Source organism: Populus euphratica, unplaced genomic scaffold, assembly GCF_000495115.2.
Source record: "Populus euphratica unplaced genomic scaffold, PopEup_1.0 scaffold365.1, whole genome shotgun sequence".
NCBI classification, from domain to species: domain Eukaryota; kingdom Viridiplantae; phylum Streptophyta; class Magnoliopsida; order Malpighiales; family Salicaceae; genus Populus; species Populus euphratica.
This window is the reverse complement of record NW_011500256.1, coordinates 41915-114003: the sequence shown is the minus strand read 5'-3', so window position 1 is coordinate 114003 and position 72089 is coordinate 41915. Positions and strand designations below refer to the sequence as shown.

General features: G+C 30.8%; 4 protein-coding genes, 1 long non-coding RNA gene and 2 pseudogenes across 13 annotated transcripts in view; 3 read left to right on the top strand and 4 right to left on the bottom strand.

The window, feature by feature from the left end:
- Positions 1-2650, bottom strand: part of LOC105112794 (Pentatricopeptide repeat (PPR) superfamily protein) — a 3956-nt gene extending 1306 nt beyond the window's left edge. Inside the window, exons 1-2 of one of the 3 annotated variants that reach the window (XM_011008644.1) lie at positions 2395-2650; positions 619-2294 (exon numbers count right to left, since the gene is read on the bottom strand). In XM_011008644.1, coding sequence (XP_011006946.1) covers positions 656-2188 — 1533 coding nt within the window. In that variant the 5' untranslated portion in view covers positions 2189-2294; positions 2395-2650 and the 3' untranslated portion in view covers positions 619-655. Of the gene's footprint in view, positions 1-618 lie in introns of all 3 variants that reach the window. The other 2 variants (XM_011008645.1, XM_011008643.1) reach the window with 2 other exon arrangements.
- A 16099-nt stretch (positions 2651-18749) lies between these two features.
- On the top strand, positions 18750-19876 carry LOC105112802 (probable disease resistance protein At5g63020; annotated as a pseudogene).
- Positions 19877-20345: 469 nt separating this feature from the next.
- LOC105112793 (uncharacterized) lies at positions 20346-21005 on the bottom strand. Its single transcript, XR_839826.1, has 2 exons — positions 20909-21005; positions 20346-20806 (listed from the first exon to the last, which is right to left on the bottom strand). It is a non-coding gene; the product is annotated as an uncharacterized LOC105112793 (long non-coding RNA).
- Positions 21006-36943: 15938 nt separating this feature from the next.
- On the top strand, positions 36944-42448 carry LOC105112792 (interactor of constitutive active ROPs 2, chloroplastic-like). Of its 4 annotated transcripts, none has more exons than XM_011008641.1 (6): positions 36945-37149; positions 37589-37653; positions 38679-38786; positions 39838-40012; positions 40277-41963; positions 42049-42448. In XM_011008641.1, exons 3-5 carry the CDS (start codon positions 38767-38769, stop codon positions 41945-41947), a joined length of 1866 nt encoding a protein of 621 aa, XP_011006943.1. In that variant the 5' UTR covers positions 36945-37149; positions 37589-37653; positions 38679-38766; the 3' UTR covers positions 41948-41963; positions 42049-42448. The 4 variants fall into 4 exon arrangements, with proteins under 4 accessions (XP_011006944.1, XP_011006943.1, XP_011006942.1 ...); XM_011008640.1 differs by having other exon boundaries at positions 37589-37664; XM_011008642.1 differs by lacking the exon at positions 37589-37653 and having other exon boundaries at positions 36944-37149; positions 40277-41951.
- A 1528-nt stretch (positions 42449-43976) lies between these two features.
- On the top strand, positions 43977-45717 carry LOC105112791 (40S ribosomal protein S23). The gene is made up of 4 exons (XM_011008638.1): positions 43977-44087; positions 44880-45035; positions 45146-45272; positions 45354-45717. Exons 1-4 carry the CDS (start codon positions 44083-44085, stop codon positions 45492-45494), a joined length of 429 nt encoding a protein of 142 aa, XP_011006940.1. The 5' UTR covers positions 43977-44082; the 3' UTR covers positions 45495-45717.
- An 8058-nt stretch (positions 45718-53775) lies between these two features.
- LOC105112790 (uncharacterized) lies at positions 53776-61922 on the bottom strand. 4 transcript variants are annotated; one of them, XM_011008636.1, is made up of 9 exons: positions 61523-61922; positions 60971-61153; positions 60639-60893; positions 59765-59799; positions 59607-59675; positions 56805-56970; positions 56068-56723; positions 54891-55860; positions 53776-54650 (listed from the first exon to the last, which is right to left on the bottom strand). In XM_011008636.1, the coding sequence occupies exons 1-9, from the start codon at positions 61641-61643 to the stop codon at positions 54202-54204; spliced, it is 2904 nt and encodes a 967-aa protein (XP_011006938.1). In that variant the 5' UTR covers positions 61644-61922; the 3' UTR covers positions 53776-54201. The 4 variants fall into 4 exon arrangements, with proteins under 4 accessions (XP_011006938.1, XP_011006937.1, XP_011006936.1 ...); XM_011008635.1 differs by having other exon boundaries at positions 53776-54871; positions 55103-55860; XM_011008634.1 differs by having other exon boundaries at positions 53776-54024; positions 54191-55860; positions 61523-61921.
- Positions 61923-71085: 9163 nt separating this feature from the next.
- LOC105112789 (uncharacterized) overlaps positions 71086-72089 on the bottom strand; it is a 3677-nt pseudogene continuing 2673 nt past the window's right edge.

Genomic DNA, 72089 nt, shown 5'->3' with positions numbered 1-72089 from the left:
TGCTCTCTAGAATAGCAGAGCTAGTCAAATGGAAAATGTGATATCAAGAGATTAAGCAATTGATCTAATACATCTTCAACCAATTGATGACAAGTCTGAACAACAGTAATGGAATGGGATTTACAAACAAAATAATGTAACAACCAAGAAAATAACTTTGATCCATATAATCATGTGATGGAGAAGCAAAAGTCATGAATGATGTGTGGTACTCTACAATTTCAAGTGGCAGTGATCAAGTGATGGAAAATAACATTTTACTATAACAGGCATGAAATTAACGTGGATATGCCAAATATAACGATGTTGAAAGGGAGTATAGAACTTTAATTTGACAAGCGACGCTTTCACATTTCTAAATTTCTTCTCACTCAATCCTTTCATCAGCTTTAAAGTATACCATATTTTGGCAAAGGGGGATTAGAGGGTCAACGACAGAACATCCTTTTTATCAGGAAGAACAAACCAGTTAAGATTAGTGTTTCTACCACAGCATTCCATGAGCTAAAAAGGTCGAAAGGCCCAGCAAGCAGTGGATGAAACACACTTAAAAATTAACATAAGAAAATAGCAAAACAGTCAAAGGAACCCATTAAAAACATTACCATATTACTTTACCTGCACATTTGAGAGTGTAGCCAATGCAATTCGCAGCTTATTCGGAGCCACTAACTAACTCAGAACGTCTTCTCCTCCTCTCTCTAGTAGCCATTTTCTCCCCATACCTCTGCAGTATATCCGCCAAATCAACAAACCCTGCCTCCCTCAATTTCTTTCCCACCTCCTTAAACATAACCACACCTTCCTCACTTGAATAATAATGCAAAAACTTATTATAATCAAACCTAGGTACCTCAAGTGATCCTTTCATTGTCCTCTCTACGTATTTGGTGGCTTCTAATGACTTACCAGCCTTAATCAAACCTCCAACAAAAATAGACTCAAAATTCACATGTGGGTCTGGTCCCTTCCTCCCTCTCTTCCCTAAATGCCCTTGCAATAGCATAATATATGTGTGCATTGTAGGCTCACAGCCTCTATTAATCATCTCTCTGAACACCTGTGTTGCTTCACTCGCCCTCCTTGACCTTACGAGCCCCTTAATCAGTCCATGATACACGCTAATGTCTGGTTTTTCAATCCTTTCGACAACTCTATGAGCCTCTGCATGCCGGCCTCTTGTTAAAAGCCCATAAACTAGGGACCCCAATGTTGAATTATCTGCTTGAATTCCTCTCTGGCGCATTTCATCAAACACCATCTTCGCTTGCACAACTTTACCTTTTCTACACATCCAATCAATCACAAGCTTGTAAGTGGAGAGCGCTAAATCATCCATTCTATTCACCCTCATCGTCTGAAACACCTTCAAAGCCTCATCATACTCATTCCTCTTGAAAAGTGTCTCCATCATTTTCTCAAACACCTCGATCTCCGGCTCAATGCTCTCTTCCACCATCATATTCCAGATCTTTGAAGCCTCGATCAACTCACCAACATCACAGAACCCCTTAACCAACCACCCATAGGTAACCCCGTCGGGCCTAATCCAATCCTTCAACTTCAAAACCACAAACTTTGCCTCCTCAACAAGCTTACCCTTGCACAAATTCTCCACCACCTTGTTTAACCTCTCGACTCTATACTCGCATCCATACTCATTCATAAAGTGAAAGAATTCAGCACATTTTTTCAACTCCCTTGCTGAAGCTAGTGCTTTCAAAACAATTATAAAAGTCTTATCATTAACCAAACCACGTTTTGCCATTTCCTGGACAGCACCCCACAAGAGATCAATGTTTCTTGATCTTCCAAAGATGTCAAGCATCTTGTTGAAAGACACGGAAGTGTGAGTGAAACGTGAACAAGGCATCTGTTGTGTGTATTGAAAGAAGCGATGCACGGGGCGCCAAGAGGCTGGGAATTTGTTGCAAACTTGGAGGAAGAACTCATGGGTAAGGTTGAAGTCAATGGAGGAAAGTTTGTTACGGAGTTTGAGGTCTGAAGAGTCTTGTTGTTGGAAGAGGACGGTGCAAACCCGGAGAAGGTGATCTTCATTGACTGGGGATGGTGAAGATGGGTGCGTTTGGCTTGATTCAGTAGTTAAGAGGCAAAGACAACGGTGGTGCTGGCGGTGAGAGAAGTAGTTAAGAAGGGGTTTCATGAACAAAAAACGCATTGTGATCATTTCAATTTTTGAATGAGAGAGTGCTGTAACTCAGTTCAAAGGACAGCTAGTAATACGAATTCAAAGGACAGCTACTTTTGCAGTGGCTTTCAACACCTGACGCCAACTTATATACAAAAAAAAAAAATCAAGTCAATTATAGCAAGTGTTGATTGGGATAATAACTATATCTGAAGAACAAAACGGAATTTAAGTGCCATAGATGCCTTCATACAAATGATTCATTCATCAATAAAAGTCTCCTCAGCAGCAGGCAATTCATCAAACACCTTAGATTCTGTTTGAAAACCCATACCGGAACTCATACAAAAGAAAGCGAGCATCTTTTAAAAAGTAATTAAGAATAGCACAAGGAATATCTCTACAGAAATTGCAATAGTATTCGGGTTCTCGTCCTGACTGCTATCTTCTTCTTTCGTTCAGAGTTCAGACACGGTGCTCTGATTTGTTCACTCTGATCTCCCTCCCTTTCCCCTTAGTCCATCTTTGGCGCTTTTCTATTTATCGATGGAATTCATTTTACCACATTGTCCTTACTTCAGCATCGAATGCTGGATTAAATATTGGAGAATTTGGTATTTACACTTGAAAGAGACTGAACAACCCTTGCCAATTTGCTTTCATGGTCATAGAAATTATTCATCTAGGTGCTAGTTAAGTGGTAAAAACTTAAAATTAAAAGGTTTACTTTCTCTGTGATCTCAAGTTCGAGTTTTTGGTTGCTCATATGATTGCCACTGAAGGCTTACATGGTCGTTAACTTTAGAACCCGTAAAATTAGTCGTGATGCACGCAAGCTAATCCGAAAACCCACATTAATCTAAAAAAAAAAACTTAAAAAAAATTGAACATTCAACACCAAATCGGTGCGTTGTGGATTCAAACAATACATAGGGTAATATAGTTATTTTATATTTTATAATACAGAGGGTAAGATTCATTCATCAATGATGACAAATCGATAATTTAATATTTTTTTAAATACAATGCAATAATTAAATTAATTTTCAAAATAATAAAACTTTAAATTGATATATAAGAATTTTTTTTGTATTTTTACTTTTTAAAACATAATAAAATAAATAAATTACATTTAAAAATAAAATTTATTGAACCAGGATGTTTTTTATTTTTATCTTAGTTTTTTAATTATAATTAAGTTAACCAATCAACAACTAGGTATTTTTATTAATATAAAATATTACTTCAAAAATAAAAATGGATGGCACTTAGAATACATACGCGCCAAACAAGGGGGATACATTTGTGACCTTCTCTGCATATACAATATTATCGGAGAGCCAAATAATTAATGTCTTTCACCATGGCGTTGAGAGCACCACATCGAGCTCTTTCAAGTGGTGGGTGCTCTAGGTGACTCCTTTTATTCTCCTTTCTCTTTTCTGTTTTATTGTCTCGAGTTTCTTATTTATCCTTTTAAAAATTAAATATATTATATTAGTTTTTATTTCTATTAATATTAATTATTATTTTTTTATTGTTATTTATTTTATTTTTAATGTTTTTTAAATTAATTTTATTTTTTAATTTCATCCCTTTCCAACAAATAAAAATTTTATAGAAAGATTAAAAATCAAAATCAAAAGAATAAGGACTGAAATTAAAATATTAAAAAAAAATCTATTTTTTAGTAAAAAAAAGAAAAGAATGATAAAAAAAAAAAAAAAACAATCATCACCAATAAATTATCAATCAACTATTATCATGTGTTGCACCAGAAAAAAAAAAAAAGACGCGATATTACTTTTAACAACACAATAAAAAAGTAGGTTTGACCACTGACAATCATTTTAAATATCATTTAAAAAGTACAAATGCTTTCCATATCTTGGAATATTATGAACACTGGTGATTACTATTTTTTAATAAAAAATGATTATTTAAAATAAAAAAATTAAAATATCCTTCATAAACCTAAAATTTAAAAAAATATTAAACAGGTGAAAGGGATGGAAATGCAGCTGGATAGATGCCTTATTTTTTGTATGTTTCCAAAAATAAAGATATCTTTATACTATATTCTAAGAAATAAAAAGGCAAAAAAAAATCTTGATAAACAATTTTTTATTTTCACTTTGAAAGTAATAAGTTGTTTTACTCTTTAAAAAATTTATAAAAAACACATACGAATTAGTAATTTTTTAATGACCAGTATACTATTGAAAAAAATCAATTTACTGCCAATGAAAAATATTTTTTTATTAAATAATAAAATATTAATTTCACTATAACAATCATAATAATTTTTTATAGTGAAAAAAAAAACTAAATGCTATAAGATTTTGTTAATAACTAGTGCTATAATTAAAAAAAAAAAAAAAACCTTCGCAGTATAGATTTTTGTTAATTATCTCTTCGTGCCACAACTTCAGCTGATAATTAAGCTTTGAATTGTAAACTTGGTTCAAATTAATTAAATAATTTATGAACAAATAATATTTAAGTGAATTTAAACAATTATGCTCATTGTTGTTATCCATTATTGTAATGAATTCTCAGGCTCGGATACATTCATTCTTCACGTAACAATCTGGAAATGTCTTGCATGCTTTCCAGCAAGTTTTTCCTCTTTTAGGGCAATATAATGATATATTTTGTTCTGGTCAAGTTAATTTGTTGTTCGTGTCCACTTTTCTCTCACCCGTGTTCTCCAAAAATCATGGTGAACCAGGAAAACGGTGAATTTTATAATATAGTTCAAAAATCTTATTCGGCTCCACTGAGAAGTTCTGCGTTTGATTATCAGTTTTGCTCTGTTCGTTGAGGAACGCAGTTAAAACAATACTTTTTGAAAATTTAATTTTTTTATTTAAAATTAACTTTTTATAGTTTTAAACATAATTCTATTAAAAACTAATTTTTAAAAAATAAAATATATTTTATTTTAATATATCTTCAAATAAAAAATAATTTAAAATATAATAACTATTTCACACACCAACTCTCGAGTTGATTTAAAAAATGTGCCTGTGAATATTAGAAGGAACAAGCTAATCATGATAGAGAAAGAGATTTTCCACCTTTAATGTGGTGCTTATCAGCAATGGTGTCTCGATCATCCTCACGCAGTTGAAGTACATGAACAAGCTTTCTCCTCATGTTTGACTGTTATCTTCCATTTCCCAGATAAACGCCCTTGTTTTTTCTCTTCTTGCAAACTATAAATGCACATTTGAGGGTGTCTTGTTGATGTATTGATATTTATTAATCCAGCAAAACTATAGTATAGTTTGTTTTTGTGTTTGAAACTGTATTTAGATTTGTTTGGCTGGAAAAAAAAAACATAAAATTAATGTTTTTTTATGTGTTTTAATAATTTTAATATGATAACATTAAAAAAAAAAGTATTCTAATTTATTTTTAAATAAAAAAATATTTTATAAAAATACCCAACACTGCAAAATCTGTTCATAGAATATAACTGATGTTAATGTCTTGACTAAAGTCGCAAGCATATTTCAAATCAGAAGGTCATTGAGTGTAATGATAAGTTATAAAATTCCGCCTAGCTTGGCCCTGTCCTGGATTTCTTATAGCATGGCTACTCTATTACAAATTACAAATGATTGCTTATGTGTTAAAAAAAAAAAAAGTTTAGGACAATTCAGTATATTCTTAGGCCTATGCTTTATCGAAGACAAACAACGAACTAAAAGAATTAGGATTAGTTTTATTTTCAATTTACAAAATGACATAGGGATAAAATTTTCAACAAGATTTTACTTTCAATTTAGTTCATACTAGACTTAGCATTCTTTATAATTTCAACTCATGATTAGTATATTTATTAAGATGTTTCACACACCTAGAAAACTTTCTTAAAAGTCAATCAAGCAATAAATAAATAATAGCAATACAAATCTAAAAATTCCGAATCATAAACACAATTTACAAGAAATACTCTCAATCTTTATTAATTCCAAAATAAAGGATACACAAAAATATTTTTATGTGCCATACATAATTTTGTCAGCAGGCTACACATCATTGGTTCTCTTTTATCACAAAAAAATATGAAAATTACATATAAAATCATCACTCTTAGACAGATCTACACAACTGGACAGTTTGGACAAAATAGTAACTGCTAAAAAATTGCCTTCAATTACCCATGTTGTAACTTTCCTTAGTCTGTCATCTCACAGACCTTCAAGCTAGTCAACTGAGCCCTCTCTGCCAACCTAGTAATGCTTCTGCATGTCTTAGACAACCCTCTATCTAAGTTTAAAGTCATGCCAAAGATGTTGTCGATGTTCGCACACACCTATTATACATTGCTACTGAATATGTCTCTGCTTACGCATGCTACCTCTGCCCATACATGTTGTCGAGATCCCAACAGTGTTCTCGTTGGAGTGCCCTCACACGTAGGACTGTGGCAAACCACCCCCACCTAAAGAATATGATGCCCTCGTTGAAATCGAAGCTAGGTAATCTTGTTCTTTGTCCTCGTATCGCTATAAGTTAGTATCTTTCTCCCACGCTACCTCTTTATTTCTCACCCATTTCACTAGAAATTCAGTCCTCTGATTCTTTTTATGTTGCCTAACTCCACGATGATCCATTATCTTAACAATGTCATCATCAAACTACTTCTGAACCATTGTGGGAGCATGTTGTGGCTTGTTTCTGTCTAGGTCCTCCTTATCTTCATAGTAGAGTCTCAAGTAGCTAACATGAAATGCAAGGTGAAGTTTCAGCCATTCTAGCAAGATCAGCCTATACGCAAAAGCCCCTACTTTCTCCCTAGCTTCGAAAGGCTCGTCATACTTGGGTATTAACCCTTGTTGACCCAATCTACCTATAATCTTCTTTCAGATTTGAGGTGTTAATTTCAACAACACTTTGTCACCTATGTCAAACTTTAAGGGCTTTCTCATCAAATCAACATATGTCTTCATTCGTTTGCTAACCTTTCACAAATTGTCTTGAGCATGTTCCAATAGCTTCAGCTTTTCCATTGCAAATTGGTCTACTGCTGGACTTCTCCCTTTTGATTTTTGACCAAAATCTCCACAAGAGTTTGGAGTTATACCCCTAGCACCAACTTGAAGGGACTTGCCTCTGTCGCAGATGATTTATGGAGGTTGTAGCAAAATTGGGTATTGTCCAGCACCTCTAGTTAATTTTGTTGTGTCATTGTCACATAGTGCTGTAAGTACTCCAATAATGTGTTGATCCTTTTTGTTTGCCCATATGTTTGAGAATAGTTAGTAGTGGAAAACTTCAGTTGCACCCCATCATATTAAACAAAGTTATCCAAAATATGCCAATGAAACATGCATTACAGTCACTAACAATATCTGTCAGGACCCCAAGGTATTTCACCATGTTTTGATAAACACATCCTCATTACCGTCTTTGCTGTATAAACTGATGAAATGGCAATAAACACTGTATATTTAGAGAGCCTATCCACAACCACCATCACCACATTCATGTCATTCACTTTCAGAAATCCCACAATGAAATCCATCGAGATAGAAACCCATGGCTTGTCTGGAATCGATAGTGGTTGAAACAACCCTATCTCTCACTGCTGTAGAGTCTTGTCTTACTAGCATATTAGACAAGTCCTTACGTATAACTCCACATCCTCATCCATCTTTGACCAATAGTATGTTTGGGATAATAAAGCAATTATCCTTTCCCTCCCTGGATGTTCTTCCTAATACGGATCATGTGTCTCTGACATCAACAATCTTCGCAGCTTCCCTTTCACCACGTAAATTCAACCCCCTTAGCATATAAAAGATCATTTTCCAGCCAATCTTCGTATAGTCCCTTCTCATATGAAATTAACCGTCTTTTTATAAGTTGTATCCTCCTCGGTAGCTTGGTGAAATCTCTCCAGTAAGTTCGACTCCACTTACACAAGAGAAAAAACCATAGCAAGCACATAACACTTGTTAAGTGCATCTGCAACTTGATTGTGTTGCCCTGGCTTATGCTCCCACTTGAAGTCATGTTCGGCTCAGAACTCTTACTACCAAGTTTATCGTTACGACAACTTCTTTTATATTTTAAAGAATGTGTTGACCATATTATTTATTTTCACAATAAACTTCAACCCCAACAAGTACACCCGTTATACACCAAGGTAGTCAACCACCGTCGTCATTTCCTTCTCGTGTGTTGAATATTGTTACTTTGCCTCATTGAGTACATCATTGGTTCTCTTTTATCACAAGAAAACATGGATGTTATATATAAAACTGTCACCCCTAGACATATCTATATAACTGGACAATTTGAACAATACAATAACTGCTAAAAAACTGCCTCCAACCACCCCAGTTATAACTTCCCTTGGTCTGTCACCTCACACACCTTCAAGGCATTCAATTGAGCCCTCTCTACCAACCTAGTAGTGCTTTTACATATTTTGAACAACCTTTTATCAACTCTGAAGTCGTGCTAAACATGCTGCCGATGTTTGTATGCACTTGTTATACACTGTTATCAAATCTACCTCTGCCTACGCATGCTACCTCTGTCTATACATGCTGTCAAGATCCCAATAGTGTTCTTGTTGGCGCGTCCTCACTTCTAGGACTATGACATAAAGGGCTTTTGGAAAATATTTACTCCACCATTACTTATAGACAAACAATCATAAATCTGAATTGTCTTCTTTTTTTTTAAGCAATTCCAAAGAATTTACCAGACAGACAGCTGCATTTAGATAATGCGATAAGCAATTACTTTTGGTCACAACCTATGCCACTCATTTTGCAGAAATCCTTCCATAACCATACCATCCTTAACTTATTTAAGTCTCAAAGGCTACTTATATAACAAGCATTGCATTGTTTCCTATTGACATAAGCTCGCTTCTTGCAAGCATTTTCCAGCAAAACCTTTACACAGTAAGCAGCATGTCGTGAAGATCAAAATAGAACAAAAGGTATATTGAAAACACTACTAAAAAGGAAGGTTATTGGCATCAAATGTTAGCATCAGAATAATTTAGATGCAACTTTAATAACATATTAGTAACAAATTATATATATATATATATGAGCAGCAGATTTAGTAATGAAAAATAAAATACTAAAAAATAAATTAATATATTAAGAATCAATTTTGACTTTTATAAAAAAATAATAAATAATAATTACGTGTTAATTATTTATTGGTCCGTCTACACCTTAAAAACAAAAAAGAACCTCACACAGGTAAAATTCCTTTATTCTCTAGAAGAACCCATATGTCCCTTGTTATACCTTCTTTAGAAACCTAATTAACCCATATCTCCCTTTCTATTACTTCTCCATAAACCAAACCTATGTGTCCCTTTCAATTCCTTCTCCAGAAACCTATGTTTGTCACACATTATTTTTTAAAAACATAATTTGTCATTTTCTTAACTTCTTCTCAAGTTAATTTACACTTCCAAGAATTCCATCTTGTAGGGAATAAACATAGTGTGAAAAATTAAGATAACAAGTATAATCAAAAACTCATATTTGAGAGATTATGTTTATAATTTAAAGAGAAAAATTCATATTTGAGAGATTATGTTTGTAATTTAAAAAGAATATGTATTGTTTTATTAACTAATTTTATAGAATAATTTTGTAGATCTATTGCAAATTATTTGTTAAATATGGTTGTCATCACATGCTAATGTTTCAAATTTTTAATGTAGTGTTCTTAATCTTTATGGTTCTGTGATGATTCCATTATTGTTTGGTTAAGTAGTGAAATCTTTTCCAGGGTTTTGGTTTTTTTTGTTTTACTGGGTATATTTATGTTGTTTTTCAAAGGAGAAATATAGGTAATATGTCATAAGAAGGATGGCAGAGTTTGTGCATAATCCATTGCAACAATTATGACAACCAGCTTCCCAGCAAAGTTTCCCAACTTCTTCCATACAAAATTTAATGAGAGAGAGAGATTGGAAATGTTTTTGGCTTTGATTTAGGATTATAATAGAAATCCACAAGAGATAAAGATAAAGTTTTCTTGGGACAAAATTGTGGGAATGTGGCTTTGATTTTGAGTTAATAAAAATATTAATATTTTAATTTTTTATATTAGATTTAATTTTAACTAAATTAATTTTAAATTTTTGAAATTGCTGATCAGTAACAAAGTATCTGTTGCTAATTTACATAACTGAATTTTAGCAATGAATAATTTATTACTAAATAAATTAGTAATTAATAATTCGTTACTAAAAAATTAGCATCTATTATTTGCATATAAAATTATTTATTACTAATTTTGTTGATTATTTGCATATAAAATTATTTATTACTAATTTTGTTGATGAGTTTTATCAATGATATATTTTAATATTATTTGTAATAAACTAGTTAGTTGTGAATATATTTATTTTTTAGTAGTGAAAAATGAAATTGGTCCGTAAATAACCCCTTCAATATATAATGATTCTCCATCATAAAAGGATTGTAATTACCAGGTGCGACATTTATAAGTTCCTCCAGAATACGAGGATGTAGTAAGTGTCAGGATGAACAACATAACATCAGAACGGTCGTCTACGTCTAGGAAAATATTGATTTTAATCTATCACTTTGAGTCTCCCCTTCTTTACACGAACATGCTGGGCTTTGAATCAGCTAAAGGGCTTTGGACGAGAAAGCTACAATCTTCATAGAATGAGGAGCATCCTGTGGCCAAGTCTTGGGATCAGCTAGCCTCCTGGTAGCATGTGCTACGACATTACTTTCCCTTTTAACTTGTGAAAAGGAGAGAGAAGCAAAGTTCTGGGACAACATCTGAATATCGTCAAGGTTGGGCAGGCTCATAAATCCCTGAACCAATGATAAGCAGTTGGTCTCCACCGTGAGCCATCTGCTGGTGGCGTCCATGGTCCTGTAATACTTGTCCTGCGAATCTGCGCTGGAATGGAATTCTCTTTTTGTGTAACCAGAGATGTGAGAAATTTCCATGGTCTTGATATCATCACTATATATCCAGCTCCTTCAGTACTTGGATAACAGCAAGTTCCTTGATTTCCATAATGCCCATAAAAACCCAAGGAAAATGCATATTTCACCGACAATATATTAGGTGACTCTTCGCCGCTGTAAACCAGCCCAAAAACTAGTGTATTAATGTACACTAGTGGGATTTGCAATGGGACTAGAGGACCAGATCACCGCCTTGGCAACAGGGCATTTCATAAACACATGAGTAGTGTCTTCATGAGAAGCTCCACAACTAGAACTGGGAGTTCCAGCAAATATTCAGTCCTCTAGTAGAAAGGTTCAGCGGGATGGGTAAAGCTTCGTGCAAGAGACGGCATGCATGATGTTTTGCTTTAGGTGGAAGAAGAAGAGTAGTCCACAGTTTAGACCACCAGCCAGTCAAATCAGAAACATGATTTGACTGAGATCCATCCGTCCTTCCAAACCCTAACCACCAAAGAGTTGTTCCCGAGAGACCATCTTCAGACCTACTTTGCCCACGTATAGCTTGGCCGAAAACCAATTTTTGCAAATAACAAGGTGGTTCTCGGAAAATGTCGAGAACTCAGCACGGAATCTGGTGAAAAGATCACCCGCCAAACTTTGTGTATGAAATATGATTTAATTTGTCATGCCCTGAAGCCAAAAATCATGAAAATTCTCCATTTGCATAATAACTCCAAATGTTTTATAAGCATGCAAGGCATTTTAACTCTAATTAAAAAAATTATATTTAAAATAATATGCCATTAAAAGAAAAAAATACATTGAATTATAAATTAAGTAAATTCAATATAAATAATTCACATCAAATAATCTAACTTCAAAAATAAATAAGATTAAATATACTAAAAATCTAAGATCATAAATTTAATCTAAAATTAACTAGTTTTCGAAGCAACCACTTAACATTCTAAACTACTTTCAAATCATTTAAAAATAAATAAATAATGTCACATGTTCGGTAAACAACAATTTATCTCTCTAACTTAATAAAACATGTAAAAATTTATTGATTTATATGAGTTATAATCCATTTATTTATTATATCAAAATTTCAGTACTTTCAAAAATTTTAAAACCAAAAGCATGTTTATAAATCATAAGAACTCAATGCATACTACTATAATTAGGTGTCATCCTCATCAAAACACTATTAGAAGGCCAAATCACAGTGAGTGAAGATTACCACCTCATTATTTTTTTTCAATTCCTTAATTTCCCTATTAATAAAAAATAATTTATCAAAAACATATAAAATCACATTGAATGGCTTTCTATCAATCAAAAACTTCATTAGTATAGCACTCGCTCCTTAAAAATAATAAAAAATGAAATATCATAAAAACCTATTTTATAAATGTTTTCTTAATAACCTTTATATGCATACAAAAACCCACTTAAAAGATAACTATATAAAACACAAATCTCAAATTCATAGAGAAAATTTTTTTTATCATGGATAAATCTTTGATCTCCCTCTCCCTCTCTAATATAGGTTTTGATTGTCTACCAAAATAAAATGTAAATTACTATAAGGTGTTATTTTCTTTTTATTCTCTAAATTATTATATAATTACTATTACTTATAATACCCTTAATTAATAAAAAGGACATAATAGAAACCGAATTAATTATATTATTATTATTATTATTATTATTATTATTATTATTATAACTCAATATTTGACAACACATACTGGTCAAAGAAAACAAAGAGAAAACAAATTTGAAATTTGGATGAAGACAACACAAATTACACCCAAATTTCAAATTTGAGGACCTATAAGGATGAGATTATAAGATTGGGAGTCATTTTGATTAAAAAAAAAAGCAATTAGAAGAATTGATAAGTTGAGGACTTAATTAAACTTTGAATTAGTTTAATTAATAAAATTAGAAGCTTAATTAAATAATTGATAAGTTTGGGAATTTAATTAAGCTTTGAGTTAGTTTAATTAATGAAATCAGGGGTTTGATTGAAAAATGTGAAAAATTCAGTGACCAAAATGAAAGATGGCCATCCCCATCCCAAAAAACACTGTGCATCTTCTTCTTCGTCTGAAACATAGAAAAGCCCGCCTGCAAAAACCATAACCTCTGGTCAGGTCTCACTGCCCTCAGACCAGACTTGGATGTATACCGAATGGTCTACCATCTGACCCCTTCCAGCCGACTTTCCTCCACCGCCACAAGGTGCCAGCAGGCCGAGGAAACCGCCACCAACAGTCCAGCACTGGCAGGATTGTTGGTGTCCCAATCCAACCAAAACACAAAGTCACAGACCTTATCATTATCCTGGGAAGATAAGGTGCAAAAACCACCAAGAAAGAGAGAGAGAGAGACCAGGATCCAAATACAAAAAAAAAAACAAAAAAAAAAACAGAGCAGGAGAAAAGACAAAGAGAACAGGACAGGGAGCCAGAGAGTAAAAAAAGAGAACACAAGAAACCAGAAAGTGAACTTTGCTCTCCCTCACAGCAAACCACTGGTCCAACCTAGAGGACATAAAACCAGAAAGAGGAAAAACAAAGAAAAAAAAAAGCCATAACGGACGAGAGAGAATTAACCTGAAAAAACAGAATAAAAGAGGACAAAACAAGAAAAGACAAAAGAGCAGAAAGGAAGCCGACAAAACCAGAGGTTGGAATCCCATCTTCTTCCCAGAATCCCACCAACGAGCAGCTGCAAGGTCTTCGTCCAGAACGTCCTACCTCCAGGTAAGTCTTTTTCTTTCCCTGCGTTTGAATTATAATTACCTTTGTACTGTTGCAAGCAAGGGTGAATCATTCAATTCACGCTGTCTGCAACAGTACCCAGCCGGGTTGACTGAGCAGGTCAGGTCAGCTGGGTCTAACCTCACCAATAGTATTAAGCTAGCTTCAGCAAAATAAAATAAATTGTTAAATCTGGATTAAGCCTCAAACCCAACCGTCAAATTTTATTTTAGGTTAAGAGTGTATTTGATAAAACATATCTTCATATATATTTTTTTTATTTTAAGACTAAATGAATCTTTTTAAATATTAGAAAATTTCAAAAAAAAATAGATATTTTTTTATTTATTTATAGATCACTCATACTTTTCTTTTTTTTTTGATAGCTTTACTATATGTTTTTCCGGTAAAATACAAATCTAATTCATGATATATATTTTTTTATTTTTAAATAAAAAATATTTTAAAAAAGGACTGCATAACACCATCTTTATGTAAACAACGTACCACAGGTTTGAAATTTGAAACTTGAATCAAAGAATGTTTGAAATAAGTTATCTATAATTGCGAAAATAACTAACAGTGTCAGTGATCCATAGCAGTTAATTCTTCTTGTCGGTATGTATTTGAATAAGATACCCTCATCTAGAGGTCTTGGGTCCACGCAATTTTGGTTTGATGCAGATTGCTTCGATCGCACCGAACTCAGAAAGAATTGGGACAGATCTCTCTCTCACTCTCTCTCTCTCTATCTCTACATGTATTCATTGAATCATTATTTCTAGCTTCGTGCTGGTGAGGTTTTTTTTTTTTGGTTCTTAGAGAAAACAAAAGATATTATAACGTCAAAAGTTTCATAAATAATTATTAAAATATTTTAATAGTGATATATTAAATAATATATTTAAAAATATATATATATTAAGATGATGATATATTAAATCTGTTCGAAACAATAATGATTTATTTCTAAAATTTGTAATCTAGAGCATGAGATTGTGATAAAATTATATAATCCACATCAAAATAAATTAAAAAACTTAATTATAATAAATCAAATATCAAAAGCTAAAAGCAAAAAAAATTAAATTTAAAAAAAATAATCCAAGTAAACTTATATCGATAGTGCAACGCCGCAAGTCAATCCAATTTTTTTGGGAACTAAGAAGAACAAAGTTTAGAAGATGCTAGGATTTTGATTAAAAGAAAGAAAGAAATTCAGTCGTTGGGTTCAATAAGTTCAATTAATTTAATAACATAAAAAAAAAAAAGCAATTCTAATTTAATCTCTCAAAATCATAACCCACAAAATCTTAGACTCGGAATCAATCAAGAAATTTAATTTAAAGAAAACAAGAAAAAAAATATCAACTCATGTTAACCTATTAAGTTTACATTCCAAGTCATTTGACTAGAAAGCAGATACATCAAATTTAAAAAACCTCTAAACTCAAATTTTAATTAATTAAATATTGAATGATGAAATTAAAAAAAAAATACATCATACAAAAGAATTTAAAAAATAACAATTATAAGCTAAAAAAAGATTTCAGCCCACTCACGTCAACACGCCAAATACACGAGTCAGGTTATGAGATTGGATAACCTAATAAAAAAAATGAAATAAATCTTGAAATAAATTTTTTTAAAAAAACCATCATTAACTTACAAAACTCATGATACAATTTTTTTAAAAAAACCATCATTAACTTATAAAACTCATGATACAAGCTATTTGAACAAAGATATCAAATATAAAAAAATCATGAAACTCAGTTCTCAACAAACTAAATATTAAAGGGTTAAATTAAAAAAAATATAACCACACATAAGGATCTAATAGAAAAAAGAGTAATTAAAAGCCAAAAAAAAAGTGTGAGTCTAATCAAGTTAACCTATCAAACCCACGGGTCAAGTCACGAGATCAGAATAATTTAATAGAAAAGAAAACAAAGAAAACCATAAAGTTTTTTTGTAAAAAAATCCAATATCGAGTAATGAGATCAAAAGAGAAATTAAATCCGAAAATGGTGTCAGCATGTATTAACTTATAAATTCATGATTTAGAGATGGTGTCACCATATATTAACTTATAAATTCGTGATTTAGACCATTTGATTAGAAGTGTCAAGCATGAAAAAAAACACACAAAGCCTAATTTTTAATAAATCAAGTTTCAAATCATGAAATTAAAAACAAATTATAGAAAAGGATAAAAAAGAAAGAGTAGCAATTAAAAGAATGACAATAAAATTTGAAAAAAAAAAACAATAAGGTGAATAATTTTAAGATTGAAGGGTTTAAATTAAAAAAAAATCACAAAAGAATTAAAATAATCAGTCACCAAAACAATGAGGACTAAATTTTAAAAATCACAAGTTAAAAATATTTTATCAAATAATGAAATTGAAAACTTGAAAATTCACAAAAAGAAAAGGAAAAAATTAAGAAATATAAAAACTTATTATCAAAATCAAAGAAAAATAATAATAAATCTAGAATGAAGGGTGAAACCTATAAACAAAACTAAGAAGAAAAATTATAAATCAAAAAAATAAAAATTCACATTCAAATACATGCAACTTAAAAATACTATCATGAAATTTTAAGAATTTAAAATTTGAATCCCTCCTCTTAAACCCTAAAAACTCTCTTAACCATTTTAATTGAACTCATGTTTGGTATTTTTCTTTAGGATTTCAAGAAAAAAAATCAAAAACCCTTCTCCCTTTTCTGCACTTGGTGCCTGCCACAAGGAGAAGAAAAATGCAAGTATTTAGAAGTCGAATTTTTTTATATTTACCACAATGCTCTTATGCCCAATTCAGTATTTTTTATATGTCCAATCTCGATCCACTTTTAAATTATCTAACATAAACATCTAACTCTTTAAAATTTTATTTTTAATTACTTAGCAATATTCCATTTATATTTTCAATTAATCCATATCATTTCTAGGTTACTTTACAAAAAGAAAAAGAAAAAGAAATTAAACCGAGGGTTCACACAAGATCAAAACAATGGGTTATGTTTGTTTGTTGGAAAGTAGTTTTTTTTTAAAAGTGAATTTTAGAAAAGTATTTTCTTATGTTTGGTAGTGTAATGAAAAATAAGTTACGACAAACATATGAAAGTTTGGAAAGTAATTTCTCGAAAATCACTTTTCAGAAAATAAACACAGCCAAAAGAGAAAACACTTTTATGAAAACCAAGTAAAATTTTTCTTTGACTAGAAAGTGTTTTCCTTTAACCGAAAAATGTTTTTAATTGATTATTTTTTTTAATGACAAATAAATATAAAAAAATTTGAAAAATAATTTCTTAAAAACTACTTTTCAAGAACATGTCCCAGTTAAAAATGTTTTTCCAGGTGTAGGAATGGCACCAGAATCAAACTTCCACTAGCCTGGAACACTAGAATTCATGCACACACACATGGGAAGTTTTCAGCTTCACAGTGCAACTGATACTGGAATGGGAAGGGAGCAGGTGGTTCAAGAGTGTGGAAGGAATACTCGTGACAACTTATCTTTGTCGGTGGAGGATTATGGTATGGATATCAACAAGACCACAGGAGGAGTTTCTCCTGAGAGGCTTGCAGATAACGAAGATGAGCCTAGAGGAAATTCAGTGCGTCAACCCTATTCTTCATTAGTGAACAATGCTGTTATAATCATGAATGATGGGGTGAACACCACTACAGAACCTGAGCAGCCTGTTCTGAGAGGCAGTTCTCGTGAGATGCTACCAGTTATTCAAGATGAACATAGAAGAGATTCATCCCAACCAGCAAATCTAACGTGTCTTGGCCTTGGAAGATATGATGATCAAACTCTGTACTACATCATTGAACAATAAGGTCATAATGAATGATGTAGAGAACTTGGCTGGAGAGCCTGGGCATCCTGTTGCGAGAGATAGCTCTCTTGAAGAGCTTCTGCATGTGTTATGGTGATGGGAGCAGCGGAGGTGCATTTCCAACTAAAAAGCTAGTGGCTGAAGAGTTCAAAAAACATAAGAAAGCTATCTGGTCTTGGATAATGAGTGATGAGGCCTCTTCAAGTCTTGCTGTTTACGGGATTTGGGGTGTGGGAAAAACAACATTGCTCACACATATCTACAATCTTCTTCTAAAATGACTGAAAAGTGCTTTTTATTTACCAACTTTCCTACCAGCAAACAAACATATGAAAGTTTGGAAAGTAATTTTTTGAAAATCACTTTTCAGAAAATAAATACAGCCAAAAGAGAAAACACTTTTCTGAAAACCAAGTAAAATTTTTCTTTGACTAGAAAGTGTTTTCCTTTAACCGAAAAATGTTTTTAATTGATTATTTTTTTTAATGACAAATAAATATAAAAAAATTTGAAAAATAATTTCTTAAAAACTACTTTTCAAGAACATGTCCCAGTTAAAAATGTTTTTCCAGGTGTAGGAATGGCACCAGAATCAAACTTCCACTAGCCTGGAACACTAGAATTCATGCACACACACATGGGAAGTTTTCAGCTTCACAGTGCAACTGATACTGGAATGGGAAGGGAGCAGGTGGTTCAAGAGTGTGGAAGGAATACTCGTGACAACTTATCTTTGTCGGTGGAGGATTATGGTATGGATATCAACAAGACCACAGGAGGAGTTTCTCCTGAGAGGCTTGCAAATAACGAAGATGAGCCTAGAGGAAATTCAGTGCGTCAACCCTATTCTTCATTAGTGAACAATGCTGTTATAATCATGAATGATGGGGTGAACACCACTACAGAACCTGAGCAGCCTGTTCTGAGAGGCAGTTCTCGTGAGATGCTACCAGTTATTCAAGATGAACATAGAAGAGATTCATCCCAACCAGCAAATCTAACGTGTCTTGGCCTTGGAAGATATGATGATCAAACTCTGTACTACATCATTGAACAATAAGGTCATAATGAATGATGTAGAGAACTTGGCTGGAGAGCCTGGGCATCCTGTTGCGAGAGATAGCTCTCTTGAAGAGCTTCTGCATGTGTTATGGTGATGGGAGCAGCGGAGGTGCATTTCCAACTAAAAAGCTAGTGGCTGAAGAGTTCAAAAAACATAAGAAAGCTATCTGGTCTTGGATAATGAGTGATGAGGCCTCTTCAAGTCTTGCTGTTTACGGGATTTGGGGTGTGGGAAAAACAACATTGCTCACACATATCTACAATCTTCTTCTAAAACCACCGAAACCTTTCCCTATCACTGTATCGCAGGATTTCAGCATTTCTAAATTGCAGAATCTCGTTGCCAAAGAATTTCATTTAGATCTTTCAAGTAAAGATAATGAAATGAACAGAGATGTGAAGCTGTCAACAAAATGAAATGAAATGAAACAATGGGTTCTTATCTTAGATGATTTGTGGCACTATTTTGATTTTGATGATGCTGGAATTCCTATACAGGTAAGGGGATGCAAGGTCATTCTTGCTACTCGATTGCTTGGAGTTTGTCACAGGATGCTCTGTCGAAGGATGATCGAACTGGAGCCTCTTTCATGCGAAGAGGCTTGGAGTTTGTTCACGGAGAATCCTGGATGTGACACAACAATTCCTCCATGAGTGGAACAAATTGTAAAATCTATCACAAGGAAATGTGCTGGTTTGCCTTTAGGAATTAAAAAACAATGGCTGGAGCCATTAGGGGAGTGGTTGACGTACGCGAGTGGAGGAATGTGTTGGCGGAATTGAAAGAATCGAACGATAGGCAAGATGATGACATGGAACCTGAGGTATTTCTAATATTGAGATTTAGCTATACACACCTAAAGGATTCAGCACTGCAACAATGTTTCTTAAACTGCTCATTATTTCCTGAAGATTTTGAGGTTGAAAGGAATGGCTTGATATATTATTTATTTGATCGAGGCAGGCAGGATTTGACAAGGGACATGCGATGCTTAATAACCTACCTTCTAAATGTAAGGATGCATGACATGATTAGGGACATGGCCCTCCAAATACTGCAGGAGAGCTCTTCAATCATTGTTAAAGCTTGAGCAGAACCAAGAGAATTGTCGGATACAGGAGAGTGGACTGAGAATCTTGTCAGAGTTTCGTTAATGAAAAACCAAATCGAAGACATTCATTCTAGCCATTCACCATAGTGTATTTATCTTTTAACTCCATCGCTACGTTATAGTGGAAAGTTGCAATTTATTGCGGATTCTTTTTTAAAACCAATTTATTGCACAGGCTCAAGATTTTTGATATGTCTTATACCAATATTAAAATATTACCTGCATTATTGCTCATTGATTGTGAAAAGTTGCAGCATCTACCATAGCTAGAAAAGCATAGGGCACTCAAGAGTCCAGATCTCAGTTGATCAACTGCACTTGAAAACTTGCCTCGATGCGTGGATGTGGTCAAAAGAAGTTTCCTTGTGAGACTTCATAAATGAGGAGTACTGGGATGGAATGTTTGCTCCAATAACAGTTAAAGGAAAAGAAGTAGAATGCTTGGGGAAGTTGGAAACTTTGGAATGTCATTTTGAAGGTCACTCTGACTTTGTGGGGTTTCTCAAATCTCGTGACAGGACCCAAGAACCAAGCACATACAAATTCTTTGTAGGACAATGGAAAGACAATGATTATCACAACTCCAGAATAACATTGAAGAACTGGCTATTTATAATTGTAATGATGTGATGAGTTTATGCGATGTTTCATCATCAATAAGGTATGCAGCTGAACTAGAGCGCATAGACATGTCCCATTGTAATAGCATGGAGAGCTTGGTTTCATCTTCCTGGTAATGCTCTTCTCCACTGCCATTTCCATCTTGTTTTTACCTTGTGGAACCTCAGGTGAGGCTTTTGTGATGTTACCGGGAGTCCATAACCAGTGGACCTGAAGCTGGTCTTATGATAGAATTGCCCCAGGTGTTCCACTTGATTCAGCTGTTTAGCGTGTAAAATTCTTGCTAATCTGTAGTAGTTCAATTCCATTATGTTATCAGCTCAATTGGAGAAAGACCACTTTTCTATTGCTAGCTAGGTTGATCGCCAGGTGAAGTAGATTGTTTTTTACCCGTAAAAAACACAAAGGCCTGGTAATGCCTCGGCTAGTTTGCTTGCACAGCCGCTTCATTTGGAGGCACAGTTGCATTCTCTCCAGCAACTTCTCTGCTTGCATACACGTAAATACTTTAATTAACAACATGAAAAATAAAATCAACGAAACAAATACTTTTATTGATTTTAGGTTAAACCACGAAGTATAGAATTATTACTAATATTTTTTATTCTTAAGAAATAATGTATTGAATGTATAGTTGAATTAGTTGTCATTTTTTTCAGGGATTGCGCTATGAAGAAAAGATTAAGTATATATATTAAACAAAATTATTTAAAAATTAGATTTTACTTAAAAAACCTAAGTATACTTATTCTTATTATAAAAAAAATATAACAATGGATAATTATATGGCAGATAATATGGTAAAATATACCAAATACTAATTAAGTTAAATTCAATTCCATCCAGACTTAAGCTGGAATCAGGTTAGGTTAAAGAAAAAATAAAAGGTTAGGTTAAAGAAAAAATAAAAAAAGAATCGATGTGATCCAATTATTTGGAAAGATCAAGTTAAAAACTCAGTTATAATTAGTTAATTTTTTTACTAAAATAATATTGTTTTAATTAAAAAATTAATCTGAATAATCCAATAACCCGATCAAAATCTTAAATACAGGCTTTGAATCCTATCAACTATCATACCAAACCTGAAAACTATGGTCAAAACAATAGCCATATCCAATTAAAAAAAAAATCTACATATATAAACTTAGAATTCAAACATGTTATACTTTTATACAAAGCAACATTAGAAAAAGTAGTATAGAGAGAATATAGTGTTTATAGTATTATTTTTTAAAAAAATGAATATTAATTGTTTCTATTATTATTATATTCAAATTTTCATAATGCCCATCAACAAAACAATAAATTTATGTGCAAAACTAGGAGCGATTTGTTTTCTTTCACAACATTGAAGTCTTGAGATGCTTAAAAAGGAAGCCATACTTTGAATTATTATTATTATTTTTGGAAAAAATGTCCCTGATGAGTGATCATGTGCTGTCTTAAAATTGAATGTGCGATGTTGCTTTGCTGTTCAAGGAGAATTATCAACATTAAAAAGCTACTATCATAGCTTGTTGCTTTCATTCTACACAAAGCAAAGGCCGTAGACACATGGCATCCTCCCTTTGATTTGGATTTAACCTGGGAAAATCTTAAAGGTATAATGATTGTGAAAAACACAAGTTCCTTTTTTTTTTTTCAATTATTAGACTCGAGATTATTTATTTAACTAATTCTATGGGAACTCAGTTTGCTCCGTTTGTTATGGCGTTCGTTATCGCGGTGGAATATAGTAGAGCAGACCGAAACTTTGTCCTGTTTTTTTTTTTTTCCCCACCGCTCAACAATCTCAAACGCCATATAGTTAAGAAAAAAGAAAAAAACGTGGAGAGAAAATATTGTCCTTGTGAATAGTGAAATCACCCTAAGTTTTTTGTATTTAATTATTTTATATTAAATTAATTTAGGGTTGAGCTTAGTGATTTTTTATGGTTGGCTCGATACGGAGTCTTTGCAATGTCAAAAATTTAATAAAATGCTTAGTTGGTGATTGTTTTGAAAACTTAAAGTTAATTTTGTTTTTTTTTTTTCTCGAATCTTTTCATTTTACGAAAACTTAAAGTTAATTTTGTTTTTTTTTCTCGAATCTTTTCATTTTATTTTTTTTGGTCATATGATTTTTTAATTTAAGTTTTTATAATAGATTGATTTAGGGCTGGGTTTGGTGATTTATTTTGGGTGACTTAGTATGAGATTCTTATAATATTAAGAAATAAATATGATGCTCAAATGATAATTCACTTGCTAAAATCTTTTTTTTTTCGATTGATTTGTTTTGGATGACTTAGTACTAGGTCCTTGTAATATCAAGAAATAAATATGATGCTTAGATGATACTTGACTTGGTAAAATCTTTTTTTTTTTTTCAATTGAGTTTTTTTATAGCAAATTTAATGAATTATTAGCTAGATTTGTAATAGAAAAACAAAACTCAAAAAAAAGGACAAAAAAAGACAAGGAAACCATATAAGATTCATCTAAATAATCATTTTAGTTCAAAGCTTTACTTTTTTATTTTTTAGTTTCTAAGTTAAGAGAAGATTGAAAATCTCAGCGGAAAATTTCAATGAAAAAGAAAAAATGTTATTAATTTATCATATTTCAAAAACTAAAATAAAAGATATTGGTGTCTATAGTTATTCTAATTGTTTTTTCTTAACAAATGAAGAAGCCATGACAAAAAAATATGTAGGTTTTTTAAATGGATTTTAAATTATTTATTTTTAATAAAAAAACAAGTTTATTATTGCATAATTAAATAAAAAAAATATTAGAAGACCTCTCCTCAGTACAAGGTTAGAGAACTTAATATGTATTTTTATCTCAACTTCTCAACTCAATTTTTTATTCAATAAATTTATTATTATTTATTAGCTATACTCCAATTTTTAATGGTCCCCTCGTTCAATTAGGTTACCCCAAGAAGAAGGGCGACGGCGACCACTTTTTTCTACTCCGCAATGCCCCAAAAAGGAAGGCAGAGCATCCGTGCATGCGTGGTTAAGAGCAGTAGCACCGCCACCATTATTGCGAATGCTTGCTAATTAATGAAAGAAAATGACACCTCAAAGCAAGTCTATCCAAAGAGAAATCTATCGGAGACTTTTTTGTGAAATTAAAATACCCAATTTCGTCTCTCAATACTCAATCGCCTCGACTTCTTAGTTTAAGATTGAGCAATTGCTTATTCTTTAGGCTTTTATGGACCTAGATTTTATTTGGGAATTATAATACTTCATTTTTTTAAATGGACCTAGATTTTATTTGGGAATTATAATTGAGAGCTGCGAAATGAAATTAAATAATACTTCATTTTTTTTTAAAAAAAGTCCAAGTTGGAAAAAGAAATGTATGGATTTTCTATTCAAAACTTTAAATGCGATTTTTTTTAATAGAGAATTTTTAAATTTGTATTAAGTTTGGAAACATGTTTTCGGTGGTGTTTTCATAGTTTTCTTTTACAAATTTTATAGTGTTTTCAAATTAAAACAACTAAACGAGCTAATTATACAATATTTTTTATTTATGAACCATAAAACATTAACATTGTTTTTCTCTATATTTTCATATTTTGTCAATGCCACAAAATTTATTTTTATATTATAAGTCTATTATACAATATCTCTTTTTATTTAACAAGTATAACTTTGTCATTATAGACATTTAAGGGGAGATACAAAGAAATAAAAGAGTTATCAAAAAGTTAATATTTAAAACTAGTTTAACTTCAATGTTTCGCTATATTCAATAAGTCATTTTTAAAAAACCATTTTGAGAGTTAAGTTTTTCTGTTAAGTTAACTAAAATATTATGTGTGTGTGACTATTTTAAAGACAAAAACTAATCAATTCTAATATATATATATATATATATATATATATATATATATATATTAACTCTCATCCTTATAAATATGGCAACCTCTAACTCAACTCAATTGAAAAAAAAATTATCAAAATAGAATCAACTTCACATCATGAGTTACACCACTCATACTTTAAACCGAATATAATTGAACTAAAAATCATGAGATGCATTTAAACTCTCATCATTAGCCACCATCAATTAGGGATTTTTATTTACCATATTACACACACGCACGAGTCTCCATATAATATATTAGTTTACATGCATACACTATGTTGTGAATCAGATCAAAAAAATATTAAATTTAAAAAAATATTCAAATAGCAAGGAGTTATTTCACTCATTACTTAGCCCGAATTTAAAATCAAACTATGTTAGAGTTGTCCCGATATAACCCGATCAACTTGGTAAGTCTAAAAACAACTTAAATGACAAGTAAATAGTATGATTTAATTTTAAGAATAAATTAAGATGATTTTTTTTAATATTAAGATAATAACATATTAGATCGATTTGGGTAAATAACAATAATTATGTGTGTGTCCATTAAAAACATTTATTGTTAAATAAAAACACTTCATACTAGGCATTATGAAACACATGTAGACAACAAAACCAAAAGGATTTAAAGATAAATAAAAACAAGCAAAACAAGCAAATACCAACTACAATAATCATGTGTATTGCTTAATGAAGTAAATTTAGATAAGAATTTTAAAAAGAAAAGATTGCATTTAAAAGATCAATTAATTTATTCAAATATGAAAATAAAAATCAGCCATATGCAAAGCCCAATCTTTAAGTTTCAAATCAAAGTTGTGATTTTGTATTGACTAATTTTTATGTTAATTTTTTATATATATATTTAACATCATAGTTTTAAATTCAGAACTCATACATAAAAATTGATTTTCATGAATTTTAAAAATAAATCCATAATAAATTGATAATTTTATAATTGAAATCCTTGACCTAAGATAATGATTTTTATGTAAAAGACTAAAGCTAACACCACATCACATACAATATGAGTTTGAATTTAAATTTAAAAATAAAAAAAGTGATGCTTTTATAAAAAACAAAACCAGCATAACAATAAATATACTAATAATTTCATATTTAATTAGTTTGACATAAAAACTTTACCTTTAACATGAGTTCAAGAGGGGTAACATTTAAACCAAAAAAACAAACATGTAATGAATTTACAAACATCACAACATATTAAATTTTAAGATTTGGAGTGAAAGTAGTTTTTTTGTAAAAATCAAAACTATCACAACAATAAATATGTCAATAGGTTTAAATAATAACATATTGTAACATTTTAGATACCCCTTGAACTCATAAGTTAATAATAAACAAATCAAATGGAATATAAATACTCTACTAAAATCACATTACGACCAACCGTTATGTCTTGGATAATATGATATTGCACAAATACAAGCCTTTCAATCTCATCACAAAGCATTGATCACGATCATATTTCTTTTCAAAATCCCTAATTGGTCTCTAACTTCTGAGGCGTATGAATCAAATACAATAAAAACACTTTAACATATATAAATGCATCTAATTAATAATAATCAAATGGTAATGAGTAAAAATATGAGAAAAAGATAGAAACTCACCTTATAAGTTGTTGAAAATATATTGGAAAGCACGCACATTGACATATTTGGCAATGCATAAAGTACGCACGTCAATGCCTCTAGGTTTAGTTATTAAACATATTCATATTTTCTCGGTCTTCTCTACTAATTGATAATGGTGGTGTCATTCATTACCAACCAATGAAGAAGATAAGTGCTCTCTTTAACTTGATTTCTTCCTATTTTTTCTTTCATTGTGGCTATCAAAGATGAGGGTGTTTGATTGTCATTATTGGTGGTGTTCGAACTAATCATGATAGTTGGCTATGGCCTAGCTTGATGGAGCTAGGACGTGATTTAAGTTGTAAGGTTAATTATAATGGTTTTAAATAGAGAGAGTTGTAGCTTAAAAAGTTTCAATTTTAGAGTAGTTTTGGGTGGATAGTAATAGGTTTTTATAGTGGTTGAGGGAGTTAATAGTGGTTATCATGGTATGTACAATATCGAATGGAAAATCTAGCTCCTAGATTAAGAGGGGTTAAGTATTAGGAAATAATCATAAAATTATGATTAATAAGGTTTAGAAGTCGTCACCTAATATTATAATCATTAGAAACCCTAATGGTCTGTAAGAGTCTAGGTAAATGGACTAGTTATGCATAGAAAGATACATCGCCTCTATGTACGCTACTTATGTACGCTATATTGTAGATTGATTTTTTTTTTCTATAGTCATGTTTCTATTCATTGGTCTAACTAAATTTCAAGAAAAAAAAATTTAGTAAGGATGTCCTTATTCTATCAAGTTAAAATCTAACCACTCTAATGTCCAAAAACTATGTAAACTACAAATCCTAAATTTAAACAAAATGATTTTTATGGTGTTTTTTGAGATTTTGGTCAAATCCTAATGAATAATCACAAACTTGTTATAATACCTATTAGATTTTTTTTTATTTTTCAATGTATGATAAAAATACACTTTTTTATTTTTTTTGTATAAAATATGCATACAAATTTTAGAATTAGTTGTATACATATAAATAAAAATATTTTTTTGTTTTTTAAAAATTTTAAAGGAAAAACAGGTTTATTTAATATCGAATTAGTAAGTTTAGAGCCCAACTATTAAATAAAATTGTTGGAAAATATATGATGGAACCATAAATAATTTTAAAATTGCCCTCGATTTTTTTCAGGACTCTTAGAAATTATTTGGGATCTGTTCGAAAAAGGTACAAAAAAAAACAAAAAAAATAAAAATTGCTTTAAAATTAATATGGTGCGTTTGTCAAATACATCATTAACTAAAAATTTGATTTTTGAAAAATATCTTAAGGTCATGTTTGGCAAATACGTTTTAAGAATAAAATATTATGTTTTTATTTGATGAAAATTAGGCATGCTAAACACTACCTTATTGAAAATGGATTCAACCTAGTCATGTAAGTTGTGCTTCCTAGCCTAAAGGTCTAGATCATAAACACAACCCAAAATAAAAAAAGAAAAAACAAAGATCGAATAAGGAAAAATATTTGAATCCACTTAAAAACACCAAAAACTCATAAAGAAATCGAGAAACTAAGATTCAATATAAAAACACATTATGTCAAATTGAAAGCACAAAAACATGTATAATGAACATCCAAGCAAGATTTTAAGGTTGGATTAACATAATAATGAACCTAATATTACAATTATTTTATTTAATGCAAAATATAAAATAAAGAAATTGAAGATCAAATGCCAAGATTTCAATATTTTAAGTTATTAAAACCCTAACTTAATGATCAACAAACTTATACACATGTGCAAGAACCAACAATTAATCAAAAAGACAATCAAAACATGGATCCAAGATAATCTTCAACTGATGAACATGAAACCTAAAAACCTAGAATCTTTTAAAATGTAGAAAATACAACAAAACCCTTAATAAAGCCTAAAACCTATTCAAAAAAGTCACATACACTCATGTATGCATACTTAAGCTTTTAGAAACAACAATAGACATGTAAAACATTAAAATGCATAGAACTCAAAGCATATAACATATTGTCATTATACAAATGCGTATATGTTATTTTTATCAATTTAAAAGCTCATTCAACATCAAAATATCCTAAATAAACTTTCAAGACTTAAACAAAAACATCAAGATAGACAAGCATTTTTATATGTGTCATTCTTTCATATAATCATCAAACCATAACATATGATTTTCATGCATCAAAAACAAGTATTCAAGCATTAAAAGCATATCAATAATCATTCATTAACCATCATAAAATGTCAGATTAACAACTAAAACTAATGAGCATATTGTTAATTGCATTCAAAGCAACTTGAACAAACATGCAAAAACAAATTAAAACATGGTAAAATGAAATTAAAATAATCATAAACAACACTTAAATGAAAGGTTTAAAGCTTAAAATGTAAAGGAGAAGGGTATTGTAAATAAGTTCTACCCTTTTATCAAGTTGAATAACTTACCCTCAAGAGATGGTTTCAACTGGTTTCCACCTTTATTGATTGATTTTAGTAGATTTCAACAACCTCTTCAAAACAACCCTTCGTTTTTTTTCACAGTCTCTTCTTTCATATTAATACACAATCTTTGTCACCTTTGCTTCAATTTTATTTTAACTATTTTTATTTATTTATTTATTTATTTATTTATTTATGGCTTCCATATGGTAAGTGGACACAAACATTGAAAAGGGGTGGTATAAACTTTTAGAGGGGAATTTCCTTTGTTAATTGGTGTTAGTTGAAGTTTTTAAGGTAATCAGAAATGTCACATTCATTCACTTAAAGATGGTAATTTGATAAGCCTTCTCGACTGAAAAAGATGATAAAACAGGAATATATGATGTGTCACTCAATTTCTTCATTAAAAACAAGTGATATATCATCTACTTAAACCCTAAAAATTAGGGTTTAAGAGTTTATATTTTGTAAATTTCAATTTAGTCCTTGTTATTTTAATTATAGCGTATGCATCCTCAATTGACCTTAAAACTTCTTATTTTTTACAATCGCACCTCTAGAAACTTTAATTTAACTACTCTAATTTGAACATATTTTTTAAATTAGTTATTGGTTTTTATTTTTTTTAATTTGACCCTTATCAACCATCAAACTTTTAATTTTTTTCAACCTAACCCCTGATGTGGATTATTTCAATCCTTAAGCATGCATGCTTGCTATATTTTGGTCCTTTGTTCTAATTTTTTTAAATTTGGTGTTTAATTGACCTCTAAACTTTATTACAATTTCACCCCTAATTTTATCCAATTAAACTTGTAAAAAGTGATCATGTTCCTCTAAAATTTCAATATTCTTAATTAAGCCTAAATTAAGCTTTCAAACTTAAATTTTCACTAACCAGTTCCTTAATAACATTAATTTGATCCATTAAAAGGTCTAATTAAGTCCATGCACTTAGTTAATTATTTTAGTTTTGGCCTAAATGAATTTATAAACTTGATTAAATATTTAATTAGATCTATAATTAAGTCAAATTATCTTATTAAAAATCTAATTAAGTTCTTTGATTTTTATGCAAATTCATTCAATATTCATTTAAGTTAACCTTGAATTTGCATTACCTTTCACAATTCGGTCTTTTAAGAATGCAATTGAGTTTCTAAAAATGTCAAAGATTTAGTTTGGTCCCTTTATCTCTTATTTATGCATATAAATCCCTCTTCAACTTGTTCTTGCCAACCAAATTGCTTGTATTCTTTTATTATTTTTATTTCTCAACATTTTTCTTATACATATATATATATATAAAAAAGAAAAGGATACTTTTTAAAGGAATCTAAATTTTAATTATAATAATGATGATTCAAATGAATATTAAATGACAACATTTTAAGGGTTGTTAAGGGTAGTTTTAAGTTTATTTTAATGATGTTTTAGATGATTGCTTATGGTGGTTTGGGGAGCAATTTTAATGTTATAGTTGTTCAAAGGTTGTTTTAAGGTGATTCATATAGCTTTTTTGATAGTTTAGAAAGTTGATTATGACTAAAATTATATGTAGAAGTTTAGGGGCTATTATGGTGTTTTTTTAAAGGAGGTTTAGGGGTTGTTTTAGTGGTATGTAGGGTTGTTTTGGTGGTTTAAATATATAAATAAATAAATAAAAAGGTTGTTTTGGTGGTTTAAATATATAAATAATAAAAAAAAAATAAGAAGAAGGATGAATAATTTTTTCCCTTCTCTTTATGTTTTTTTTTTTTTTGAGTGCATGGGCCCTTCTTATATAAGTGATGGATTTATTGGAGAAATTTTAAGGGAGTGTAAACTATTTTTTTATGGCTAAAAAATATCTCTAAAATATGAAATATAGTTATGTTAATTTAGATGGAAAAATTTAGCAAAACTACATGTTATAAAATTCATTATTATACAATAGATACAATTGGAAAGATAAAGACATTTTGAAATTTTATCCAATTATATAATGATATATTAGATCATTTACCTATAATTATTTTTATTAACATAGGTATCCGGATCAGTTTGTACGTACTTTAACTAATTCCATTGATCTTGACGTTAATGACTATATAACCCTTTAGTGGTTCTAAGGTTCGTGGGACTAGAATTGATGATCTTTAAAAAATAAATTCAGAATTTAACTAGTTAAATTATATCTTTCAAGGTTATTTACTGATAAAATTTTATTATGATAGCAAATTTTCATTTGTGTCCCTTATATAAAATATATATCACGTCATTTATGGATATCAAGCTTTTTTATTTATTGATAGCAAGTTGTCATGACATAAATATGATCTCAATTATATATATTCAACTCTCCAACATGTCCTTCTATCAAACCTTTTTTTTTTTTATCTAAACTAATAAAATTATATTTTCAATCAAGAAAATTTACTTGAGTTATAATAGGATAAGATACAAGAATTGATGAAAATTACCCAAATTGTTTTAAGAAGATATAAGAGTCAGAATTATTTAATCATTAAAATTTTATTTAAAATAATATATTTTTAAAAAATAAAATCACATTTTTATGTAATTTAAAGATATTTTTTAAAATGAAAAATATAATTATTTCAATTTGGATGAGTTTTTTTTTTATAGGATTGCTTATTGAAGAATTGAATATTATATAAATATATAATATATCAATTAAAAACATAAAAACATATTGAAAACTCATTCATTATATAAGAATAAATTGCTTTATTTATCAATAAGTTTTTATTATGATAACAAATCAGCATTTTGTGTCCACTATATAAGAATACATTGATGATCCCTTCGATATTATGATAAAACTAGTGTGTCCATTATATCTTTATAATATTCAACTCTCCAATAAGTCCTTTCTTGTAATTTTTTTAAATATAAATAGATGTAATTATATTTTTCATTTAAAAATACCTTTTATTTATATAAGGATACAATTAAAGAATTGATTACAAATACTCAAAATATTTTAAGAAATAATAAAAATAAGAATTATTTAACCATTAAAATTTTAACAATAAATATTTTAATTTTTTTGAAAAATTAGAATTACATTTTTATAATAAAAAAACATATAATTTTATTAATTTAGATGAAAAACTTTAAAAAAACTACATATCGATTAATTAAATATTATACAAATGTACACTAGACATAATTATAAATATAAAAATACATTAAAAACTCACCGAATTATTTAATATGTAGTTCGTACAATTACTCATCGTACAATTATTTAATATTTAACAAGTTTAGATACCTTGACCACATGGCCAGCAATTATTCGATTTTTGTGTTTTTTATTCACCAAGGTAGGCAGGGAAGCCGTAAGTCAATGGACACCCATTATAATATATTATTAAAAAATTAAAAGAGAAGGAGAATACATTGGTCACCTAGACACCGTTTGTAGATGAGAATAGTGTTTTTTCTTCTTAGCCTAAAAAAAAAAAATGCTCTTTATCATGTATTTAAGAGTAAAATAATATTTGTCTTGAGATAATTTTAGTATTTTAAAATTGATTGGGATAGGATGAGTAATTTAATTTGTGTTTAGATTGTATTGTGAATTTACAACATTATTCTTAGACTATGTTTGTTTTCTGAAATTTATTTTTGGAAAAATTATTTTTAAAGTTTTTCTGTGTTTGTTTTCTTATAAAATTTGAGAGGAAAATATTTTCTAGAAGTTGTAAAAAATTTTAAAATGCCATATTATTTGTTAATTATATCAAATTTGGTTCTCAAACTTTTGATTACTATATATATTTTGTTTTAAATATTTATTTTTCAATATCATCTCTTAAAATTTAATTTTTATATTAATTTTGTTCCTTATTTTTATAATTGTTATTTGCTTTTTCCCTATCATTTTTTATTGAAATTTTGTATTTATCAAATTTGGTTCTCATTCTTTGGATTGTTATTTATTTTATTTGAAATAATTTATAAAATGTTAATTATTATTATTTTAATTTCTTCATCTTTTATTTTTTTTATTTTTTAGATTTGATCTCTATTATTTTGATTATTATTTATTTTATTTGAGATAATTTATGAAATTATATTTTTTTCAATTTCATTCTCATTCAAGTTTTTAATTTGTAAGACTTGTTTCTCGTTATTTTAATAAACTTGAGAAAAATAAAATATTAATAAGTTATTTTCCAGCTTATTTTACATGACATAACTAAACACTGGAAAATGTTTTCCAACTTATTTTCCATTACACTACCAAACATCAGAAAATAATTCACTTTTTCAGAATTCACTTTCTAAAAAAAAACTATTTTCCAGCAAACAAATAGAGTCTTAAAAAAATCAATTTTTGAACTTCTATTCAAGGTTAATTTTATATTTTTAATTAAAAATACACGGTAAAATAATTGTTTTATTCTTAAAATAATAATAAAAAAACTCACAGGAAAATAGAGGGTTCTTTTGTCATCTTTAATATTGTTGTATAGTAAAAAGATCTTGGTATCAAATAATTTAACTTGTATGTTAAAGGGTGTTTATGTTATTTTATTGTTGGGTTTTTTTATATAATTAATTTGTTGGGGTGGGGTTAATTTGAGTATTTTAATAATTAAAAAAAATTGAAAAAGAGCCTCTCAGTCATCTTTAGATGACACGTGCAATTGATTCCAATAGCCATAAAAGTCATTGCAGGGTGACTTTAGTTTCGTCTCAACATCTCCTCTTCGGATATGTGGCATATGCACTGATTGAAGGTTTGATTTGTCATCGACAACCATTTTTTTCTTCTTTTTTTTTCCTTTCTCTTCTTTAGTTTTTGCACCCTACCACCTGATTTTTCAAGTCAACTCCTAAACTTCTATTTCTTTTTTATTGAGTCCTTGTTTTTTTGTTATATTTGTTTTAAATAATTCATGGAACTAGCTTTTTATTTTAATCTCATCCTCATTAAATTTTTTGTTTTGTCAAATTTGATCCCTATTTTTGTAGTCTAAGATAATTTTTAGAGTTGTATTTTTCTTCAATTTCACCCTTTATAAAAAAAATTTCTTGGTAGATTTCATTCACATTCTTTTTATTGGCTTTTTTTTGCTTTGCAAAATTTTCAAGAGTGGTACTTTTTTACGCAATTTAATTTTTCAATATTTAATTGGTATGGATTTGAACTTATTAAACCTATGTTGAAGATTTTATAAGTTGTAAACTTTATAAATTAAACTAGCTCCATGAGGTTTGCCTAAGATTGCTTTATTTTTTATATCATTTTTTAAGCCATTATTTTTCTTATTTCATCCTTCAATATTTACTTAATTGAAGATTGAGCTTTGTCTTCTGTTTTTTTTAATGCTTTTTATGACCTTAGTTTATCTTTTTTTTCTTTTAATTTAATTGGGTTGCCTTTGGTCTTTTTATTTGTTATTCTTTATTAAATTTATTTTTTAAAATAAATTTTATTCTTAAATTAGATAGAATTGATTTATTGAATATAAATGAATGCTTACTTCATTTTATTTTGTTCAATTTGCTTTTTAAAGATGTTGTTCTAATGAATTTTTCTTATATTATCATCTAGAATTTCATGATTAGGTTTGAATTGTCTTAACAAGATTTTTTTTTAGATCAACAATGTCCACAATGGAGTTGATAATAGGTTGCCAATGTTTTTTTTTTCCTTTTCCTTCTTGGTATAATATTGGTGACTGATTTGTTTTAGTTGATTGTTGCAAGATGTTATTTTATGGTTCATCTGCTATCATTGTCTGTAATTTAAATTATATTATTAGATTACCCGATCTTATTAGATCTAATCGAATTTAAATTAGATTATTTGATTACCCGATCTTATTAGATCTAATCGAGTTAATAACTAGAGTATCAAGTTTTTCTTACTTCTTCATAAATATTGTTATCCTCTCGGCATCTCTTTTGTGTGCTAATAAATTTTTGATCAGCTTATAACACAACACAAGTTACCGTTTTAGTAATATATTGAAACTTCTTGGCATTTTCATTTATTAGTTTTTTTTCTGTTTTTTACATTTATTTTTTTCTCAACTTTATCTTTTAACATTGGGTTAATTGAGAAATAGACTTCATAATCATAATTATTTCTTGATTTGCTTTCTAAGAAGTTATCATGATCTCATGATCTAAGTTATAAGTTTTACGAATTAGCCATGTTGACTCAGGTTTTTTTTCCTTTTATTCTCATTGATTTTTTCTATTTTATCTTTTAACATTGGGTTGATTAATAATTGAATTTTATATTTTTTATATTTTTTTGCTATGGATTTATCCCGGTCTCTTCACTTGGGTTTAACAGATTAACTCGAGTTAATTTAAGTCGTTGATTTTACTTTCAATTTAACCCTTCGACATTGAGTTGATTGAGAATTAAGCTTCATAATTTATTTTTTATTTTCTTTATATGGAGTTATCATAATTTTATAACCCGAGGCACAGATTAAGCTAACTGATTTGGGTTTCCCTCCTTTTTTTAGTTGATTTTTTTTCCATCTCATCCTACAATATTAAATTGATAGAGAATTAGGCTTCAAAATTTGTTTCAGTTTGTGTTCTAAGAGATTATCTTGGTTTTATGTTGAGGTCACAAGTTTGTTTAGTTGACCCGAGTAGCCTTTTGTGTTATTTTTATTTTTTTTATTTTTTAAAATTTTATCATTCAACAATAAGTTGATCATGAATTGAGCTTCATAATTTATTTTAAATTTTTTTATAGGATTATCTCAGTCTTATGACATAGGTTTGGAAGGTTAACCTGAGTTAACTTAACTTATTTTTTTAGTTGAATTTTATTTTCAATTTCATACTTCAACATTGAATTGATTGTGAATTTAGGTTGAATAATTTTTTATCATTTGCTTTCTATAGGGTTATCAGAGTCTCATGACTTGGATAGTAGATTTGACATGTTAATCTGAATTGATCCAAGTCAATCTAATATGTTGTTATATTAATACTTAAAAACGACGTCGTCTTAAGTTTTTTTTTTGTTAAACTATATTTTTATTGGTTATTTGAGTTTTTTTTAACCTATCAAGTTGACTAGGTCACATCAAGTTAATCCCTATATAGTTTTATTCTTTTCAACTAAAAATACATTGATAACATTTGGATATTTTTTTATGTTAACAAAAATATTAATTTGACTCGTAGCATATCACGTATAATTATCCAGTCCTCCATAATTGGTTATATTAAGTAATTTTTTAAAGTGAGAAGACCTTCATATTTAGCGGAAAGTTGTTAAATCTAAAATGATGTTGCAATAAAAATAATTATATGTAAAAATTTAAATTTATTAAAAAATCTAAATAAGGTAAATTCACCATTGATCTCCTCGCTAAACATTATTTATTGGAACAATATTTTTTTTGAATTTTATCATTTAATATATAGAATTTTTTTGTTAGAGGTTAAAATTTATAATTTATTTCAATTTATTTTTTATGAGATTATCCTGATTTTATGAACTAGGTTGACTTGATATTTTTTTTAATTTTATTTTTCAAAATTATTTTTTACGAGATTATCCTGATTTTATGAATTAGGTTGACTTGATATTTTTTTAATTTTATTTTTCAATGTTGAGTTGATTGAGAATTGAATTTCATAAGTTATTTTGACTTATTTTCTATAAGTTTATCAAAGTTTCATAACCCACGTCATAGATTTAACAAATTAATCAGAATTAACTCAAATCAATTCAATATACTATCATCTCCATATTAAGAAAAGATATTGTTTTAAATTATTTTTAGTTAAATTATATTTTTACTAGTTTTTAGGATTGCTTTTGTATCTTTTAAGCTGACCAAATCACATTAAATTTATCTCACTTGATTAATTTTATTTTTTATTAGAAGATATATTAGTAATGATGTGATATTCTTTTAATATTAAAAAAATTTAATCTAATATGTAACATAACAACACAGCAAGAGTATATGTCCTAAGTGTAAACTACATGGGTGATTGAAAACTTATCTAGTGATAACGTTCGAAAAAAAATTCCTAATATTTGGAAAAATAATAACAAGGAACACCAGCAAAGGTAGTCGTGGCAAAGAGGACGAGAGAGGTCAAAACCATTGAAGCTTTTCATGACTGTAGATTTAAGAAACTAAGCTTAGCATTCTTACACATAAAGGGCTCAAGAAAAATAAAATAAAATAATAATGTTTTTATAATCCTTCTTCTTGAGATAATGTTTCTCCAGAGTACTTTAATTAATTTGCTCTCACAACGTTCCTAATCTTATAATGGCAACTTGTATAACGGAAGGGCAGGATTCCAGATCCCATGGCCAATAAATAAATATGATTTCTTTTTTTCTCCGAGTAAAAACAATATCAGGATCTTTGAAAATAGGAGAGCGTGGGGGAGCGCGTAAAAAATAATAGCGTGGTCCACCCCTGAATAGTACCTCTCCATATATTTGCGCTGTGAGCTCTTGCTTCCGACTGACAAAATATAGTGAACACTGACAAATTACACGCAGAGAGAGTCTCGAGAACTGAGCGCACAAGCAGCTAGCTACTCTTTTACTTCACTCTCTCCACCTCCTTGTTTGGTTTATCTGCACTAGGGTTTTGTTCCCTTTTTTTTTTATCCGTTAAAAAAAGCTCCTACAAGGCAGAGAGACATCTTCTGGTAAGCCCCGAATGTGAATTTGTTCTGGTTTTGTTTTGTTACACATTGTTTAGTTATGAGTTACTTGTCATATCTTGAGGTTATTTGGTTTTTTAGAGTTTTAATGTTTGGTTTTTTTGTGAGTAAAAGTTCAAATTTTTTTCTTTTGTCGGTTCAAAGAACTTCTTCGGGTTTAGGTGCTGTCGATTCTTGAGTTGGGTTTGCTTTTTTTTGGTTCTCCCTCTTTTCTTCTTGGTAATAATGCTTCTTTTGCGTTTCTTTTTTAAAGATATCTCATTATCTAGTAAAGTTCTGCTTCCACTTGAAAAATGTGGGTGGGGCTTCTGTGGTTGGCCTTCAGTTCAGAGCCTGAAGTGTTTGCAGACTTTTGAGTTTTGAAAGTTCCTTCAAAGAAGAACCAAAGCCCTGAGTAGGTTTTTTTTTTTTTTTCATGTGACAGAGTACCCTTGGGGAAACATTTCTTTGCTTAACATAGATCTCTGTTTCAACACTCTCTGTGTTTGGGTTATTTTGAGGTAAGCTTGTTTTAGATCATTGTTTTGTAGATCTAAGCGTTTAAAACTCAGAAGAGTGAGAATTTACCATGGTCGCTTCATATGCCTTTGATAATTTGTTTTCAGTTTCCATACTAATTTACTGTTCTTCTTCTTCAGTTTTCAGTTTCCATACTAATTTACTGTTCTTCTTCTTCATCCTTCTCCTTTGGGGAGAGGGTAGTGTTTGGGGGTACAAGGGTAGTTTCTCGTTAGTCAAATCTATAATTTTGTCCAGGATTTTAAGGTTCCGAAAATGCTACAGGATTTAAGGAATTTTTACTTTTCAAATTTCCCTCCGGCTGTCCAATTTCTGGGTAATGCCATGTTTATTTACCATTATTGTTACATTATCCGTGCAAGTTTTGATTAAAAAAAAAAAACAGAGATGGTGTCTGGATATGGGGATAGGTCTCTAATACGTTTTCTTTTCTTACCTTTTGTATCTGTGCTATAAAATATTTATGTTTGTCATCAAATGGAAAAAAATTATGGTGCGTAGAGAGCGCGTTTGTCACACCAAATACACAAGTAGAAAGGCAAAAGGATTTTAATTAATAATGGAACTCTATTTTTTATATTAAAAAAAATGACACAGCAGTTTCCAAATGAACAGAGAATTTATGCTACCAACATCATTAATCTGGCTCTGGCCCATTGTTCTTTTTTTTGGAGCACAACATAAAGTGCTTGAGTGAAAAGAAAGGGATAAAAAAGGAAAGAGAAAAGAAAGTTGCAAAGATGGATTATGTAATCATGCGTGATGAGGTCTTCTGAGTACATCCTTTTCTTTGTTTTTAATTTTGTCTTGTGGTTCTGGTTGGTGGTAGTGGGGGTAGTTTCTGAGGAGTTTCTTTGAAGGCATTGTATTGTTTGTTTGTTTGTTAGGTTTTTGCATGCTTATTTGAGGTGGCTGTCATCGTTTTGAACACCACACTATCCTTCTTCTTACATACATTTTTATATACTAGATTCTCTTTTGAATTTCTTTCTCAGCCAAAGATTTCCTCAGAAGAACTGCAAGTGGTGTGGGCCAGGTGGGATTTCAAGAAGAGTACTTCTAGTGAAGAGGATAGAAGACATAATGCAGACACCAAAAGCAAAGTAATATTGTCATTTCCTTGTTACAATGTTTTTACCTGCTCTTGGTGTTTGTTTGTTTCCAGATAATCTGTTTTCTCATGTCATTAACTGAATGTGACCTCAATATTCTGTTCATGTAATGTAGACTTGCTCATCTCTGCACTGTTTTTCTGATCTATTTTCAGAAAACTGCTTTCATTCAAGTCCTTTTAATTCTATGATAATAATTACTTCTCTTTTGCAATTGATGTATTGGTGATTTTAAAGTGGATCCAACTGATCATTCAATTGAATGGACTTTGGACTGGAAAAAAAAAATTGTTACAAGGAACAGGATGATTTTTAGTATCATAACAAGAAAAGAAAGATCAGGTTCTGAGACCGAGCTAACTGAATCCAATTACAAATTATTGGTTCTACTCTGCGTTGTTATGGAAAGTGGAAGAAAGGGTACAATTAATTTGGTTTGTGACGAGGGGACTCTTGTTAAGAATTGAACATTATACTCTCTTTCACATTTTGCTTTAAGGTGACCTGTAACCCTTGTTTTTCCTTGTAATTTCGTTTTCTTTTGATTTTGGGTAAGAAACCTATTTTTTCTACCTCAACTGTCAACAAAGTTTGGCAACTATCTCGAAGGCAAATAAATTATAATAGTGAATCAGGTGAGGCATCAAGATCCAATTGGTGGGTGAATGTTGAATCCTAGCATGGTTAATCCATTCAATAGGTGGCAGGTGTTGAAATTTATCACCTAACAACACACTGATATACCCTGAATCCTAAGCATTGTTACTTAACCCATTCACGAGGTGGCAGGTATTGAAATTGTTTCACCTAATAACACTGATTTACCAGGAATTCTTGCATGGTTAATCTACTCAAGATTCTGTAAATTTACGGCCCAGCTACTGACTTATATAGCATCCTTCTTTCTTTTCTTCTTTTCTCCTTGTATTTTATCAAGTTTTGACAGTTATCTAGCATCAGTTGCTGGAACTTGGAAGTAGGTCCTTTGATTTTCATGCATATCTAACTATACTTGTTGTCATTCAACCAACTTTGAGTGCAGAACCAGCTCGTTGGAAGTGCCTCAGAAGAAATCCCCTGCAACACCTCGAACTCGGCAACTCAAAACACCTGGATCAGAAAACAACTCTGTCTCCCCAAATCCAGCAAGTAGGACCCCGAAAGACAGAAGTCCTAAAGTCACTGAACGCAGATTATCTCAAAGTCCAGCAACTGAGGTACTCAGCTACAACTAGTTCATGTTTAAATGGAACTGCATGGGGGAGTTTTTTAACAGTTGGCCATGTTAGTCACAGATGCTTATTTATATTACTCTGTTACAAGTGCCTGTCTCCCACCATTCAGGTGTTTTTAGAAACAGTTCTTTACTTTTAAATTATCACAATTGATTTTTCTTAGGAAGAAACTTTTTGTACTGATAATATTTTCATAAATTACTGTTGTTTACTCGCTTTGCTATCCTCTCTGTCTTGCGAGCCCAGAAGAAGCGCCCAAGCAGAATATCTGAATTGGAAACACAGCTTGCACAACTCCAGGAGGATCTGAAGAAGGCAAAAGATCAACTGAACGCATCAGAGTCATGGAAGAGACGAGCCCAGCAGGAAGCTGAAGACACCAAGAAGCAGCTTTTAACCATGTCAGAGAAATTTGAGGAATCACAGCAGCAATTGATGGAGCTTTCTAGTTCTGAAGATGTCCGTGTTCAAGAGCTCCGTAAAGTTTCCCATGATCGTGATAAAGCTTGGCAGTCTGAACTGGAGGCCATGCAGAAGCAGCACTCAATTGATTCTGCAGCCCTGGCTTCTGCCATGAGTGAAATCCATAGGCTAAAAAATCAGCTGGAAATGGTAGTGGAATCTGAAGCTTCCCAAACAAAACATGCAGAATCAGCATATGCTGAATTACAAGGGCTGAGACTGGAACTAACTGAAACTCTCTCCCTTGTCGAAAAAATGAAAACTGAGCTCAGTGATACCAGGGAATCTGAAGCTCAAGCCCTGGAACTTGTTAGTAAAACTCAAAAGCAATTGGAAGAAGCAAATACAACTGCTGAAATGCTGCAGGCGGATGACATCAAAGCCATGGAGGCTTACAGGTCCTTATCATTGGAGCTGGAACAATCAAGAGCTCAAGTAAAACCCTTGGAGGAACTTGTGAGTAAACTGCAAGCAGATCCAGTGAACATTTGTGGGAAAACAGTCATGAATCCTACAGGTGATGTTGAAGTTTTGCAGGAATGTGTAGAAAATGAGGAAACAAAACAGCTCAAAGCAGAAATGAACCTTTTGAAACATGAAGTAGGTCAGTTGAAATCCGCACTAGAAGCATCTGAGACCAGGTACCAGGAAGAATATATTCAAAGCACATTGCAGATTAGAAGCGCCTATGAACAAGTTGAACGTACAAAGTTGGAATCAGGCCACAGAGAGGCTGAATTGGAAGCTGAATTGAAGAAAGCCAAAAACAATATTGAAGAATTGAGGGCCAACCTGATGGATAAGGAAACTGAATTGCAGGGCATTTCTGAGGAGAATGAAGGACTGGCTTTAAAGATTGAGAAAAATCAGCCAAGTGAGAGGGAATCTGAACTTGCAATGGAGCTGAAGAAGTTAGAGCATGATCTGGCAGAGTTGAAGGCGAGCTTTTTGGTTAAGGAAGCACAGTTGCAGAGTGTAGCAGAGGAAAATGAAAAACTCTGGAAAGAAATCAAGAAAGGGGAAATGGAGAAAAGTAAGGTTAATGATGAAGCTGTTGCATTGGCAGAAACTGCAAGGGCTGCAGAACACGAGGCTCTGATGAAACTTAGTTATCTGACTGAGGAAGCAGATAGAAGTAGCAGAAGAGCAGCAAGGGTGACTGAGCAGCTGGATGCAGCTCAGGCAGCAAACACAGAAATGGAGGCTGAATTGAGGAAATTAAAGGTGCAGTCAGACCAATGGAGGAAAGCCGCTGAGGCAGCCGCTGCTATGCTTTCAACTGGGAACAATGGAAAATTTGTAGAGAGAACAGGTTCTCTAGACAACAACTATAATCCTATTCCTGGAAATATGGGTTCGCCCTTCTCTGAAGATATGGATGATGACTCTCCAAAGAAGAAAAACGGGAACATGTTGAAGAAAATTGGGGTCTTGTGGAAGAGGGGTCAGAAGTAGCCAGGTTCCGTGTCAGGTTACAATGCATTTATGGTTGTTTTATTGCTTTGACTGCTTTATTTTCGCATATCTTTTAATGCCCTTGTTCTTATTTATTGCAGGGACTGGATGGTGGCAGCTAAGTTTAATATGATGATAAATTTGTTTCAAAGACTTGAGTTCTTTTGAGGACTTCTGTATAGTTTTGTGGAAAATGATGAACTGAGGGGATCCATTTTGTTTCATCTGATGGTTGCAGTGGCTTTGATTTTCTCCACTATATCTAGTTCACTGTGTGAAGCAGTTGATCTGTGCTAGCATGCCATCAGCATGGATTATGTATTAATCAGTAACAAGTAATCTGAAAAATAGGGACACTTGTATTGTAGTATTTGAGACGATATGTTGCCGGAACTCCATTCCAAGTTTACTTTGGCTCATGAATTTGTGTTTCTTGTATTGTCCGAGACCAAGCTAGTTGTTTCGTCATTCCTTCATTGTTCTAAATTTTTGCTTGCTCGATGCCTCTGCTTGTTTTATTTCTTACAGGTATCCAATCCACCCCGCTGTATATCTCCAATAACAGCAATTATGCCATTGATCCTAAGAAACCCCCAGAGTGTTACCGCAGACAGTATCCATGAGCATGCGTACCCATGCAATCATTCTCCTTCGTACGGTGCCGACATTTCTTAGCTGCCTACGATGCGTTAAATAGAAGGTAGTTAACGCTCTGAAACTCATCAACATCCATTACAAGTGTGAAGTGAGGAATCATGGATGTTTTCATTTTAGGCAACCAATCGGGCACCTGATGTGTGCTTTACAAGGCCAAGCTTTTTGAAGACGAAGAAATGGCTTCTTGATCCAAACCTTAAACTGTGGCCAAGCTTATCACTTTGATCTCTGGCTTTTGAACTCGTCTTTCTATCCCTTTTGTCTGGTTTTTTCTTATCAAGTAATATGGGCATACATACAGGCTTGCCATGCATCCCGCATCACATCATATATCTCTGAGGAACTCAATGAATTCACATTTATGCTCGGGTCAGACTATAAAACTTATAAAATCATAGCAATTGAATTTAAATATGTAAATTCTTTTTTTTAGATTAACGTGGGTGTCCGGGCCAGCTTGCGCGCACCACGACTAATCCCACGGGCCCTGAAGTTAATGACCATGTAAGCCTCCAGTGGCCATCATATGAGCAACCAAGGACTCGAACCTGAGACCACAGAGGGAGCAAACCCCTTGATCCCAAGTCCTTACCATTTGGCCACCATCTAGATGGTTAAAAATATGTAAATTCTTAATACCATGGGAGGTTGTAATGACCAGATTCCAGGCTCAGTTTGTGAATTGAATTGGTCAACCCAGATTAATTTAAAAAGCTTTTTTTCAAAATGTTAAGAACGAATATAACTGGATATGATCGATTTCAATTTATTTATTTATTTTAAAAAATAACCTAATTAATAATTGGATTAATGGGTCACCAAATATACTATAATGGATGCATCATCATCATATATGACAATAATTTAAATTAAAAAAGAAACAAAAGGAAAGGTGAAATTGCTTTCCTAAACTATGGCGAAATTAATACCTACGGAATTATTTAAATATAAAAATTTGTTTAAGATTATATTCAAAAAATAAATTATTCTCTATATTGAATTAACTTTTTTCAAATTTAAAATCTGAATGGTCTTCTTTATTGAAATTAGATTAATTATAATCAACTCAAATATGTAGTATGTTTTTTTAATTTAGTTGTTATAATTATAAATATAAAGGTTTGTTTTAAAATATTTTAAAAATAATTACTAATTATAATCATTTTATTTTTTCTAATTCTAAAAAAAGAAGATTATTTTCTGTCATAAAAGAATAAGGAAATGCTCTTTTCCCGTTTTTATTTCTGCCGGAAAACAAATTAACTTTTATGGGCCGATAAACAAGGCCGAAAATAAGTCCAACAGGTGCTCATAAGAGAAATAAACCATGCAGAAACAGCCCACTGCTATCTTTCTTATATATACACAGCGTACACTTCTTTCTTAGGGTTAGGGTTTTATTCAGCAGCAGCGGCAGCTCCTCCCCCTCTTTAGCTTTCAGAACCCTCCTCGCCGTCGAACAGCTTATCTCAGTAACCATGGGGTACGCTTCCTCTCCTCGATTCTCACTCTCCTTCAGCAACACTCTGTTACTCTACTGTTCTTGACTCTGGGATGTTTAGAGCTCCTATTTGTTTTGCATCTTGTATTTTTTGGTATCTTAATTAATGTTTTCTCATACTAACGGCATGCTTGGTAGCTGAGAAAGTTGAAGATGGGGAAGAGTTGAAAATCTTTTTAAGTTTTAAACCTTAAGCCATGCTATCGGCTTATGAAAATATTGCCACGTGATGTTTAGTGTATTCCATTGTATGTTGAAACGAGTTTTAGTCATGGTGGATGCCATCTCCGTGTTTTGTTTCTGAATTAAATTCTGGTATTTGTAAATTGGATTATGTGTAGGCTATGGAGCGATTAAACAGTAATTTTGTTTGAATTAAAAATTTATTAGGCTGTTCAATGTTTTGGTATTTGAATCTAGTTTAATTACTCCCTTTGACCTGTTAAATTTGAATCCATTTCTATCAACTTGAAAATGCATTGGTGGGATCTTTCCTGCCCTCCCAGAAGGCCGAGTCATTTTATTTTATTTTTTTTGAATAGAAACGAAATTAGCTGATTTGCTGGTTAGGGATGTGAGGTTGCATACCATATCAAATTTAATGACCATAAGTGGTCTAGAACTAGCATTACTTGTATTGTGCATTGTTTCCTGGTGAGATTACTGATATGGAAAGTTCCCTTCCTTTTGTGCGTAACTTTTTTAGTGATTTTGGACAGTGTTTGGGTGTTCTCTGTTTAAATTTGATGGTTTTTTTTGTCTTCTGAATTACAGTAAGACACGTGGTATGGGAGCTGGTCGCAAGCTTAAGTCCCACCGCAGAAGGCAGAGGTGGGCTGACAAATCTTACAAGAAGTCTAACCTTGGCAATGAGTGGAAGAAGCCATTTGCTGGATCATCTCATGCCAAAGGCATTGTTCTTGAGAAGATGTAGGGCTGCCTTATCGTATTTTATATGTTTTCATTTTTTGTTTTCTTCAACGCCAAAGTTTAAATGCTAATCTGTGTCAATCTGTACCATTGGATGTCTATATATACAGAGGTATCGAGGCCAAGCAGCCTAACTCTGCTATTAGAAAGTGTGCTAGGGTTCAACTAATAAAAAATGGGAAGAAGATTGCTGCTTTTGTTCCAAATGATGGTTGCTTAAACTATATTGAAGAAAATGTGAGTACTCTTTAACTGATTTGGATTATTTATGCTCCCTTTGTGTTTCCTGCTAACCTAGAAGATAATTTGTTCTTGTAGGATGAGGTGTTGATTGCTGGATTTGGACGTAAAGGTCATGCTGTTGGTGATATTCCTGGTGTTAGATTCAAGGTTGTGAAGGTTTCTGGAGTCTCACTTCTTGCACTTTTCAAAGAGAAGAAGGAGAAGCCAAGGTCTTAAGTTGTCAATGGAGAGATTGTCGTTTTCCAATGCTTATTGTTAGTCTTTTTGAAAAATGGGAATGGCTCTAGTTTGTTATTGAGTGGATTTCGCGAACACTGTTTGATCTGCCTTTCAGTTATTGTATTCAATTTCTGGTTAAGTTTTCAGTCTAAGATTATCTCTGCTGATGCACGCAATATTTATTGGACTTGTGTATTCACGAAAGATGATGGTTTTTTAATTGGAAAGCTAATTTTTCTCTTAAAAATAAAAGATATATATAATCGTTTTATTTTTGACCTTTTTATTTAGGATTAATTATAAAAACTCTTTTTTAGTTTACTCAATTTTCTCTCCGTTAAAAAGTCTTTTTAATTTTTTAGTTTTTTAAATCTATTCTTGGGAAAATTTATATTAAATTATTTCTAAAATTGCTATGAAATTTATATACACCCCCTCGAAGAATCCGGTTCTCCAGTGCATCGCTTTGGTTTATGACAGAAAATCTAGAGACTTAGGGTCAGGACTAGAATTTAGAAACTGGGGATAGCAGTGCAAACTGGAGATAGCAGTACAGTGCGCAGTTAGATTTGGAGAGCACTAGAAAAAATTGAGTTCTTGTAACCAAAGATACATGTATTTGGTTGGTTCCAAACGAGTAAAGGGAGAGATCAATTAAAAACACTAGATTAGCTACTTGATTTGGTTCAGATCTCATAAGAAGAGAGAGAAATTGAGATGGAAGAGAAAGAAATCGTGTCTAAAAAGAGAGAATTCTGATTTGTTGATTGTGGGAATTTTTGATATATTTTTGTGAGGATATTTTATCTCTCAAAAAAAAAACATGAATAACTTTAATATTTTTATATCTTAGATAATACTTATAAGAGTGGAAGGTATTCAAGTACAGTACAAATAAAATTAATTATCTATGTGCTAAATGATAGTTTAATAGTAATAATTAAAATATAATTGATGATCGATGAATCTGTAGTGTTTTTTTATTTAGAATAGATTGTATATTATATATGTTTGAAATCTCTTATAAATTTCACAATTAGAGAAGCTATTTATATATTTTTAACAAAAATCAAATGTTTATAACCTTACAGTCCCACTAATGGCTTAAACAGTTGTCTGGTTTCAATTGGTTAAGCCAACTAATCGACTAATTTCTGTAGATTCTCTAAGTATTTATAATAAATGAACAAGTGGTTGCCCATCTCATTTGTTTAATCCAAACAATTATCTAGTTCATGTAAATTTCTAAGTTTATTAGTTTTAGCTTAGGTGAGTTAATAGAATTATCTATTAGGTTTTTAATCAATCTTTTTAAGTGTGTATAATGAATATGTATGTATTTATTTTAATTTGTTCTATCAACGTTAGATACATATATTTATATAAAACACTAAAATAAAATTTAAATCTAAGTCTTCAAGATGATTCAATTTTAGATCTTTTGATTTCTTTATAAAATCTTTCATGTTTATTGATATGATATTTGTTTAAACATGTTTAAAATCTATTCTCAACTAAAGATATTATTAGTCTAATTTTCATATTATTGTTATTATCAAAATATATATAAGCATATAAATGTATGATCTAAAGATTAACAATATCTTCTTCTTCTTCTTTTTATAATGACAATTAATATGTAACTTAGATATGAAAAAAATGTCTCCCCCTATCTTTTGCAATGCTGTACATAAGAAATATTAACAATTTAGCATAATCTAAGTAAATATAAAAAGATTGTATTTTCAATAATAGCTTATGCATTAAAAAAATTGAATATCCTTCTTAACTATTTACTATATGCATAATATTGAAATACATTTCCTCTTTTTTTGCAATTTACATATCATGTATACCCCCTTGTTCATTAACAAAAACATATAATAGAGAGATAAATATAAGTAAATAAATAATGAAAATCATAATAAATAAGAAGTTTATTACATAATCTTCAAAACACAAATATTCATTATAAATAAAAATGAATAAAAACATGAAAAACAATAGAATGCAAATATGTTTGTTACAAATTCTAGGATGGTAAATAACAAGAAAAGAGATTAGCTATCATCATTTTTGTCTCCATCACATTGCCAACTATATTCTCTTATGTCTCCTATATGTAACATATATGTCTTGAAGCTGTGTTAGATGGTTGCCCATCTTAGATCTCCTAGTTGAAGTTTATTCATGTGAGAAAGCAAACAATTATGTTTCAAACATTGCCTAAAGCTCACCATCATTACCAACATGTTGTTTCTCTTTCTTATCATGCTCTTCCTTAGCATGAGCCCTAATTTGGTCTCTAGATATCCAAGAACAATCTTTATTTAATATAAATTTCTTCTTAGTGAGGGTTCTATTGTTTATCATCATTAATATCGAATAAAGTGTCTTATCCATAACAATTAATAATATTTAAAAATAGTAGTTAAATACTAACCATAATAAAGGTATTCGTGCTTTTGATCATGTGCCATAATTAAATTTCTCATCATGATGTAAGGTAGATTAATCGAATGATCTTTAATTATATAATCAATTAAGCGTAAATTTATAAAAATCACTTCATCAAAATGTCTTTTTTAAGGCAAAATACTTTGTGCTATTATCCTAACCAAAATTCTAGGTCTTAAGAGCATGTCTTGACTCTTAATTGTTTTCTCCCAAAAAGAAATTATATTTACATATATGCAATACAATAGCATCATTATAGACAAATTTTTCAATTATACATATTACTTTAATTTTAAACACTCCGAGACATTCATTACATTTATACTCAGTATTTCACTTAGAGTTTTGCAATCACGTATAATTGGTTTGTCTTGTAAACTACTAAATATCCTAAGCTTAATATTAATTCTCATAGTTGTAAAGAACATCTTAATCAATTTTAGATATATGAGTTTTTTCATATAGAAACCTATAGTTTTAAATATATCATCAATACCAAAGCACATAGATCATTTCTTAGTCATCTTTTAATAGAAATATAAAAAAACGTAGAAATCTTTAAACATTATCACCTTGATAGGATATTAGATCATTGACCCTTTTGCTAGTCTTTTTTGCTATACAATTCAACTTTTATTTAGTGTTTTCTTGGTGCCATCATTTATTAAACTTCAAGAAGTAACCTAAAAAGGTGTTTAATTTTATGAAATTTAGCGGATTTTGAGAGGAGAGTTAGGTGAGTTTTAAGAGTTTTAATTTTGGATAAAATAACAGATGTATTTATACTATCTAGCAACTGATTAATCTATTATTTGGGTTAAATTTAATTGGTTAAGACCCAAAATAAGAATTTACTAAACTTCTCTTTTGATCATTTTTTTTTACATTAAAAATGAAGGTTTTTCATGTAAAATTTTTGTTCAAAACACAAAGAAATCAAAGAGCAAAATTTTAAAAATTTGGGCAGTAGTTTTACCGCTACTCCTTTGATTTAATCGATCGATCAATTGATCTAGTTATATGAATGGTTGACCAATTCATACAATTTTTTTTATTTAATCTTTTAATGGCGTTTTATGAGTCAAAATATACCTATATATCCATCTTCTAGACTAACAAACTTGACTCCAAAATATATATGCTGAAATGGTATACATTTCATTATATAAATATGTCCAATTTATTTCCAATAATACATACATACAGAAACAAAACCTTAAATATCTTTAGTATTAATAAAGCTAAATTCCTTCTTATTTCACAAAAGCATTCTTTACTTAAAGACTTTGTCAAAGTATTTGCTAATTAGTGTTATGTGCTCATAAACTAAAGTACAATATCTCCTTCAGTCATGTGTTTTGTACGTTAGTGTTATATAGGATTCTTTGAAAGGCTTATTACATTAGTGTTATCACATTTAATAGACTCATGATCAAACTTAAATTCATAGTTTTTTTAAGGCTTGTTTCATTCCTAATATTTGAGCACAATAATTATCCGTCACAATATACTACGCTTTGAATTATTGATAAGGCTATAGAGTTTTGTTTCTTACTAGCTCTAGATGCTAGACTATTACTTTTTTTATTTACTTTACACTCAACAAAATTAACACCCAAATAGATAATGAAACTCAAATTGCTTTCTTTGAGATATCACAATCCTATATCAATTGAAGCATACAAGTAACAAAAAATATGTCTAATAACATGAACATGGGATTTTTTACAACATGCTTGAAAACATGAATATAGAAAAATACAAAACATAATATAGGGTCTTCTTGTAGTTAAATATAAAAGTAAACATATCATATCTCAATATTTGGTGATGTTTATATTCTTACTATTTTTATCCATATTAAGCTTTTTTGGTGTTCACATGGGTGTGTCAACTTCTTTGACATGTTCCATCCTAATTTTTTTTTTTTAAATCATTGATTTCCTTGCTTTAATTGATGAATATATCATCATTTGTTTGTTTGATTTGTAATCCAATAAAACTGTTAAATTCTCTCATCATGCTTATTTTAAATGTCTTGCATGCACTTTATAAAATCCTTACAAAAAATTTTATTAATGATACCAAATATAATATTATCAAGAGAGATTTGCACAATAAAGATGTTTTTACCTTTTCTTTTAGTAAAGATTGTTATTTTAATTTTGCTAATGTTGAAATTATTTTTAATAAGAAAGGTGTTAAATCTATCAAGTCATACTTTATGTGCTTGTTTAAAACCGTACAAGGTCTTTTTAAGTTTAAAAACATGATTAAAAAAATAAAAATTCTCAAAACCTTGATGTTGCTTAACATATATTTATTGCTTGATAAAATCATGAAAAACAAATACATTTTTAACATCCATTTGAAAAAGTATAAAGTTGGCATAATATGCATGGGCAAAAAACATCCTAATTGATTATAATCTAGTTATTGGTGCAAGAGTTTCTTTATAATAAGTATCTTATTCTTAATTATAACCTCTGACAACTAGTCTAACTTTATTTTTAATAATTGTTCCATGTTCATCTACTTTGTTTATGAAAACCCACTTTGTTCCTATGATGGATTGATTGTTAGGTCTAAAGACTAGTTTCCACATATTATTTCTTTCAAATTGGTTTAGCTCATCTTACATGGCTAAGATCCAACTATCATTATTTTTTGCTTCAAAAAATGATTTAGGCTTTATATGTGAAACAAACGCAAGATAACTATTTATATTTCTAAAATATACGTTAGTCTTAGTACCTTCAAAAGGATTGCTAATAATTAATTTGGATGGTGAAAGTTTACATACCTTAGCTTTTTTAGTGGCACAAAGGAGTTACTTATCATCTCTTATTGATTACTTGTATTTGGTTGGTCTTTGTTCATTTCTTCATTATTACCCTTCATAGAAATCTTATTATTAAGACTCAATTATTAAACATTTTTATTAATGTAATTTAAAATCCCAATAATTTTGTAATTTTGAGTTTCCTCAAATGTGACATGCATGGATTCATTAAGACAAAGCATTTTATAATTATAAACACTATATGCTTTGTATGAGGAGGAATAATCAAGAAAAATTCCCAAATCAAATTTTGAATCAAATTTGTTCAAATTATCTTTGGTGTTGAGAATAAAACATTTTAAACAAAAAGATTTGAAATATAAGATGTTGAGTTTCCTCCCTTTTCAAAGCTCATAAGAAGTCCTTTTCAACTCTGGTCTCAAGGTAACATGATTTAAAATATAGTAAGAGGTATTTATAACCTCCATCTAAAAAATATTTTGATGTATCAAATTCATTTAATATTGTTTTTTTTTATTTCTTGAAGAGACTGATTTTTTTTTAACAACCATTAGGGAATTCTAAATGTTGAAAAGTTATGATGATATCCTTTTTGCTCATACAAGATTTCAAACAAATAACTTATAAATTAACCATTGTAATCACTTCTTATGTTTATGATGATTTTTTTTTTCAATTTCAACCTTCTTTAAAGCCCTTACAAATTTATAAATAATTTCATCTTTAGATTTTAAAAACAAAATTCATATATATATAGTAGAGTCATCAACTATCACAAATACATATCTATTGTCACTTAAACTTTTATTTGTAATTAGTTCAAATAGATCAATATGTAGCAATTCTAGAGATCTTTTATTTTAGAAGTGATTTTTGCTTTTGAAATAGATTCTCATTTTTTTTCCTATTTGACAAGTATCACATAACATTTCTTTCTTGAATGCAATATGTAAAAGACCTTTAACTAATTTAAAAAGAAGTTTTATGCTTATATGACCTAATTTTCTATGCCAAAGAAAACTATTATTAGTGCTAACAACAAAATAACTTTATATCTTTATACATGCATCAATTTTAATCTTGTAGACATTAGCTTTTTTTATTTCCTACATAGATCACTATCATTTTCAATCATCAAACAACAAGCATAGTCAGACATAATCTTATATCTTTTATCATATAATTAATTAATACTAAGAAAATAATGTTTTAAGCTATTAATAAGAAATGTCTTTTCAATCAAAGGTGAATATATATCTCCAATGATTTTACCTTTTCAGTTGTCTTTAAAAATGACTTTTTCTCCATTTTTTTTTGTAATAATTGAAAACAATTAATCATTTCTGGTCATATACTTGAAGCAAATACTATCCAAAAATCATTTCTTATTTTCTTTTGATTCCTATACATAAAAACTAAGATGAGGTTTTTTTTACCCAAACCTTTTTTGTTCCTTTTGGAATCCAAGTCATATTACAAGCTTTGTTCTTCGTAGTAGGACATGTATAAATTAAATAACTTATTGCTCTTCAGTAATCACTTATGATTAAGGTCATATGATTGCTCGACTTTAACAAAATAGTTTTTCAAATAGTTTTGATTCCTTTTAGGTTTGTAGTCTAAACATCTTTTGTTGAAAACACATATTTGATGAGAAAGCATAATTTCTAGAATTTTAGAGCCTTGTGTGAATTTAGCTAAGATAATTTTAACTTGTCTAAATTTTCTTTCAAGGATTTATTCACTTTCTAATTGATTTATCTTATTATTATCATTTTCAAAGTTTCTCTATTAACAAGCATGCATAATTCTTTTTTATTTTACTATATTTTAGACCTAACTTTTCATATTTATCATATAAAAAATTCAAAAGCATCATACAACTCATTATAAGTAAGGTCAGATTTATTATCCAAAGTTATACCTCATTATTATTCATGAAACTTATGTTTGCAATATGCTCTTCTTCATCGTTAAACTAAAGTCAAAGTCATCATTCTATGTTGCTTTCATTGCTTTTTTGTAATGACAATTCTTCTTGTTTTGAAAAAATAAACAATTAACCTTGATGTATCCTGTTTTGTTGCAAACATCCAAGTGCTTCCTTACTAGATTCTTTCTTATTTTTATTTTTCTTGAAGTTTAAAAATCTTTTATTTATTTACTTATTCCTTAGAAAATTTTATAATTGCTTTGTAATTAGTGCAATGTTTTAATTTTTTCATCATCATCATTATTTTTTTTTAAATGATGAATGATTTTAAATGAAACATCTTTCTTTGGCTTTTCTTCTTGTTCTTATTTCCAAAGTAATCTTATATGTTATCAAAGAATTAATGAGCTCCTTTAATGGAACTTTGGTGAGGTTATTGACTTCTCATATTGTCATTATCTTTGCTTCCTTAATCTTTAGTAAGGACTTAAGAATTTTGTAGTATAAGTTTATAATGGTTATTCTTGTAAACATATTAATTATAGATTCATTTAGAGGCATTTTGAATAATTCATACCAATAAATTAACTACAAAAGAAACATAAAATTCACACTTTTCTTTCTATAATTTATCTTATCATGTGATGTGGATGATGTGAAGAATTTTAGTAAATTCATGTGATTTTAACAAGATTAAAAAATTTCACATAATTATTTAAGTATTATATCATAGAAAAATCTAACTAAGGATCCATAAATACCTTAAAGAATATGTTTGATATTTTTCACTAAAAAATATATTGAAATAATATTTTTAAAATTTTTAATATTATAACATTAAATCAATCTAAAAAAATGAAAACAAATAGAATCATAATCAAAACCATAAATAAGTTTGGATCTATTTGAGTTACTCCGGTTGAGACTTTCCTAAGATTTCTTAAAATAACTATTAAAACAAACAAAATTATTTAAAATATATCATAATTTATTAACCATTTTACGTATTAAATTAGTTTGATTCTGTAAAAGTAATACATGCATAAACCATTTTTAAAGTATTCAAAACATTTACATCCCACAGAAAATCCAATGAAGCATCAATGATATAAACATGGACATGCAGGCATAAAATGTACATTCGAACGACAACCCTGTCCTCCCGTTATCACATCCTACATGTCTGATTTGCACACCCTTACAATTTACACCCCACAGAAAACCCTAACAAGAAACGTGGGGTGAAGCTCTCAGATCCTTCCACACATTCTCTTGTTGGTAGGAAACAGAAACTCAAATAGTAGTTTAAACATTGTCTCTATGTAAACACCTATCTGCATTCCATTATGAGGCAAGATCAATCTAGCATGAAGGAGAACTCCAGGAAACTTAAAGAATGACTTCATTAATACTTACTGATGACCTAAGATTAAATACTTTCAAGTTGCAATAGTATGGCACAATATAATGGTATTTGATGATCACTTTATGCAATTATACCTTCGAGAAATTTACTGCTGGGATGTTTCACCAACTTTAGGTTTTCCATTGGTGGTTGTTGGATGCAGTAAGATGGCCGCCTCTGTCATCTTTGCTTCCACCGTTGTTGATGCCCTGGCAGGAGTGGCAGAGCAAGCAGGCTTTGACAACTCATTGTATTCCTCCTGAATGCCAAAATCAACTTTGCTGGCATCATCTTGAGAGTGGGAAAGAGAATCACAGACAAGTTCTTTATGCACGTCGACATGAATATCTAAAGCTCCGATTTGTTTGGTCAAACTATCAACCAGGTCTTCAACAGAAACTTTCTCAATTCCTGCCTCTGCCTTCTCTGCTTCCACCATTGTTGATGCTATAGCAGGACACGGAGAGGAAGTAGGATTTGACAACGCTTTGAATTGCTCACCAATGTGAGAATGAACCCTGCCAACATCATCTCGGGAAAAGGAAAGAGAATCACCCACCGCTTCTTCATGCATCTTGACATGAATACCAAAAGCTCCTATTTGCTTGGTCAAACCATCAACTTGGTCTTCAGGAGAAGCTTTATGAAGACCTGCCTCTGCTTTCTCTGTTTCAACCATTGATGATGCAATATCAGGAATAGGAGAGCACGCAGGATTTGGCAATTCTTTGCATTCCTCCTGAATACCAGAATCAACTCTGATGACATCATGTCGATAAAGTTCACGAGTTTCACCACCCCCTTCTTTGTGCATATCAAGATGAAAATCTACGGCTCCAACTTGTTTGATCAAGTCACCAACTTGGTCTTTAACAAAATCTTTCTCAATTCCTGCCTCTGCTTCCACGATTGTTGATGCCATAGTGGGATTCAGGGAGCTAGTAGGCTTTGATGAGTGTTTGAATTCCTCCTGAATACCAGAATCAACTCTGCTGACATCATCTTTAGAAAGGGCAAGAGAATCACCTACAGTTTCTTTGTGCATCTCGATATAAAAATCTACAGTTCCAATTTGTTTGGTCAAACCATCAACTCGATCTTCAATAGAAGCCTTTTGCTTCTCATTGGTGCTGTAAGGATAAGGCGAACTATCCTTGATATAATTCTGGTTACACTTCACATCTCCACTTACTTTCTCTAATAAGGTTATATTTTCAACCTTAGGAATAGAACTCGAGTCAGTTGTAATATAAGGCAATCCATTGCAGAGAGTAACCTCTGCATCTTTTTCAGGAGCATCACCCTTGCACTCTGCTTCCTTTTTATCCTTCAAGAAACAGGCATCCCCATTCCTTTCAGTAAAACCACCATCTGAATGGTTCAGAGACTTATTACATTCTTCCAATCCAACCTTCTTATCCTTCAAATTGCTTTTTCTTTCACCATGAAAAGACATTCTGTTCTGGGCTTTCAGAGATATGCTAGCATTGCGTCTCTCATTTTTCACAGCACTGGAGACCCTTGGTGCTGCGATAGAGGATTCCTGCAGTAGCAAGGGAGATTTAGATTTCATGCCCGAGGCAGTTACCTGATCCAAGATTCTGGTTCCCCGAACTGCAGTTCTAGCAGGCTGAAGCTTTCCAACCTTCACCTCATTTGATCCTCCACTTGGACTAACACTTCCTGCCCCAAATCCAGGCAAGCCACTGGGCAGAGCTTCATGAGATTGCTTATTTCTATTGGGAGTTCGCACGGCTGATCTTACCTGCATAATTGACAAATTACATGTATATTAATTGCCTGAAAAAGAACAAAATGGAAGAAAAATGATCAAGATCATAGAGATTATTTTGCTAGCTTAAATTTTAAGAAAACTACATTTTGTAAAGATAGTTATCTTTTATCCCCATTCCCTTGGCAAAATCACTTCCCAACTAGTCTAAACGCTTATGAAAGGAAACTCAGAACTGACCCCATCAAAGAATCCAATTTTGGGTGACGGCAAACGAAGGCCTGAGGGTTTAGCCGAATCTGGATGGAGAACTGAGCTGCTTGCTGTAGTAGCTTTCTTTACACATTCACCCAACAATCCTACTTGGGTACTATGCCCAACAGAGTGTTCATCATTGAAATAGTTTTGAGAATCCATAACTTGGGAGGCATCACTGTCTCCAGAAGCATCCTTGCAAGAGCTAATGTCAAAGCTAGATCTTGAACTGTTAGACATTTTATTAAGTGTAGAAGTTGGTGATAATGATGCTGAAGACCATTCACTGATAGAGCTAGCAGGTGATATGTTGGAAGAGAGTTTGGGCACGGATTTCAAATAAGGCGAGAGATGTGAACTAGTTGACTGGTTTTTGTTTCTTGATGGCAATTTTAACTCGGCTTTGACATTTGAAGTAGAGGAGGAATTACTGCCAGTTCTGGAGTCATCCTTTCTCAAAAAATTCAATGATGATTTGCTGCCACTATCTGATGACGAACGTCCTGAACTATCAACACAGGAAGAAGTTTTTAGCTGAGTCTTCAATGCTGATGAAGATCGCAAGGAAGATTTAATAGGCAATGCGGGCCTAGGCACAACATTTCGGGGACCACCCAAAGCAGGTACTTTTGCACCCCTACCTGCACAATGCATTTACATCAGCAGTTGCACATTTTCTGTATTGCAAGGAATAAATCATAAAAAATGAGAGATGAATATACCAGTCAATCTTTTTTCATTTTCTGGAGTATTCTTGTACTTTTCCACTTTGACACGGTTGGCACCTAAGGATGCTCTCTTAGTTGCTGGTGCTAAGATGGGGCCAACTCTGCTCACTATCTTAGGCGGCCTACATAGAGATTTTGAATCTCCATTTACAGGATTAGACTGTATTGACAAAATAATGTTAGTTAAACCATATCCAAAATCAGGTCCATTTCATCATATGCTTATTTTCCCCTCCTTAAGTAAACAAACCGCATGCCCAATATTATCTAGACATACATCGAGATTTACTGACCAATGACCAATATCTACTTCCATTTAAACTAGTGTTATCAAAAGGCACTCAGGCACTCGCTTAAGCGCTACAAGGCAAGGCCACAACACCTTTATTAGCCTCAAGCGATGAATTTCAATGATGTGCTCGCCTGGTGAGTGAGTGTTAGGCATTAAAGCCAATGCCGGCTTGAAATACATTTTTTTTTGTTGGATTTTTCCTTTTTTTAAATGGTTTATGTTAACATATTTGTTTATTATTTTAATCTACCACAAGAAATAATTTAGGTGTATTTTTTTTGTAAAAAACAATGATTAGGGTAAAAAAATAAAAAATAAAAAAATCATTAAAGTGAGAGACAAACACATAAGGAATGACATGGTAAAAGGGGCACCAACTACACTTTCATTTTTCAACCATGGTTTTGAACAGAGTCAGAGAAGAACGAGTAATAGTTTAATTTTTTTTCCTTAATGCTCTATATTTTATTATATGTCGTCTTTTTATTTCTTTCTCACTTAACTTCTTTCTTCTTCATTTTTCTCTCTCTCTCCTCGCGTTATTCCTTCACTCACTCTTTTACATGTCCATTTTAATAGTGTTATGTTGCCGAAATTTCTAACTTTTTTTTCCTTGTGTTTTTGCACTTAAGTTGATATCATGTACCTACATTCATAGTCAATACAAAAATTAGTTAGTACTTCAGTAAATTGAAATTAAATTTAACAATATTTTTACATTTAACTTTCATAGAAAAATGGCAAGTGAAGAATTGACAACAAGAGAGATCCTATATGAAAATAAAACTTTGAAAACAAAACAACAAAAGGTAGAGTTTTTCGAGCAAAACAACATCAAATTTGGGCATATAAAAATGTCCTCCTAAAGCAGAGGAGGAGTTGAAAGCTTACAAGGAAGCAAAAAAAACACAAAAGGCCGGATCACGTGGTCTTCCACCTGAATTTGATGAAGTTGAAGTTCATAGGAATGATGTGGAAGAGGATGATAGCACAAGAGATATGTTTGACTTCACTTGGTAAAAGAGTAGGTGAAGGAAGTGGCTGACAAGATAGTGAAAAGAAAGCAAAAGGTAAGGGATCAACAGATTTGTTTGTGATTCCAAAATGAGGACAAAAGGTCAAGTTGAGACAAATAAACATAAATGGTGCTTGTAAAAAAGAAACAAGAGCTAGAACAACTCAATATATAGCTCGCTTCTTTTATCAAGCAGGCATTGCAATCAATACCGCTCGTTTGGAAAGCTTTAAGAAGATGGTTGAAACTATTGAAAGATATGGGCTAAATTTGAAACCTCCTAGTTATCATGAACTTCAAGTTTCACTACTTAAGAAAGAGATGGATTATACAAATAATTTGTTGAATGGGAAAAGAGAGGAATGAGCAAAACATGTTTGTTCTATTATGTCCGATGGATGGATGGATAGGAGGAATAGAAGCATAATCAATTTTATTATTAATTGCTCTCTGGGTTTCATGTTTATTGAGTCTATTGATGTATCATTTTTTGAAAATCCAGTGAGAAAACATTTAAGTTAGATTTTGAAGCAAATTGGAGAGAGTAATGTTGTCCAAGCAGTCACCGATAATAGAAGCAGTTATATGTTAGCCGGTAAATAATTATTTATTAATTTGTATGTGGTAATTTAGATTCTTATTTCAATCAATCAATTAAATATATTATATTTCTAAAATTTTATATTTGGATTTTTGTCATTACAATAAAGTAAGTTGTTAGAAGCAAAGAGAAAGCATTTATATTGGACTCCATATGCGGCTCATTGTATGAATCTTATATTAGAAGATATTAGAAAAATTCTTCTAGTCAAGAAAACTTCGGAAAAAAGTTATTTTTGTTATTGGTTTTTTTTATGACAACCATGGTGCTTTGAATATGATGAGGAAATTTACAAAGAAAAGAGAGTTAATGAAGCATGGAGTTACTCGATTTGTAGCAGAAGATGAATTGATGTTTGATGGAGATATAACTTAGGGTGATGTTGCAAGGGCAACTGGAGCTAAAGAACCAAGAACAAATACTAGGCAACAAACAGCTGAGAAGAAGTGTAGGAACATCAAGTGCTAGAACTAGACATGAAAACGGATCAAGTTCTAATTCTGAACAAGCGCATTATGGTTTGGGAGATGAGGATTTGAGTTATAATCATGAAATTGAGTATATGGTGGACTCAAGTGAAGGAGAGGAAAGCATGGGTGAAGATGTGATTAATGAATAATGATGATGAAATTTGAGTTTGCTTTTTAATCTATTTAACTACTTACTACTCTAAAAAGAGTGAAAAATGTAACTTCATATAACTATGTTATTGTATTTTGGTAATGTTTAATAATGTAATAGCAGTTTTTTTTCAAAGTGTTTTTTGCTTGGAAATATATCAAAATAATATTTTTTAAAATTTATTCTTGACATTAAAACAATAAAAGAAAAACACTAATATCAAAGTAAATGCAAGCTATGAACTATGAAGTTTCTGAACAGACAGACCTGCTTTGCAGTCTTCTCTGTTCCTTGCATGACTGCATTTGGTTTGTTGGGAGCAGTTTTGGCTTTTAACTGAAATTTACAATAATAAAGTATTAAGTACACTAGTTCTTATAAATAGCGACAATTAAGTGATTTACAGTTCTAGCTGTTGAAGCTACCTTATTTTGAGAAGTAACATCCGCTTTCTCCAAAGCTGAAAGGAATAGTTCTGTTAGATGAAGATAAACTAACAAATAATATAAGATCATAATGGATTTATGGAATCTTCCAGCCAAAATCCACAGTTAACTGGGGAACGTAATAATCTAATCAACCTGAACTTAGATGAAAGTTGGTCACAGCAAATAAACAAAGGAAACTATCCTGCAAGATCCAGACATGTGCACACATGCAAGAGGGAAAATGATGGCAGGTTGACATCACACATGGAATACCCAGCACAACTGCACCATCGTTTGTGCATGAAAATGAGTCCAGCAATCGTAACTAAAGTAATGAAATGCATGTTTACTTTAGACTATCCTGCAAGACCCAAACCTGTGCACAAATGCAAGAGAATGACAGCTCAAAGTCCTACAGGGTAAATCCTACAAAATCACACCATCTTTTCCGCAATGGAATTAATCCAGCAGGTATAACTAGATGGATGGATTGCATATTTACTTTTCACCTTGTCCTCTGGGAAAACACGAGCATTATGTCCATCTTAGCTAGGAATCAAGATGACCTAAGGATTTTAGATTTTGTGACATAAGAAAAGATTATTTTAGACTGTTAGAGCTGAAAAACTGCTGAATGGTAGTGGAAATGCTGGAAAATGTGATGGAACTTGTCAGGACAGTTTGACAGTATTAGAGGTAAATGAATGGAGCCCAATTGGCTATGTGGTTGTATCACCAATGGACTTGAGTAATAGCTTACTAGACCTAGAAGAATCAATTATATTGGTGATAGTGGACTGGACTCATGGCTGCAAAGATGCAGTATTTTAGCGGGTTTAGACCAAGTGTACAAATAAACTCATAGACTTACATGGGATACTTGTATTTTCTGTTTCCGGAGAAACCACTTTACTAGTTGAATTTGCCACATCAGATCCTTTAGTGGATCGCTGGATTGAAGCTCTTATATCTCCAAACAAGTCAGCCTCAAGATTCTCCATCGTCAAATTATCACTCGCTAATGTGGATATTGAATCAGTAGATTTATGAACATCCTCTTCTATTCCAGGAAACACATGTTTCCCACCTCCAATCATGGTAGACAACTCCTCCGGTTCTAAAACACCTGCTTGCACCAAAAAGGCATGCGATCACACCATACCGGACAATGATAAAATGGAAGTAGAGGAAATGAAAGCAAACCTGCGCTTGTGAAGAAAGCACTGTCCCAAGCTATACTTTTTCGCAAGTTATACTTGTTCTTCTTTTTCACCCTTTCTGCTTCCACTGATTCAACTGACTCAGCTCCTACTTCTCCCCCGTCGAATTGCTTGAAGTTGGCATCTGTAAAACCCAAATTACTCTTGGCCTCTGTCTTAGCAGCATCTGCACTTTTAGTGCTAACAGATTATTTATGCCATACATAATCAAACAAATTTCTTCACAATCTGCAATCTTTTGGGCACTATAAAGCTTATATCAATCACCGCTAATGCTCAATTTCTGAAACTATTTTCTTGGATTAAAGAAAATACTGAGATTAAGCAAGTAGGAAAAATATAAAAGTGGTAATTAAAGTTCCCAATTTAAAAATAAAAATAACAAGAAACAAGATCACCCACCATCACGTCGCAGCAAACAAATAAATCACTAGTTATATTTTTAAGCTTATTTTGCAGAACTAAAAACAGCTTAATCAAGGTTTTTTTTTTAAAAAAAGAAAAGAAATAATTAGATGAGTGCTAAAAAGAGGACCTGAAAGTCGGACATGAAAGTCGTGGGAAGGGGAGCTATAGAGGCAATCGTCTTCGAAGGAGACATCAATGAGGCTCAGCCTTCTATCTTCGAAACAGAAATTTTGATCTGATTCATTCATTGCGAAGAGGATCTATAATCTATGTCGAAAATAAAAAAATCGAGGCCTTAAAAGCTATTTATTTATTGATTTTGAATTTAGGGCTTGGAGTGTGAGAGATTTTAGAGCCAGGTCGAAAAGGAAGCCGTTGCCGATAGTCTAAAGAGAGGGAGATAAAATTTTGAATTTTGGAGAAGCGGTGGTTTAAAAAAATAATTAAAAGATAAAAAAACACAGTAGGATGGGATGTAGGTGTCTGTCTGGTGTATGTTCCGCTTTGACAGAGATCAAAGTTTCCTGTCTTCTAGGCAACTGATTGGCTATGATCAAATTATTGCCAGACGAAAGAAATTCAGGAGTTTCATTTTCTTAAATAATAAACAATGTAGGGTTAAAAAATCGATTTTTAACTTTCATTTACGTGTATTTGTTTTTTAAAAAATTTGTGATTATGATTTGAAAAAAATAAGTTTAAAAAAAGTATAGTTAGGTGTTATTAGTTAAATTTAGATACTTGTTTAGTAAAAATTATGGTTGAGGTTTACGTACAGCAAAAAAATATGTATATGAGTGTGTTTTGTATTATGGTAGTTGTTGAGATTGTGGTTGAAAAAAATTATTTTATAAAAAGTATTTTTGATTAAGGTGCTATTTGGTAATGTGGTTGCGGGTGAGGTTCACCCATAGCCACACATATCGGTGTTTGGTAAAGAAAAAAAATGATTTTGCTTAGTAGGACCTATAAACTTTCGCTACCATGCCGCAAGATTTGAAGAAGTAGCATTTTGCTGCTTCTCGTAGGTATTTTTAATGAATAGTGGAGCTATGCTCCATTGTCGTATTGTTTACATGAATAGTTTTTTTAAAAAAAACCAATGTGAAAAGTTTAGTTTATTTTTTTTTCCCTGAAAAACCAGTGTAGTTAATTAATTTCACTTGCATTGTTCACGTGAATGTGAACAATTTTTTTAAAAAAAATTAATTTAAAGTGAATTAAATTTACTCGTACTGTAATCTCAATTTTATTCCTGATAATATTTTACCTGATTTTATTGCACACTCAAAAAATCATGGAAACTGCAATTGTTGTTGAATGACTTTTGTATGTAATGAAATTGTAATTTTTTTTTAAAAAATATGTTTTACTCGAAAAACTAGTATTTAATATTATTTAATAACACTACATAAATTAGAAAGATATCGCATGATGACGTAGCATTTGTGGAATTTGATCGAAATTCCAATAATAAAGATATTACGTAAATTAAAAAATCTAGTTTTTATTGTTGTGCGCTTAAGAAACCATGGAAAATATAGTTTTTATTGGATAGATTTCGTATGTGATGACATTGCATCTAGTTTAATGGAATAATAAAAAAATATTTGATATCAATATTATTTATTTCATGATGTAATAACAGTAGTTAAATCTACAATATTTAAATTAAAAATCAATAATATTAATATATATATTTTTAATTATTTTATAACCTCAATTTGAAAAACATTTTTTAACCAAACACATTAAACTACTTTTTGTTTAACCTCAGTTTTAACCACAGTTTTAACCAAACATATATTTTTCTAAACCAATCTCAACTAAAAGTACTTTTTATAAAATAATTTTTTTAAAATCATAACCATAACAACAATCTCAATACCAAACACGCTGATTTGGTATTTATGTATATTTGGTTAAAACTGTAGTTGAAATTGAGGTTAAACAAAAAATAGTTTAATGTGTTTGGTTAATAATACATTAAGGTTATAACATAATTTTAAAAAATATATATTAATATTGATGGTTTTTAATTTAAATATCATAAATTTAACTATTATTATTACATTATGAAATAAATAATAGTTTATATAAAATATTTTTTATTGTTCCATTAAACTATCTACAATTTCATCACGTATAAAATATATCCGACAAGGACTATAATTTTTTTGATTTCTTAAGCGCGCAACAACAGCAGGTAAAATATAATCAGGAATAAAATTGGGATTGTGATCAAATTTGGCAAATGATACATCATCAAGCTATCTTTGTCTAATTTATATAGTATCATTAAATAATGTTAAACACTAGTTTTTGAATAAAATACAATTAAAAAATAACAAAATAATCTTTATTTTTTATTTTACTAGATCATACCCATTTCAATGTATTTTAAGCTTTAGACCAGAACTCGTCCAGCCAGAACAGTGTAGCCGGCTACACTGTTCATGCTAATTAATTAGCATGATGTGCACAAGAAGCAATAGGAAGGCAGGAACGCGATAAGAGAAGCATGTAATTTTAGCTTCAACAAAACAATATTTTCAACGCCGATAATGGTAGGGTCCACGCATAAAAATCATGGTTGATTTCATAACCAAACAATGTGTTGTAACTGTTACATAATAAACACAGCCACAGACGCTCAGCCAAACAGGCTCATAATGTTTGGTAGTTGTGTGGTTGCGGTTGTTTTTAAAGTGTTTTTTACTTATAAATACATTAAAATAATGTATTTTTATTTTTTAAAAATATTTTTGATATCAGCGCATCAAAATGATCTAAAAACACAAAAAAATTAATTTGAATTAAAGAAAAAAATAAAAAATTATTAATTTTTTAAAAAACGCTTTTTAAACGCACAAACAGTATTTCACGAAACTCAATTATAAAAACATGTAAGAACTACTTTATGAAAACTACATTTCAAACTCAATTTTTTAATCGATCTCATAGTATAAAATACAGTTTTTACAGTTACCAAACACTTTGCTGAGTTTTTCACACCACAAACATAAAAGCAGGTGTAAAACAAACATACCCTAAAAAGATTATCGGTCATTGGAACATGATTTTTTTCACCATAATATATGATAGGTTTGTCATAACCCAATTCTAGGTTATTTCCTAAATTTTCTTTCTTTCAAAATAAAAACTAAAAAAATAAAATAAAGGCTAGTAACATGGAGAAAGTAGGCTGGAGAGAATTTCAAAAATACATAAAAAAAACTATATTTTTTGAAAAATTTGAAGCCTAATTGTACCCCATTATGTCCAAAAATAAGGGAAAAAACACAAATTCAAGGTCAAATTAATGATTATTAGATGAATTTGCGTAAAATTTAAGCCCAATGATATAATTAAATTTTTAATAGGCCAATTTGATTTAATCGTAGAATAATTAAATTTTAATTATGTTTAAGAATTAATTTGGGTCCAATTAAAGGATTTAATTAAGTGCAAGGACTTAATTATACTTTAAATGGATCAAATTAATTTAATTAAGGGCTTAATTGGTGAAAAATTAAGTTTGAGAGCCCAAATTTGGCTTAATTGATAAGATTGAAATTTTAAGATGTCAAATTTAATTTTTACTAAGTTAATTGATTGAAATCAAGGTTTAATCATAACAAAATTAAAATTTTCAGGTCACTTAGGAGTTAAATTGAAAGATTTCACAACTAATGACCATTTTGCAAAAGATGAACAACTATTGGGGCTTAATTGATTAAAACCAAGGTGAAATTAAAGAAATTAAAAGTTTAATGGTCAATTAAGGGTTAAATTGCATAAATATGAGACCAGAGATCAAAGTGCAAAAGACGCATAAATTAGGGGTTGATATTGAAATTTAGCAGGGGCTTAATTACATTAAATAAAAAGTTTAGGGTCAATTAGAGGTGTAATTGAACAACATTACAATCTAGAGGACTAAACCAAAGTTGGACAAAAATCCCTAATTTAACTGTAAATGACATTGTTCTGTATTTTTTTTAAAAGGATCGGATATGCATCATCTGGTTATTGTTTATTGTCTTCCCTAATTTTGCTGAAAAAATTGTCTTGGTGACTACTTTTCAGGTGTATTTAATGTTTCATTTCTCCACCAAATTTAACCAAACTTGCACGCAAATGATCTTCTAACATTTCTCTTCAATTCCATGTGGTCTGTTCAGGCTTAATGACAACACAATGGCCCCCCTATTGACCGAAAGTGGCTATCTTAGGCAGCCTTGAACTGTTAGATTTGATAGTTCTTGTTGCTTACTTTGAACTAATAGTTAGAATCCTTCCTAACCGAATCAAAAGCTAAAACGTTTTCCCTGTGTAGATAATATTACCCTTTTTCATCCCTTATAATTAGGGGTGGATTTCATGCCTGAGCATGAAGAAAATCAGGTAAAAAAATCACTAAAAATCAACTTTCTCCCCCTATTTTTACTACCACAATGAATTTTCTACTCTTTCTCTCTCCATTGTGGCATTCGGCCACCACCATTCTCACCACCATCTTTACCATAAACAAACACCTGACCATCTTACATGGTGTTTACACCACCTTTCTTTCTCCTCTACAAATCCTTTTTCTTCCACCTCTTCCAGCAACCCAACGCCAGTAGTTAAACCATTCTCTCCATTAGCGGTCAACTACTAGGCCTACCAGCTACAACCACCACGCTAGGTTACTTTTCACCTGCACTCTTCTCTCTTCCTTCTTCTTCTTCTTCTTCCCATGTACACTATCTTTGAATAGTGGACATGAATTATAATTTATGTCTTGTTCATGCGTTGCTTTAGGCCAGACACGTCTCTGGCCTAACCTAGCCCAAATGGTTAGGTCAAGTTTGACCCATGCAAAAAAAAAAAAAAGATTTGTTAGGCCAAGATCGGCCTAACCCAACCCTTTCTTGGGATGGGCTTGACCCAATTAGTTAAGCTGACCCAGTTCATATTTTATAATAATATATTATATATTAAAAATAAAATAATTCAAATTTTTTTCAAAATAATCCTTTCAAAAATTGTGATTTTTTCAAATGTTTTCCTACCAATTTTGTATAATATCAGACTATATATATATATATACACACATTTACATTGTAAGATACAAACCCGATATTAATTAAAAAAATAGATGGGTTGGTTGGTTTAATTGATGTGAAATTTTATATGTGATTCAAGGGAAATATATATGGGAAATGTGTTAGTTAAAAAAATAATTTTTTAAATGAAAATTTTGTAGTAAAGAACTAATTTCAAAAAATTAAAAAAAAAACTCGCATTTCCTCCTTTTATGTATGTCTTGGCTAAGACAAAAGAAAATGAAATTATGGATGAGTAAAATGCTTATGAGAATTATATTTAAGCATAAAATACAACAAAACAATGGATGAAAATGAATATGCATAAAATTGGAACTTGGAAGGAAGTTCCAATAATAAATGAATATAGTATAATATTTAAAATTCAGGAGAGGTACAACCAAAAAGCAATGCATCTAAAGCCCAAACATCAAGTAGATGCTTGACACATTGACACTTTAATTTAACATCTTATTTAGTTAAGTAACTATTAATTTGTTAAATGTGGTATGTTAATACTTTTTTTATTGTAATATATGTGGAATTATTTATGTTAGTATGTGATAATGGACAAGCAAAACTAGTTACCCAATAATATAACTAATGTTTGATTGAAACGCACCATGGCTTAAAATCATCAAGAAGAATGAGTGTTATTGAAAAGGTGGCAATGTTTCTATTTACAATAGCAGTTGAGGTGTCAAATAGACAAGTGCAGGAAAGATTCCAGCATTCTAGTGAAACTATTAGTAGATGTTTTAAAGAATGCTTTAGTCATTACGTTTGTTTGCTGTGGAAGTCATAAAACCAGTAGATCCATAATTTACAAGCACACCAAGAGAAATTGCTATGAATCCAAGATTTATGCCACATTTCAAGGTAAGATAAGATGAATTTTTATATAATTAAGTTTAATTAAGTTGTTTGAAGGAGTATGAAATATGTTATAAATGTTTATGAGTACTTAATGTTTTTGTGGCCTGTAGAATTGTGTCGGTGCAACTGATGGAACACATGTTTGTGCTTGTTTACCATCTGGAAATCAAATTCCATTTATTGGAAGAAAAGGTATACCAACACAAAATGTCATGGTCGCTTGTAGTTTTGACATGCAATTCATGTTCGTGTGGGCAGGATAGGAAGGTAGTGCACACGATACGCGTATTTTTCTCGAGGCTATTGACAATAGCAATATCAACTTTCCAAAACCTCTAGAAGGTTATGATTTTAACTAAATTGAATTTTTTGGTAATTGAAGGAATATATATATTTTTTAAAAGTTTTTTTAAAAATTACCATGTTATTATTTATAGGAAAATACTATTTGGTTGATGTTGGATATCCAAACGAGTATGGGTATTTAGGTCCTGACAAAGGCGAGAGGTATCACTTCCAAAAATTTAGGCGTCGTGGACAACCAAGTGGTTGAAAAGAAGTGTTGAATCGTGCACACTTGTCACTACGTAATGTGATCGAATGTTCTTTTGGGGTATGGAAATAGAGGTGGAAAATTTTGCAAAACATGCCTGTTTATCCATACAAAACACAAGTTGAGATTGTAGTTACATCAATGGCACTACATAACTATATTAGAAGGAGATCGCAAGATGATGTAGTTTTTTCTGAGTATGATCGCAACCCCAATTTAATTCCAGATGACTTTTTACTTGATATTGTTCAGACTTCGGTCGTTCAAGGCTCACAGAGGCCTTCACGTGTGGATTTTGTACACGATGGAATTCCCAATAGTTTGATGGAACAATAAATGAGTACATTAATGTATGAGGATTTTTCATTTTGCTATGTAATCATAATTACAAAACACCTATGTTTTGGAATTATATATGTGTGTCTATATATGTCCTTTTAATTAATTCAAATCAAATAGAAAATACAAAGCATATTAACTAAACACAAACTATTTTTTAACCACAATTTAAACCGCAGTTTTACCAAACACAAAACTGTTTTTTTTTCCACCATAATTTCAATCATAGTTTTTTAACCAAACATAAGAAACTGCTTTTTTTAAAACCATAACTCCAACCACAGTTTTAACCAAACACCAACTTTTATTAAAATCAACCTTATAAAAAGTACTTTTTATTAACCTGCTTTTTTTAAACCACAACCACAAAAGCTACCACAATACCAAACACGCTCATAGTCATTAATATTCAATGAAAATATATAAAAGACATAACATTTTTAATCCCTTCTATAAGTATATCAAATCCATAATAGATTTTCAATGTAATATGTTTTCTCCAATAGTAGATGAACTCTCTCCCTTTCTTTTTATATAAATGACATTATTGATGTCATACTCACAATAATACCTCTATTAACAACATATTTATTTACTCATCTGGTTACATTCATCATTTACATTTCTAAATAAATCAAATTTATAACAACATCATATCAAATTCTTATTCATGATTTAACTTAATCACTTCTATAAAATCATCGCAATCATATATAGTTCATAGTTCAAATCAATGTAGGATTGACTCATAGGTCAAACATAGTTTAATTATGGGTTCATCAATTTATTTAACACCTTTAAGATTCTTGGATATTACTTTGACTCACTACTTATGTTTATTCATTTTTTATTAGCTCATCACTATCAATTTCAACTTCAACATCTACTATACTCATTATAGTTCATCGATATATATTTTTTCAAGCTCAATATGCTATTAGTTTATTTTTTTCTATATGTTTTATGTTCATTTGTGTGTGTATCCTTATGTCCATTTATAACATATTCAAATATTATTCAATCTAAGCTCGTTGTAACAACCAATTTAAATATCCCATATTAAAGTCTTATGTCATTGCAGTCTATTCAAAGAGTTATCATACGAGTGTGCTCATTGTCTTTTTGCTCCATTCCTTTAATGAACTAAAGTTGTTTTTACGCACTTAGTAAAGCTAGGTGATGTATTTCCAATTGAGAAAATTTAAGGGTGTCAGTCTATTCTTTTATAGCTAGAATATCATTGATAAGCACAAAATCAATGAGAGATTTGGAGTTCTAAAAAAGCTTAAGTTCCTATAGTTAAGAGATTAGTTACTCTGTTGTTTTTTAGGGTTTTCAAATTGTATCAATGGAACAAATATTTGGTGATGAATGTGAAATGAGAATGAACTAATTTTTATTTAATTTTTTTATATATTGCATTATTGATGAAGTCTTGAAAACTTTGGTAAAAAACTATGTTTCAATGATTGCATTTATGAGTTGTGGTGATTAGGCTTGATATGAGCTTTTCTCTTTGAGCTTGATGTTTCCGACAATATGATTCAACACAAGTTCCATGTCAGGAACATAAGACTCTTTGTTGCTTAAGTTAAAAAATAGAGGAGAAAATAACATATATATATAAAAAAAAAAATACGAGTAGGAGAAAAATGTGTAGAGTGAGAGGAGCAAAAAAAACATGTTGTGAATAACTTTAACTTATATGACCTTGCTTGAATATTTTATTTGTTTCATTTGAAGACCAGTAATATTTACATATCTTGATCATATCAATTTACCTTGTAAAGCATGGAAAGTAGTATTACCATACCTCATGATACATATAATTATATGTGCCTCATGATGATTGAAGCAATGATAAAAAATAACCTTGTGGTGAGTGAAGAAAAATGAATATAATTGATGGAAAGATTGTCACTCATTATTTAAATGGAGATGACCATATTTTTACAATCTAAGCCAAATCCAAGTGATTTAAAGTTTTTTATAGTGCATTATCATGTAAACCTCCACAACTTCTGTTAAGAAAGCATGATAAAAATAGAAATACAACTTGCTTGAATATATACTTAAATGTTGTCTTAAGATACTAAAATATGAGCAAAGTGATTAAAATCATATATATCACTTCCTTGTAACTTAATCATACCTATATCAAAATTAAATCCTACTTAATTTAATTATAATTATTGCATTTTAATGCAAACAAAAATACAAAGAAGACAACAACATGATAAAAAGATAAAGTAATTGGCCAAGATAGAATTATTACAAATAAAACTCTAAATTATAACTTTATTTATGATTTAAAGTAAGTATTTGAAAACACGGTTGTACCCGTGTTTTCAATTAATTATTTTTTTGCTAAAAAATAATCTTTCTTTTATATATTTTAGATCATTTTATATGCTAATCTGAAATATAATTTTTAAAAAATAAAAAAAATTATTCTGATGCATTACAATATAAAAACAATCATAACTATATTTTCAAACAAGTCATACTAATAAATTTTGCTTTTCTTTTATAAGTTTTATAATACAACTGAAATAGACCTTAACAAGAAAGAAAAATCATAATCCCATGGGAAAAAAAAAACTAATAGAAAATTCAAAAAAAAAAATAACAAAACTTCCTTAAACATCATCTTCATGACCTAATTTGGAGTCTTTTAAATCTGGCTAACCACAAAGAGTCAAGCCTCTCATGAAATTTAGCTTTGGGAATCTTTTGAAATTTTTTTAAGCCTAATCTAAATTAAAAAAAAACTTTGCTGTCTTCCTCTCGAGCTTGGCACTGTCCCATCTACTAGGCTATTTGTATGATCAATTACTCCTAACCAAGTCATATTATCATATGACTGTTCAAAATCTTTATTTTCTACAATCACAACGACATCACATTCATACTGCATTTGCTCAAGACTATAGGTGTAGCTACCCGATCGTAAGAGATTATAAAAAAACAAACAAACAAAAAAGTGAGGAAAAACAGAAGAAAGCTGTGAGAACATGTTCATGCTCCTGGTTTGAATTCCCAAAATTACTTTCAATCTATTCATCGGAATTTGAGGCATCAATTGCAATTCCCTCCGCAGACGATGCCTCTTTTTTGCTGCGCTTTGCTGCATTTGGGGAAGATTTACCGTTTGTGGAAGCAATGTACTTGTGGAGGTAGCTGCCAAGTGAAGGTCCGAAAATGCCGTATTTCTTCAGCAGTGCTGCAGGCTGTTTCTTGTAAAGCTCCAAAGCCTGTTCAAATTTGTTTCTGAAGGAGCTGCCTCCAAATCTGCGGAATTTATAATCAAAGCTGTTGGACAGGTATCATTAGCCTTCCCTTTCATGTGGTCTTTGGGCTTGCCTGCTCCCAAACCTAGAATTCCACCAACAATTTGCTGTTCACATTCCAAATGGGGACCCACCTGAACAGCTGATTGTTTCCCGAAGGTGGGAGTGCCCTTTTTAGTCGGAGTCTTCACTGGAATCTCTCCAGCTTCATTCTTATTCTCAACTGACGATTGATCTTCAGGATTGATTTGAAACGTTTTGTCAGTCCATTATGAATCTTTCATATTCTCGGAATCAGATGTTTTCGTTTCTACTTTGGTTAATAATTCTCCAATATCACCACCAGAAATATGTTCAGGGAGGACTGCATATACCACTGTGAATTGAGTTATCTATGCATCATGAATTCTACAAAGAAACTTACAGGTTTCAGGAAGTTGCATCCCTTCATAGATCTCTGCCAACCAGGCAAGTACGTGACACCAACTCATCAGGCGAAGCTGATGTTGACAAAGATAGGATAGGGAAATCCGGGATGAGAGGGGG

Excerpts from the sequence above, each read along its gene's own strand:
- LOC105112791 (XM_011008638.1), top strand. Across the intron at positions 45,036-45,145 it reads GGCATTGTTCTTGAGAAGAT|AGGTATCGAGGCCAAGCAGC; the intron begins GTAGGGCTGCCT and ends CTATATATACAG. Across the intron at positions 45,273-45,353 it reads TAAACTATATTGAAGAAAAT|GATGAGGTGTTGATTGCTGG; the intron begins GTGAGTACTCTT and ends TTGTTCTTGTAG.
- LOC105112792 (XM_011008642.1), top strand. The coding sequence starts at position 38,767 with ATGCAGACACCAAAAGCAAA. Across the intron at positions 38,787-39,837 it reads ATGCAGACACCAAAAGCAAA|AACCAGCTCGTTGGAAGTGC; the intron begins GTAATATTGTCA and ends CTTTGAGTGCAG. Across the intron at positions 40,013-40,276 it reads CTCAAAGTCCAGCAACTGAG|AAGAAGCGCCCAAGCAGAAT; the intron begins GTACTCAGCTAC and ends TTGCGAGCCCAG.
- LOC105112790 (XM_011008633.1), bottom strand. The coding sequence starts at position 61,643 with ATGAATGAATCAGATCAAAATTTCTGTTTCGAAGATAGAAGGCTGAGC. Across the intron at positions 56,724-56,804 it reads AAATGAAAAAAGATTGACTG|GTAGGGGTGCAAAAGTACCT; the intron begins GTATATTCATCT and ends TGCATTGTGCAG. Across the intron at positions 55,861-56,067 it reads AAATTGGATTCTTTGATGGG|GTAAGATCAGCCGTGCGAAC; the intron begins GTCAGTTCTGAG and ends TCAATTATGCAG.